The 56,811-nt window shown below is 34.6% G+C and overlaps 3 pseudogenes; 2 read left to right on the top strand and 1 right to left on the bottom strand.

Annotated features, from left to right (window-relative positions):
* Nucleotides 1–27,518: 27,518 nt before the first annotated feature.
* LOC120212784 lies at nucleotides 27,519–31,630 on the bottom strand (annotated as a pseudogene).
* Nucleotides 31,631–32,174: 544 nt separating this feature from the next.
* Nucleotides 32,175–36,536, top strand: LOC120212715 (annotated as a pseudogene).
* A 3,580-nt stretch (nucleotides 36,537–40,116) lies between these two features.
* Nucleotides 40,117–47,444, top strand: LOC120212714 (annotated as a pseudogene).
* Nucleotides 47,445–56,811: the final 9,367 nt, after the last annotated feature.

The raw sequence follows: 56,811 nt of genomic DNA, 5'->3' as shown, positions 1-56,811 counted from the left end.
AAACTCATTATTATATCATTATTTCAATAAATTATACTCATTCACATATACCTTAACCTGTACTCAAGTATATCATATAACATATACCATATATACTATTATAAAACACGTACACCTAGGCAACTATAATATCATCTTCATTTTTATTAATATTATCTATTTAATAGCCTATGGTACACATGTGAGAACTAAAGATATGCGAGTACATAGAGGTTGTGCACTAATGTTGTCACCACAGCTCATATAATTGCACCGAAGTGCCACATATAATTGCACCGGAGTGCCACGTAGAATTACACTGTAGTGCTACATAATAATGTCCATAAGGACCACATATCATTCCTTAAGAATCATATACATATACTAGGGATCAAGTATGTGTCTCACCAGACTTCACACATGTTTCAAAGAATACATATATGTCCCAAAGAAACCACATATCATTCCTTAAGAATCATATACATATGCCAAGGATCAAGTATGTGTCTCACCAGACTTCACACATGTTCCAAAGAATACATATATGTCCCGAATGACCACATAGACCCTCGACTCTTGGCATGCCAACTATACCCCTAGCTCTCATGACACATAACATGGGCATTATCTTTTATATCCTTTTTCGTATTCATGTAACCATATCATATATTCATATAAGCTCATGGTTTCATTCACATATACATGTAATCACGTAGTTCATGTCAATTCTCATATGAGTTCATATTCATATAAACATATGATTCACCTTCACGTATCACATATACTTTCTCTTTCATATAGCTCATAACATTTCTCATGTGTTCATATGATATGTAAATCATTGTCATCTCATCATGTTATCACATAAACATATAATCTTACAATACATACAAAAATACCTCAATACCTATATTCACATATACCTATCATTTCATTATCCTTATTATTATTCTTATCATCACCATTAATCCCTTTTACTTACCATATTCATATCAATAACACATATACTCATGCACACATATAAATCATAACAAATACATACTTCTATGAATTCATGTTTTTCACTATTGGAAATAGACTTATCGCAAGTTTTATTTTCCCTTGAACCTCATATACTAGAGAATGTGCACTCACCTAGCTTTCTTTGTCTTTCCCTCGATTGATCCTACTTGTCGATGGTTTCGGAACTCGATTAGGCTCAATATCTACATAAGCAAAATTTTCAAGACGATTATCAGATGCCTAAGTCTTGAAATTAACCTCTAATAGCCTAACAATTTAAGGGATTGATAGTTTAGTCTATCTTCTTTCTTTTTATTTTTTTATGGGGGAATTGGTTCCCCCCTGGGGGTATCGATTCCCCTCTAGCATTCTGGAAATTCATATTCGTTTGAGGGGGGATCGATTCCCCTTGAATGGGTACCGATTCCCCTAGCCCAGAAATCCCATTTTGAGCTCGAAAATCACCTTATTTCGGCTCAAACCTTCCTCTTTCACTCCCTTTAATATTCCTAACTTTAATACACATACTTAAACTCATTTCTACTCCATAATCACTTCTTTAAACTCCAAATCTAGTCATTCCTATGTAATTGCAAAAATTATACTAGTTTTGCAACATGTTCAAATTCCTATTCTAACAATTCCTATCCCTTAATTAACTTGATGACAAGTCAAATCTCACTTCCAATTCTTATTATGAACTCTAATCTAAGATTTCACTTTTCTACTTCATTTCTTTAATCTCTTCTAACCTCTTCATCTTTGAGTTTTCACTTATCTTTAGACTTCTTTAAGCTTTCTTACTTTCGAAAGAATCAAAACCAACTTAGAATTCAAATAATAATCAACTAATAAAAATTCTCACCTTTGCTCTTGGCTTCCACGCGTGAAGAAGAAAGGAGAAGAAGAAAACTCTGGAAACTCATTTCCCACGTTTTTATATCCCCTAAAAGGGAAATAAAAAAAATCTTCTCTTAGAAAAGACCATAATACCCTTATTACTTTCAAACTTTACTATTAAATCCAACCTCAAAATTCTCCAATTAAAATTTTGAACTTTTAACTTATTTCGAAATTGAACACAATGCTTTCAAAATTCACCTTTGGGTCACTAGCCTGATATTGAGGATGTTACAAATTTTTCATCCTTTTTAAGAAAATTTGTCCCCTAATTTTCACTGCACATCCTGAGAAGAACATATCTTCTAACGTTCTCATGCTGCTTTCTGAACTTAATCTTTTGTATCATCATTAATAACTTGGTTCTTATCTTTTCAATTATTCGACTACCTTTTTACTTTATATCTCCTATCATGTCACTTATCAGATAAACAATAACATTAATTCTTATTACCCAAACTCATAAATCAATCAAATTCCTTATCAATCTTCAATTGTCTTTCAAGAATCACCAAACTTTTATTTCATCCTTACTTGACTGACTCCAAAACTTCCTTAATACATATAAATCTTTCTTCATTTCTCTGACTACATCCACTTGACCAAGAAACATAACCTTAAATCTTCATCATAGCTGATTAAACATACACTTTGCATAACTAAACAATTTCTCATATTACCTGACATACCTTTCTTACTTCTGGTTAAACTTATAACCTATATCTCAACATAATCTTTATCACATCTAATTCTTTAAACTTCATCCTTTCATTTTCTTCATAAATCAAAATCTTCTTATACACCAATCATATCTTTCTTTCATGTTCACATACTCTTTTCCTATCACTTAAACTTATATTTGATTACCAATCTTTATTATATCTTTATAACTTTACTAATCAACTTCACTTATACAGAACCTAATTCTTATCGTATCTTGCTTGTATTTTCTTCCTTCAAAACTTTCTTTAAACACATAAATATTTATCTCCTTGCCTATATCATATCTATATGATCAAAATACACAACCACATCCAGATTCGTATCTCATTTGATTAACTTACTTTATGTTTCCTTCAAATCTGATAACTCTAACATCCATGCCATTACATCTAATTAATAACAACTTTTCAATCTAGGGCGTAATCCCTGATCAAATTAATCATAAACATCATTTCATTTAAAATCAACCCAGTGTAATTCACTTATTGAACCCATACTCTCATTCATATACAGTATTATGCCTTGTCTCCTTTATTACCTTTCATTTCAATGATTAAAATACATAACCATATTTCAATCCACACCATACTTAATTAGCTTACCCTGAAATAATCTTCTAATTCTTTAACTTTAATACACTACTATCTTATAACTCTGTTAGTCAACATCGGTTCTTCAAATCTAAAACGTAAACTTTCATCGAACCATTCCTATATATTCTTTGCAGTCAAAATTATTTCAACAATAGTTTACTCAACTAATCAAATAAACATTCAATCTCATACACCATGTCACTTCCATTGTTCAAGCTTAACATTATAACTTCCTTTATTTATAAACTGATCATTGATGTACTTATACTTAAACTCTTCTTATCAATCCTTAGTTTTACTCAAACATATGAATCCTCAATTCCTTCACTATTTCATATTTCTATGATCAGAATATATATACAATTGTATCCATATCCACTTCATATTTGGTTATCATAACCCACCATATCTTGAAATCTTATAATTCCAATACATTTCATCCCATAATATTGTTAGCCCACGCTAACTCTTTCCATCTTAAATACAAAAACAATACTTGCCTCACTTGATACATTTAAAATACTTCTTATCCTTCACATTATTTAATTTCTAGCAAAACACTTAATCCATTCCTTGGTCTTTATCCATTTCTCCTTTTATAATCTGCATTGTCTTATACATAACTAAACCATATCATGTTCTTCATACTCCCATGCTCTTTTATATCATATATATTTATCCTTAACTATCACTCCTTATCAGATTTTCATTACTTTGATAGTCAACTTTACTTGCACAAAACCTTATTCTTTACCATTCTTATACTTATGTTTTCTCCACTTGTTTCAAAAATCACCAGATTTCAATACTCATCTAATCCATTTAAAATACTTTTTCTGCTTCGATTTACATAACTTCTAAAAGAGCTTTTAACCCAATTCACAAGGGTTGTCTTTAACCCTGACTTATCCTCAATTAACTCTTTGTTTAATCTTTCAATATCAAACCTACTGTTGGAGTTTGTCGAACTCTCATTTGATTTGATTCTCTGACGGAGAATACAACTAATTCATGTCTGGTTTAAAGTTGAACCAGAATCTCTACCTTTCTTTGATGGTGCTAAATTGTATGAAGCACTAATTCTCTTAATCATCTGAGATTTTTTTTCAATCCTTTTATTCTTAGCTTTCTCTAGAGCTTTAACACAATCAACCATTTCTTGAAATGAGAACAATTTCAAAACCAGTAAAACTCTTTTAATTTAATGCACAAGCCTTAAACAATCAATCAAATGTATCTTTTTTATCCTTCTTAATCAGAATCAATTCAACAATAAATCTGCTTAACTTATCAAACTTACTTTTATACACATGCATGGGTAATTCCCTTGCTTCAAGCTCATATATTCGAGCTTCATTTATCCGCCATACTCTAACTTGCCAAAGTAGTAACGAAACTACTCAATTTAATTTCTCCTCTTTGGAGAAATAAAAAACCTTCTATGATATCATCTAACCATAGGTCTGTAACAACAGAACCTTCCTCAAATCCATCCTTGAACTCGGGTGCTCTTAACTTTTCAACTAATTCGATACATTCATTCTATGAGTTAAAAAAAGTATAAATTGAAAATTCATCAGAATATTCTTCAACATGGTGAAGACATTCCCTAAGTTTATACAGGTACTTCCTGAGGTTTTTCGCTCTTCTCCCTGCCTGGCCAGGGCAGGTGAAGGCTATTACCTTCAGTCTATTGCCTTGTGCTTCACTTTGGAATCTCTCATGATCATACATCTAATATAACATAACTGTTTAATTCTATTAGCAAGACAATACACTCCTTACACTATCAGATCAGAAATTATTCACTTTACGTTGGGATGTATACTTTTTAAAACACTTTTTACTTCGATTGATTCCTAGAATCGGCTAAACCGTAGCTCTGATACCATTAAATGTAACACCCCAACCCATATCCGACCCGGATACGAATCCGATGTGTCACATTGACCTTTTAAAACATGTAATTGTATAAAATAGTGAGTAATTTAAAACTTTTATAACATATAAATGACTAATTTACATAAAAGACATTTCCATTATTACAAAACCAATCAGAGCGTGCATATTTCACTTATTTATTTACATATAATTATTCAAAACATTTATAAAATTGTTCATAGCTTAAACAATATATTCTTTTAAAAACATGCCAACTAGAACTTTATATACTAAAATACATATTATTCACATCTTTCCGATCTGACCTTTAGTAAGAAGAACTGACCTGTCTTGCTCCACATTACTCTTTACTCTTCTCGAAACCTACGTGTAAATCACTTACACGCTAAGTCAAAGACTTAGTGAGGCAATAAACATATAAGGTAAACGGTAACTAATAATCATACATAAACAATTACTACTATCATTTCATACAACTCATACTTTTACATGTAACAAATATATATATATATATATATATATACATATATGTCATTATCATTCATATCTCTTATCTCATGTTCCTATGATCTCTTATGTCCATCTCATATATCTTATAAACTTATTATTATATCATCATTTCAATCAATTATACTCATTCACATATACCTTAACCTGTACTCATGTATATCATATAACATATACCATATATACTATCATAAAACACGTACACCAGGCAACTATAATATCATCTTCATTTTTATTAATATTATCTATTTAATAGCCCATGATACACATGTAAGAACTAAAGATATGCGAGTACATAGAGGTTGTGCACTAATGTTGTCACCACAGCTCATATAATTACATCGGAGTGCCACGTAGAATTACACCGTAGTGCTATATAATAATGTCTATAAAGACCACATATCATTCCTTAAGAATCATATACATATACTAGGGATCAAGTATGTGTCTCACCAGACTTCACACATGTTCCAAACAATACATATATGTCCCGAAGGACCACATATCATTCCTTAAGAATCATATACATATGCCAAGGATCACGTATGTGTCTCACCAGACTTCACACATGTTCCAAAGAATACATATATGTCCCGAAGGACCACATAGACCCTCGACTCTTGGCATGCCAACTATACCCCTAGCTCTCATGACACATAACATGGGCATTATCTTTTATATCCTTTTTCATATTCATGTAACCATATCATATATTCATATAAGCTCATGGTTTCATTCACATATACATGTAATCACGTAGTTCATGTCAATTCTCATATGAGTTCATATTCATATAAACATATGATTCACCTTCACGTATCACATATACTTTCTCTTTCATATAGCTCATAACATTTCTCATGTGTTCATATGATATGTAAATCATTGTCATCTCATCATGTTATCACATAAACATATAATCTTACAATACATACAAAAACACCTCAATACTTATATTCACATATACCTATCATTTCATTATCCTTATTATTTTTCTTATCATCACCATTAATCCCTTTTACTTACCATATTCATATCAATAACACATATACTCATGCACACATATAAATCATAACAAATACATACTTCTATGAATTCATGTTTTTCACTATTGGAAATAGACTTATCGCAAGTCTTATTTTCCCTTGAACCTCATATACTAGAGAATGTGCACTCACCTAGCTTCCTTTGTCTTTCCCTTGATTGATCCTACTTGTCGATGGTTCCGAAACTCGATTAGGCTCAATATCTACATAAGCAAAATTTTCAAGATGATTATCAGATACCTAAGTCTTGAAATTAACCTCTAATAGCCTAACAATATAAGGGATTGATAGTTTAGTCTATCTTCTTTCTTTTTATTTTTTTATGGGGGAATCGGTTCCCCCCTGGGGTATCGATTCCCCTTTAGCATTTTGGAAATTCATATTCGTTTTAGGGGGGATCGATTCCCCTTGAATGGGTACCGATTCCCCTAGCCCAGAAATCCCATTTTGAGCTCGAAAATCACCTTATTTCAGCTCAAACCTTCATCTTTCACTCCCTTTAATATTCCTAACTTTAATACACATACTTAAACTCATTTCTACTCCATAATCACTTCTTTAAACTCCAAATGTAGTCATTCCTATGTAATTACAAAAATTATACTAGTTTTGCAACATGTTCAAATTCCTATTCTAACAATTCCTATCCCTTAATTAACTTGATGACAAGTCAAATCTCACTTCCAATTCTTATTATGAACTCTAATATAAGATTTCAGTTTTCTACTTCATTTCTTTAATCTCTTCTAACCTCTTCATCTTTGAGTTTTCACTTATCTTTAGACTTCTTTAAGCTTTCTTACTTTCGAAAGAATCAAAACCAACTTAGAATTCAAATAATAATCAACTAATAAAAATTCTCACCTTTGCTCTTGGCTTCCACGCGTGAAGAAGAAAGGAAAAGAAGAAAACTCTGGAAACACATTCCCCTCATTTCCCACGTTTTTATATCCCCTAAAAGAGAAATAAAAAAAATCTTCTCTTAGAAAAGACCATAATACCCTTATTACATTCAAACTTTACTATTAAATCCAACCTCAAAATTCTCCAATTAAAATTTTGAACTTTTAACTTATTTTGAAATTGAACACAATGCTTTCAAAATTCACCTTTGGGTCCTAGCCTGATATTGAGGATGTTACACAGGAACAACTATTATGATCATATCATACACATCATATCAAATCATCTCACTTATATGCTTTTCATATAACAATTGCATACATATCATAATTTATGTTTTTATCCTGCTCCTATACTATTATACTTCATATCTCTTATTTCTTATTTATATGATCTCTTACATTCATATTCTATAACTTATAACAAATTCTTATATCATCATATATAATTCATTTATACTCACTCACATATACATCAACATATATTCATGTAACAGATACAATAACCCATATCACTCGTATATCATATCATGCAATTCATATACATATATCACATACATTGATTTCACAATTATCTCTTTATTAGCCCATGTACACATGAGAGAACTATAGATATGTGAGTCTATTGAGGTTATGAACTATGCTGTCACCACAACTCGTATAATTCCCACTAGGGGCGCATAGAATTTGTCCCGAATGACCACGTAGATGTCCCAAAGGACTACATATAACACACATGTCCCGAAGGACCACTATATCCCGAAGGACCGCGTAGACCCTCGACTCTTGGCATGCCAACTATACCTCTAGCTCTCCTAACACTTACATGGGCATTCTCTTTTATATATTTTCACATAGTCATATCTCATATGCTTATAGCTTTTATCATATCATTTCTCATATTTATATAATAATATGATTCACTTCCAAGTATCACATATACACATTCATATCACATGTTCTTATAAACTCATAACTTCTTTCACATGTACCTGTAATCAAGTAGCTTCTTTTCACGTAGTTCATGTCACTTTTCATATCATTCAATTATCACATACATAATCTCTATCATATATACATTTCTTCACTTATCTCATAGTTGTGTACCATAATACATAATTTAACTTATATCATATTATCATGTGTGTATATATCATGGACACTTAATATGTATCATATACACATTTATTCACTCATATCATTAACATATGTAACAATCAATAACACACACATAACATATCAAACATATGCTCATATTAATGAATTCATGCATTCTACTATAGGAAATAGACTTGTCACAAGTCTTATTTCCATTAAACATAATACACTATCTAATGTGCACTCACCTTGGCCTCACTACGTTCCAATACACTTTATGATTTTCCTCTCTTTCGATCGAATCTTAACTTGCCAATCGACCCGGACTTGTTCGTGCTCGATATCTATATAATCATACATTGATACATATCAGTATCCAATTGATATACCCTAATTTATCATTTCTTAGACCAAAAGAAATGTCTATTTCAATTTCCCCTTGAAGTGCATCGATGCATTCTTTAACATGTGCATCGATGCACTACCCATGCATCGATACACAAATTACATTTGATGTTTTCATTTTTAAAGGGATGCATCGATGCACTCCTTATGCATCGATGCACCAATTTCATTCGATGTTTCTTCTTTAAAGAGTGCATCGATGCACATTCAATGTGCATCGAAATACCTTGCCCAGAATTTACATTTTAAGCCCGAAAATCCATTTAATTCAACTCAAATGCTTCATATTTCATCCCCTTTCATATTCCTAACTTACATATACATATTTGCACTCATTTCTACTCAATAATCACTTCTTTAACCTCCATATCCTATTCTCCTTAAGAAATTCAAGAATCATACCCAAATTTTAATATGTTACAAATCCAATTCTAACACTTCATATATGTTAATTAGATTGATGACAAGTCAAATTCACTCTAAAACCTCATTAAAAACCCTCTTTCAAGATTTCACTTATTCCTATCTTTTCTTTAATTCCCTCTATTCTCTTCATCTTATTGTTTCAAGATAATTTAAGCTCTTCTTACGCTTAATTATCACCTAATAATCAAAATGCAACCTTAAATTTCAGCTAATAATCAACAACAAGAAATCTTACCTTTGCTTGAGCTCTCACGTGGAGGATGAAGAAGAAGGGAGAAGAGTTTTCCAGATAACTCTCCCCACAAGCTTATCTCTTAATAAAGAGATAAGATAATTATCTTTAGATAACAAAGACCATTTTGCCCTTAATCTCCTTTAATAATTACTAATAACTTTCAGGAAATATCTCCACATAAATCATTGAACTATTCAGCTTTTCTACTTTTATCCCCAAATTTTGAAATTTTATAATTTAGTCACTAACCCGATATTGAGGATGTTGCAAATCTCTCCTCTTTTAAAGAAAATTTATCCTCGAATTTTCATTGTACATACCAATAAAAACATATCTTTTATTGTTCTTATGCTGCTTTCACAACTTTATTCCTTACGTAATTGCAACTAATGATTTGCCTTCAATTTCCAAATAACTCAATACATTTCGATCTTTTCTCTTCTTTGGTTATACACTTACTTTTGACCGTTGAAAATCAATTTCCAACCAATGACTTAATTTTGCCTCCATTCCCATCACTTTATAAATTTAATAATCAGTTTTACTTATATAGAACCTTATTCTTTACCATCTCTTGCACTTATATTTTTCTTCCTCAAAGCTCCCTTTAAAACTTGTAAATACTCTTTTCTTTGTCTTCATCATATCTATATAATCCAAATACAAAACCATATTCAAATCCATATCATACTTAATTAACTCACTTTATCTTTTCTTCCAATCTTTTTAACTCTATCACCTTTACTCTTACGGCTAGTAAATAACAACTGTTCAATCTAGAGCACAAGCCTTAATTAACCAATCATATACATCCAACCTTTCATCATTTCTTAATTCTTATTTGTACTTTAAGGCACATGATCTTTCATATTACTTTATACTTCTCTTTCAATTCTTACTTTCCCTCAAACATAAAAATCGTTATTTCCTTCACTATATCACATTCATATGATCAACACATTTTTCATCGTGTAACCTTGTTAGCCAATTCTAACTCTTTATTCTAGAGTACAAGCTCTTATCATATCCACACTCTTGCTTATATACAATACTATCCCTTTATTTCAAATCCATAACTCTGATTTCATTCATCTTATAAATGTATCTCTGATGCACTTATTCTTGAATCCTTTTTCAAATTCTAACCACCTCACTTGATCTTTTAACGTTCTTATGGTGACATTTGTTCACCATATTCTATATTATCCATGTAATAGCGAACTTCTTAATTTAACTTCTTCACTTTGAAGAAATGAAAACCTTTTAACATTATCTTCATATCGTTTATCCAAAGGTATGTAACAACATAACCTTCCTTAAATTTACCCTTGAGCTCGGGTGCTCATAACTCTTTTTAACTATTTCGATACATTCTATGAGTTAACGAAGTATACATTTGAAAACACATAGGAATATCATTCAACATCATGAATCATTCTCTAATCTTATACAGGCATTCCCTGAGGTTTTTGCTCTTCTCCATGCCAGGCCAGGGCAGGTGAATGCTATTACCTTCAGGTCTATCGACTTGTACTTCACTTTGGAAGCTCTCATATATTCATGTGCTCATATCATTTCTTCTATCACATATCACGTGTGCATATGATCATCCAATTCATATCATATAACATATGTCATTTACATATGTTCACATATCTTCTATCACATCATATAAACATATATATCTCATAAATCATCCTCAAGTATTCACTTATGTTATATAACATAACAACTTAACTTATTAACAAGATAGCACACTCCTTACCCTATCAGATCAGAAAATTTTCCACTTTGTATTGGCATGTGTACTTTTTAAAACACTTTTTGACTTCGTTTTTAGCCTAGAATCGGCTAAACCTTAGCTCTAATACCATTAAATGTAACACCCCCAACCCAAATCCGACCTGGATCCGAGTCTGAGGTGTCACATTGACTTTTTAAAACATTTACTTGTATAAAATAGCGAGTAATTTAAAAACTTTTATAACATATAACTTATTCAAAACGTTTACAGAACTATTCAGAGCTTATACAATTCAAATCTTTTAAATATATGCCAACTATACTTTTATACCATAAAATACATTTAAATCATCTGTTTTCTGATCTGGAACTTTGTAAGGAAAAATGCTGACATGACTTGCACCTCAACAATCTATAAGCTTGTAAGAACCTGCGTGTGAAACACTCACACGCTAAGTCTATGACTTAGTGAGGCAAATAAATATATAATGTAAACTCTAACTTGTAATCATGCAGGAACAACTATTATGATCATATCATACACATCATATCAAATCATCTCACTCATATGCTTTTCATATAACAATTACATACATATCATCATTTATGTATTTATCCTGCTCCTATACTATTATACTTCATATCTCTTATTTCTTATTCATATGATCTCTTACATTCATATTCTATAACTTATAACAAATTCTTATATCATCATATATAAGTCATTTATACTCACTCACATATACATCAACATATATTCATGTAACAGATACAATAACCCATATCACTCATATATCATATCATGCAATTCATATACATATATCACATTCATTGATTTCATAATTATCTCTTTATTAGCCCATGTACACATGAGAGAACTGTAGATATGTGAGTCTATTGAGGTTGTGCACTATGCTGTCACCACAGCTCGTATAATTCCCACTAGGGGCGCGTAGAATTTGTCCCGAAGGACTACGTAGATGTCCCAAAGGACTACATATAACACATATGTTCCGAAGGACCGCGTAGACCCTCGACTCTTGGCATGCCAACTATACCTCTAGCTCTCCTAACACTTACATGGGCATTCTCTTTTATATCGTTTCACATAGTCATATCTAATATGCTCATAGCTTTTATCATATCATTTCTCATATTTATATAATAATATGATTCACTTCCAAGTGTCACATATACACATTCATATCACATGTTCTTATAAACTCATAACTTCTTTCACATGTACCTGTAATCAGGTAGCTTCTTTTCACGTAGTTCATGTCACTTTTCATATCATTCATTTATCACATACATAATCTCTATCATATATATATTTCTTCACTTATCTCATAGTTGTGTACCATATTACATAATTTAACTTATATCATATTATCATGTGTGTATATATCATGGACACTTAATATATCATATAAACATTTATTCACTCATATCATTAACATATGTAACAATCAATAACACACACATAACATATCAAACATATGCTCATATTAATGAATTCATGCATTCTACTATAGGAAATAGACTTGTCACAAGTCTTATTTCCATTAAACATAATACACTATCTAATGTGCACTCACCTTGGCCTCACTACGTTCCAATACACTTTATGATTTTCCTCTCTTTCGATCGAATCTTAACTTGCCAATCGACCCGAACTTGTTCGTGCTCGATATCTATATAATCATACATTGATACATATCAGTATCCAATTGATATACCCTAATCTATCATTTCTTAGACCAAAAGAAATGTCTATTTCAATTTCCCCTTGAAGTGCATCGATGCATTCTACAGTGCATCGATGCATTCTTTAATATATGCATCGATATACAAATTACCTTCGATGTTTTCATTTTTAAAGGGATGCATCGATGCACTCCTTATGCATTGATGCACCAATTGCATTCGATATTTCTTCTTTAAAGAGTGCATCGATACACATTCAATGTGCATGGATACACCTTGCCCAAAATTTGCATTTTAAGCCCGAAAATCCATTTAATTCAACTCAAATGCTTCATATTTCATCCCCTTTCATATTCCTAACTTACATATACATATTTGCACTCATTTCTACTCAATAATCAATTCTTTAACCTCCATATCCTATTCTCCTTAAGAAATTCAAGAATCATACCCAAATTTTAACATGTTACAAATCCAATTCTAACACTTCATACATTTTAATTAGATTGATGACAAGTCAAATTCACTCTAAAACCTCATTAAAAAACCCTATTTCAAGATTTCACTTATTCCTCTCTTTTCTTTAATTACCTCTATTCTCTTCATCTTATTGTTTCAAGATAATTTAAGCTCTTCTTATGCTTAATTATCACCTACTAATCAAAACTCAACCTTAAATTTCAGCTAATAATCAACAACAAGAAATCTTACCTTTGCTTAAGCTCTCACGTGGAGGAGGAAGAATAAGGGAGAATAGTTTTCCAGATAACTCTCCCCATAAGCTTATCTCTTAATAAAGAGATAAGATAATTATCTTTAGATAATAAAGACCATTTTGCCCTTAATCTCCTTTAATAATTACTAATAACTTTCAGGAAATATCTCAACATAAATCATTGAACTATTCAACTTTTCTACTTTTATCCCCAAATTCTAAAATTTTACGATTTAGTCACTAACCCGGTATTGAGGATGTTACACGATCCCGCTTATAGTCAAAAGGGTTGTGAAGAGAGTCGTGACTCTCTAGTTGGAGAGACGAGTTCGATCATAACTATGAGGATATGGGTATTCCAGAGGAGGCAGGGATAGACGAGGCGATATTCTTTCGAGAGGCATATAGTTAGGATTATCCCTAGGACACCCGCTGCACCCATTTAATCTGTTTCACCTCTAATAGCCCCTCAGAAGTCCCCCATCGAAGGACTCCTACGTTATAAGACCACCGACTTTCTGGGTTTCTGGGGCAACAATCATGTAGTCGCTGACTAGTGGCCTCGCGAGACCTTGCATACCTTGCGATAGTTTCATCTTACTCTTAAGGGGAACTTAGAGTGCATCATTACCTTGCTGAAGGGTGGTACAATAGACTGGTGGGAGACCTTTAAGTAGGCACTAGAGCTTGAGCAACCGACTTGGGAGTTGTTTCTATTAGAGTTTAGGCATAAATACATCGGCGAGACCTACACTAATGACTTGAAGGACCTATTCCTATACTTGACCCAGGGTGACTGCTCCGTTTACGTATATGAGAGTGAGTTTTTACACTTAAGTCACTACGTCCTATAGCTAGTTACTACAAAGGAGCATCGTTGTAGAAGGTTCAGGGATGGCCTCCATATAGACATCTTTACTCACCTAGCAGCCGATCTACCTATATTTTTTTCTGAGTTTACCCGCCGGGCAAAAGCAAATGAGAAAGTTTTGAACAAGTGGGTTGACTTGTATAGTGACACTGATGGACAAGGCCGATAAGCCCCCGACACTGCCAGATCATCCCATAAATCGACCAGGAGGTCTAGAAACTCTGAGGGTCGTAGAGACCTTCACCTTCTCAGTCTTAGAGGCCAGGATAGGGATCTGCCAGTAGGCAAGGATCAAAGGGTCACAATAGGCCACTAACTTCAGTATCTGTAGCGAGCATCGACGGTTCAGCCAGGGCCGTATAGCATCTGACTTGTAAGCACCGAGGGAGTGCCATATAACTTAATGAAATTAAGACTACATATTTTATTATTGTAACACCCCGAATCTTGGATTAAAAGTTTTAGGCTAACCCGAGAGAGAATTATATTGACCCATTTAGCATGTGTGAAGCCTTAGACCAATTATGAAGTAAATTAGGCTTGATTTGAGCCATTATAATTTAAAAGAGTATTTTTAAAATGAGGTTAGAGGAGGAATGACCAAAAGAACAATTAACCCCTAAACTATTTTAAAAGTTGAATTCTCATTAAAATGGATTGTGTATACGTGTATAACCTCTTCCTTTTCTTCATCATTCTTTGCCTTATTTCTATCATTCTTCTTTTTTGTTTCCTATCTAGTAGAAACTATCAAAGGAAACATCTTTGTAGCCATTCTTTCATAGTCCAAATTTGTAAAGTAAGTTGTGAAATCATCTCCCTCAGAGCTTCAATTTGAGCTCACAACCTTATAGTTTGACTCTGGTGGCCATAGTGGGGTTTTAGAAGGGTTTTGGCATTATAGAGCTCTTGGTGTTCCAAATCCATCCCAAAGAGTTTAGAATAACGTTTTTACTCTTTATAACCCTTCAAGTAAGTTAATAATCCATTTAGTTTCTTTTGGTTAGTGGGAGAAGTGGGTGAAAGCTCAAAAGTGAAATGTAATGAGAAAGAAGTGCTTGGGTGAGTTTGAGGTTATTCTCACAACCCCTGGGTATAGATCAACATGTATAGTTTTGATGTTTGTATAAGTTTATGAACTATTTGGGTGAATTTGGGGGGTTCAATGCATGAAAATGAGAATTTGTAACATACTCATAACATTTCCTTACTGGTTGTAGATTAACATGTATAATTTTTGATGTTTGTATAAATTTATGAACTATTTGGGTGCATTTAGGGGTTCAAGATATGAAAATGAGAATTTATTGTTGTAATGCATTAAGTGATGACCTTTTATTATTCTTAAGTACTAAATAAGATTTAATATTATTTGGGGTCTTGAGGATACTTTAGGAGGGTTTTTGGAAAGTTTTAGACAAGTGAATCAGAGTTTTCTAGGCATAGGGTATCGATACTATAAGAACAATGTCGATATTACTCGTTGTGGATGGGCAAAAATTTAAAGAGTTTATAAGGAGAGTATCAATATTGCTCAGATGGTATCGATACTCGAGACTTGATTAGATTCTAGTGGGCCATTTTAGTATCGATACTCATAGGAGTATAGATACTTAGAGTAGAGAATCGATACTCTCATTTGGGGTATTAGTACTGAGGTATTTTTCAAAACATTAAAGGTAAAATTGGTATCGTTAATCGAGGAAGTATCGATACCCTAGGAGATAAAGTATCGATACCCAGGGGGAGTATCAGTACCCTCATGAATCTTTGGGCTATAAGGTTAGTTTGAATCTGAATGATGAAAAATGAGTCTTGGGCTTAGAAAAACCTTACAATAAGCTTACAAGTGAAAACCTTAATAATTGTGTGATAACATAAGATCTTTATAAGGTAAAATTTCATAAGACTTATGACTTGCTTGATGCTTGGGAAAACATTGAGGACACCCGAGTTACTTATATAAGATGCTGGTATAATTGAGTAAGGGATTATCCAGACATATCTAACCTAGTTCTTGTGCACTTCAAATTATAGTTGGACGTCATGTCGATGCTAAGTGAGTCGGACACATCCCAAGTACTCTAGAGGAGTAAAATAGATTGGCGAGGTATGTAATATCCCAAACACCAGGTTAGTGACCAATTTGTAAGATTTTAAAAATTTGTGATCAAATTAGATAAATTGAAGAGTTTAGAGACTTAATTGAAATATCTTTGTGTATGATTGAATAACAAAAAGGGGAAGTTTGAAGGGCATATTGGTCATTAGATAAGGGAAAATAATTAAAAATCCCTTATGGCTGTTTTATATAACCATGTGGAAGATGAGGAAGGAAAGAATCAGAGAAATCTAGACAATTTTTCATCTTTCTTCCTCCTCTTAACGAACTCCATAGCTAAGGTGAGTTTTGTTTTCAGTTGGTTATTTCTTGAAATTCATGAATGGTTTGAGTGTTGGAGCATTAGGAAAGATTATGGAAACTTAAAGGGATGTAGAAACTAAAAGAATTGTAAGTTATTGAGGATTGAATATAAGAGGTTTATAATTGAAATTGTGAGAAAGAGTTAGTAAGTGAAGTTTGAGATTATATTGGACTTGTCATCAATTAGAATAAGAAGTATAAAGTGTTAGAAATGAAATTAGAACATGTTAAAAATTTAGCAAGATTCTTGGTTTCAAGATTTATGATGAGATATTGAAGATGATGATGTGTTATATGGATATAAGATGGTTTAAGTAAGTGTAGTTGAGTTTAATGGCATGAAAGAAGTTCAAAATGAAATGTTTAGGTAGGTATTGGTAAATTTTCGGGCTATAGAAGTGAAGTCTGGGCAAGAAGTATCGGTATTGTTCATCTAGTATCGATACTTCAAAGAGAAAATGGACGATATCTGGGTATAAGTATCAATACTGGATGAACAGTATCAATACCATAAGCCAAAAGTTGATGAATCATTCAAGGAGTATCGATATTGAAGGGTAGTATCGTACCAATAGTACCGATACCATTATGCAAGTATCGATACCATCTTTGATATGGAATTCCAGAAGCAGAAAAGGGTATCGATACTACAACATAGTATCGATACCATAGTAAGGGAGTATCGATACCATACATTGGGTACCGATACTATTCAAAGTAAAAATATGAATTAAGTACTTTTAGCTTAGGTTATTGATGATCGATTCATAATGTTTAAAATTCTGATATTCGCATCAAATGTACATTTGTGTAGATATCGAACATAAGCAAGTTCTGAACAGTCGACGGGTTAAGATCGATCGATCGAGAGATAAAGAGTTATAAGAGTTGATTGGACTAAGTGAGGCTAAGGTGAGTGCATACTATATTATATATGGTGTTTTATGGAAATAAGACTTGTGACAAGTATATTTCCCAGGTTGATTGGTTGATTTCATAAATACATTCATGTGATTAATATGATTATTATAAGTACATGAATACATGCATGAGTTATATGTGTTGATATGTGAACATAAGAGAATAAAATATAAGTTATATGATAAAAGCTATATGATTACATGTTATGTGATATGAAAATATGTGATATAAGTTATATGACAATGATCTATCAGACCATATAAGAATGTTACATGAGTTACATGATAATAAGTTATTAGATTACATGCCTAGATGATATAAGTGATGTGAATTGTTATAAATGGTAAAGTCCATGTTATGTGATATGAGAGCTGAGGGTATAGCTGGCATGCCAAAAGTCAAGGGTTCTACGAGGTCCTTCGAGACATATATGTGGTCATTCGGAACAATTCTACGAGGTCATTCGGGACATATATGTGGTCATTCGGGATAATTCTATATGGAACTCAATACATTTCATACGAGCTGTGGTGATAGCATTTGTGCACAACCTTAATGCACTCACATACCTTAAGTTCTCAGTAACGTACATGGGCTAACAAAAGATATAATATGAAATAACATTGAATAATGTGATAGACTATTATTTGTTAAATGCAGGTTCATGTATGATTTTGTTAAGTAGATATATGATGATTGTTATTACATTCTGACATTAAAGGATTGCATGTTATATGATTTTATTATTTTATTATTATATATTATTGTTCGCGTGTTGTGAGTACTATAAAATATACGCAAATAATGTACAAGTATACACAATCACTCAAGTAATAAAGTGATGAGTGAGTATCGTCTCCACAGGGATTGGAAGGATATTGAGTAAAGTTTATGCACTATTCTATCTAAGTATAGTTAGTCTTGATATATACAAATATCACGGCAATGGATATGTGTATGCTGGTGAATGTGGATTGATGGTGTGATGGTGTAGCAAATGGAAATGCAGTGGCAAGAATAGATGTTTAGTGTTGAAAATGATGAAATGTCAAGACAATGAAAAATGGTAAAAACAATAAATAAAAGATAAATAAAATGAAAAGAAGATAATCCTCACGTGACAAGCTTTTAATGGAATGAATGGTAGGGATTGATCTAAGAATGCTAAACTAATCTCTCAGGCAGATTTAAGATATCTGGTCTTTACTTACTCGACAGGGCTTTCCTAAAATGTTCTCACAGGAACCTAACAGAATAGTATGCCAAGACATCTGCTCTCACTCAACGATGTTGGACAGCCTACCCTATTGATAAATACACCATTTTTAGTCGTTAAAATCCTATCCTAGTCTCTTTCGAGATCTAAGGGATTAGGTTATAATATTCCTAGGTCGGTTCAAAGACCCTTGAAAATACTATAACCCATTACTTATGAGGATCTTGTCCTGCGTTTCTTCCGAATACTTACAAGTATTTTTAGCTTAGGATTCTTTCGAACACTTAACCTTTATCTAAGAAATGGACATTTTCATGCCTCTTACAAGCCTAGATGGTGAAGCATTCATAAGCAAAGCAAATAAAGAACCAAAATAAACTTAAATATACCATTAAAATAAAGTTAAAACATCCATTAAACCAACCACCACCAAATAAATTAGTTCATGGTGGGGTTCGAAATATCCATAGAAAAATCCACAAAATATTTGTTCCAACAACCCACAAATAAAATAAATAAAATAACAGCAAAGGGAAGTGAGAAAGAGCCTTCGACGTGCGCCACCGGAGGTCTCCTCGGCCACCACGAACCACTTTAAGCTATCTGGTCTTTACTTACTCAACAGGGCTTTCCTAAAATGTTCTCATAGGAACCTAACAGAATAGGATGCCAAGGCATCTGCTCTCACTCAACGATGTTGGACATTATACCATATTGATAAAGACACCCATTTTAGCCATTGAAACTCTATCCTAGTCTCTTCCGAGATCTAAGGGATTAGGTTATAATATTCCTAGGCCAGTTCAAAGCCCCTTGAAAATACTATAACCCATTGCTTATGAGGATATTATCTTGCATTTCTTCCGAATACTTACAAGTATATTTAGCTTAGGATTCTTCCGAACACCTAACCTTCATCTAAGAAATGGACATTTTCATGCCTCTTACAAGCCTAGATGGTGAAGCATTCATAAGCAAAGAAAATAAAGAACCAAAATAAACTTAAATATACCATTAAAATAAAGTTAAAACATCCATTACACCAACCACCACCAAATAAGTTAGTTCATGGTGGGGTTCGAAATATCCATAGAAAAATCCATAAAATATTCGTTCCAACAACCCACAAATAAAATAAATAAAATAATAGTAAAAGGAAGTGAGAAAGAGCCTTCGAAGCGCCACCGGAGGTCTCCTTGGCCACCACGAACCATTTTAGCTCGCTAGCTCCTCTCGGCGCCTAGCTCTCCACTCCTTGAAGCTTTATCAATGGAGGAAAAACCAAGGAAGAAGAAAGGAAAAGGGAAAATAAAAATCTAATCTTTCTGCTACAATATGCATCTCCTTTCTTCCACCCACTCTCTCTCTTGTGAGGTGTAATATATAAAAAATATCTAGGGGTAATGATGAGGTTGTTGGGTGCAAAATACCCCTCATACCCCTAGAATCACATGTTGTGCATGAACCTTATCCTCCAGGTGTCAGTGGTCCCCTAGCAGGCTGTTACAACCATCATTTCACGTGCAGAGCCAGCTGTCCACGTACAGCTATATATTTTTGTCATTTTTTGCACCAGAAATGCCGAGGCATTTCAATCTGCTTCAGCGACGTGTGATGCTGCGACATTACTTCCCAGCTCGCCTATTTTGCTTGTTATTTCCTGCACCTTAATAAAATAAAATAATACAACCACAAAAAATGCAATTATATACAGCTACATACATCTAAAATGACCTATAGGTACCCTTAAACAAACAATAACTTAAGTTGAAAAGGCCTTAAAAATAGTCTTTTTACGGAGTTATCACACCCCCAAACTTAAGCTATTGCTTGTCCTCAAGCAATGGATAACAATTAACACAATCAAAATGTCAAGGCTAAGTCAAGATTCTTTATGGTTGTGTGTGTGTGTGATTGTATCTAATCTATACTTAACGAATTTAGGCAATTTCTAATTGAGTTCCCTAGTTTCGCCACAACATTTACTCATTCATTAAGCATATTTATACTCCCTTTTCATTTAGTACACATTTTTTTTCACTTTTTCACTTTTTTACGCTGCTACGAAGGGAGTCAGCTCATCACACCTACCATCCCACACTCTAGGTGAAAGGGAGCATACCTTCTACCCCCAATCTAGTCATGCAGAGTCATCCCGTGACTACTTTCATTCACTCGTATGCGTGGCTGCCATTTATTTAAGAGAGTTCCAGGTAATGCCACGGCAAAGAGGAGTGTCCCTCTACAGCTATGCCGAAGCATTTATTCACGATTAAACAAAATTCAGAGATAAGGGAGTTCTTAAACAGTGATTTATCATTTAAGCATAATACCATATTTTAATGCCAAGGCTAACCAGAGTTCTTTCATAAAAACTTCCTAAGTTCTTTAAGTATAGAAAACATACAAATCGTGTAAGAATAATTCACAAAGCATCAAGCCCTATAGTCAGTTCTATCATTCTCAATAGTCATTTACATTCAATTTCTAGCCTAAAAAGTTCATCTTCATTTGGTATCATCAAAACATTTCATCTAACTGTCCTACCATTTACTGATGCCATGGCATAACATTATGTTAATATTATCATGCACATGTTCTACAAAGAACACTACCTCCCCCAAACTTGAGAGAAGCATTGTCCTCAATGTTGAATAAAAACTAAGTTAAAACTAGACTACATGCGATGCGATGCAATGCAATGCAAGGTACCTTGTCTTCCTAAGATGGTGGTGGAGTCACGCTGGCAGTGCTAGTAGTATTGTGTCTGGTGCACTTCCTCAGTGATATGGGGCTTTTGTCAGGATCAAAACTGGGTTCAGCAGGTGGTGTGCTAGGGCCTTCAGTTTTCTTAGATGTTGAGGTCTCCAAACGCCCAACAGATGACTTCAGACGTCATCTAGTTCATGTTGACTGGTTTAGCATCCTCTGACTTGGGTGTACTGTTTGCTGAGTGACATTTGCAAATGTCGTGGCATCCTAAAATGATGGCAAAATCTCATCCAGGATGATCGAAAGATTATAAGCCCAATGTGAGAGCATCTCCTTTGTGAACAGGTGCAATGACTGCGTCTTGTTAGAGCCTCAATTGCATCTAGCTTTGTCGTGGCATATTGGTTTGCAACAGCCTATGAAGTTCCCTCATGATATTTCATCATATTCATCCTCCAGAATACCCTTCATCCTAAAAAGAACTAATATTAAAAATAAAGAAATAAAACAAAGAAAAACAAACAAACAAACACTCACGACAAAACAAAACTTCTAAAACATAAATTAAAAAAGGGTTCAAGGGATACAAACTCCAAAACATCATGAATTATCATGGCATTTTTGTCGCGTTTGATTGGAGCACCAGTATAGACCAAAATGCTCCATATATATAACAGCGCCACTTTCAGTGTAAGTCGATAGAACTCAATTTGTATGACCTTTGCAGTAGTCCTCTCTTTTCTCTCCCCGTTGCCATGGCATCTTTTAATTGCTTGGGCAGTAAAGTCTTTGAAGAAGTAGGGGTCATCATCCTGCATCAACTTGTTCTTGCCCTGGCTATTCAAGTATGGAAGCAAAACACCACTAACGAAAAAATTGAAAATGTCAGCATACCACGATAATGTCGTGGAAAATAATAATTTCTCATCAAGGAATTTTTTCTCCATTTTAATATGTAGTTATTTCAAAATTTCTAGCCTAGAAAAATGGGCAACTACTTGGGATTTAGGATGAGTAAATTCAATGAAATCCAAAGGTTCAATTTTTGTACCTAGTCTAGCTATGAGTAAGCTAGACTGACCCGCCTCCTTTGAAATATCCTTAAGCTCATCTTTGTCTTCTTCATCGAGCTTCAAGTACTCACAAGTGCTTACAAAATTGTCGTGGCATGATTCTACAGCTTCCCTTTGGTCATCAACTTCTGCTAGTGGGGGTTTTTCTTTTGCCATGGCATTATTTTGCTTGCCATCATCGGGTTTACTCATTGAACATCCAGCTTTGTTCTCCAGCGAATGTAAGTCCTCTTGCAATTGAGACTCTTCATGCACAATCTCATAGCTAGGTTCTTCGAGTGTTTCCCCCCCCCCCAAACTTAGCATCTTTGTAGATATAGGTGCCACTCCCTGAGGTGAATGTACTAAATTGCTCACTGCCTTTAGTCTTAGTGACTTCAGTATCACTAGGCAATCTGTCTGGTTGGTATTCTTGTAATGCCGTGGCAATTTGATCCACTTGCATTTCCAAAGCTCTCAAAGACAAACTATGACTTTGCAACCATGCCCCTTGACTTTGTAATAATTCTTCTTGACTCTTAATAGATGCATCGTGATCTTGTAATAGAGCCTTTGTAGTTGCCATAAAGTCTTGCATAGTGGCCTCTAGAGAACTTGTATTAAGTGAAGATGTTGTCCCTTGATTATGCCATGGCATATTCGTTTGAAAGGCTGGGGGTTCATCTATATATTGCTGCTGAGCGAGATGACTGACATTACGAGCTCATTGATTTTCCCATGAGAAATTTGGATGTTGACTCCATTCTTGGTTGTAGGTGTTGGAGTAAGGGTTGTTATTGCATCCATTGAAGCTTCCCGCATAGTTGATGGACCTTTGATTGTTCAGGCATTCACAGTCATGGTGATTGCCTTGGCATAACAGACATGCCAATCTATCAACCTTAACTTCTTTCACATCCTTAGAATTTTGCAAATTCTTCAACATATTGGTGATGGTAGAGAGTTGGGCCGACACTGAATCTTCAGCTTCCAACTTGAATGTCGCAGATGCCTTTCTTCGAGATTCAAACCTTGAAGAGGGAAATTGGTAATCATGGTTAGCGATTCGATCAAGAATGCTAAAAGCCTCTTCAGGTGATTTGTCAAGCAAAGTGCCATTTGTCCAGGCATCTAGCATCATCCTCGTGGGTGCATTGGCTCCATTATAGAACATCACGACTTGAGTTCAGTCGTGGAATCCATGGTTGGTACATTTGCGAAGCAATTCTTTGTAGCGGTCCCAACATTCATGCATTGACTCGTCATCAGCTTGGTGAAAAGATGATATGGCATTCCTAATATGGTTGTTCATATTCGGTGGATTATGCCGTAGCAGAATATTTTTGCACAATTCAACCCAAGACCTTATCGAGCCGGAAGGTAATCCATTGAGCCATACCCTGGCATCATATTTCAAAGAATATGGAAATAACTTCAATTTCAGCACATCTTTGTGCACACCTTCTTGTCGAAAGGAGTCACAGACCTCCAAAAATTCTCGAACATGTTGCCTTGCATCCTCATGAGGAGCACCACCAAACTTTCCAATCAAGTCCAACATGTCAAACATAATTGGTTTAAGCTCGAATTGGGTTGCATGAATCTTGGGAGCTATAATAGCAGGTTTTAGGTCATCCAAGGTAGGAGCTAAGTAATCTCTAATAGTTTATGGTCGAGCAGTAGTCCCAGCATTTGGAATTGTCGTGGCATTTAGAACTGCAGGATCCTTCACTTGATTTTGAACAACATGAGCCTCAGGTTCTATATGAAATAATGGTTCTTTGGGTCTTTTACGTGTCATGTGACAACGTAACACCTGAAAAAGGTAAACACAAAAACAAGTAACTATGTACAAAGAAAATAAATAAAACAGTGCAACAACTAAACTCAACATTGCCAATTGGCAATCCCCGGCAACGGCGCCAAAAACTTGTTCGCGTGTTGTGAGTACTATAAAATATACGCAAATAATGTACAAGTATACACAATCACTCAAGTAATAAAGTGATGAGTGAGTATCGTCTCCACAGGGATTGGAAGGATATTGAGTAAAGTTTATGCACTATTCTATCTAAGTATAGTTAGTCTTGATATATACAAATATCACGGCAATGGATATGTGTATGCTGGTGAATGTGGATTGATGGTGTGATGGTGTAGCAAATGGAAATGCAGTGGCAAGAATAGATGTTTAGTGTTGAAAATGATGAAATGTCAAGACAATGAAAAATGGTAAAAACAATAAATAAAAGATAAATAAAATGAAAAGAAGATAATCCTCACGTGACAAGCTTTTAATGGAATGAATGGTAGGGATTGATCTAAGAATGCTAAACTGATCTCTCAGGCAGATTTAAGATATCTGGTCTTTACTTACTCGACAGGGCTTTCCTAAAATGTTCTCACAGGAACCTAACAGAATAGTATGCCAAGACATCTGCTCTCACTCAACGATGTTGGACAGCCTACCCTATTGATAAATACACCATTTTTAGTCGTTAAACTCCTATCCTAGTCTCTTTCGAGATCTAAGGGATTAGGTTATAATATTCCTAGGTCGGTTCAAAGACCCTTGAAAATACTATAACCCATTGCTTATGAGGATCTTGTCCTGCGTTTCTTCCGAATACTTACAAGTATTTTTAGCTTAGGATTCTTTCGAACACTTAACCTTCATCTAAGAAATGGACATTTTCATGCCTCTTACAAGCCTAGATGGTGAAGCATTCATAAGCAAAGCAAATAAAGAACCAAAATAAACTTAAATATACCATTAAAATAAAGTTAAAACATCCATTAAACCAACCACCACCAAATAAATTAGTTCATGGTGGGGTTCGAAATATCCATAGAAAAATCCACAAAATATTTGTTCCAACAACCCACAAATAAAATAAATAAAATAACAGCAAAGGGAAGTGAGAAAGAGCCTTCGACGTGCGCCATCGGAGGTCTCCTCGGCCACCACGAACCACTTTAGCTCGCTAGCTCCTCTCGGCGCCTAGCTCGCCACTCCTTGAAGCTTTATCAATGGAGGAAAACCCAAGGAAGAAGAAAGGAAAAGAGAAAATAAAAATCTGATTTTTCTGCTACAATATGCGTCTCCTTTCTTCCACCCACTCTCTCTCTTGTGAGGTGTAATATATAAAAAATATCTAGGGGTAATGATGAGGTTGTTGGGTGCAAAATACCCCTCATACCCCTAGAATCACATGTTGTGTATGAACCTTATCCTCCAGGTGTCAGTGGTCCCCTAGCAGGCTGTTACAACCATCATTTCACGTGCAGAGCCAGCTGTCCACGTACAACTGTATATTTTTGTCATTTTCTGCGCTATAAATGCCGAGGCATTTCAATCTGCTTCAGCGACGTGTGATGCCGCTGCATTACTTCCCAGCTCGCCTATTTTGCTTGTTATTTCCTGCACATACTAAAAGCCACATCTTCCTCTTCATATAGCACCTTAATAAAATAAAATAACACAACCTTTAGCTTAATGATTTGAAGATAATGTTATCCTGACAAGGAGTTTTCTTTAGGACGTTGGACGTTATCCTGACACGTTTCCAACCTACTGCTCATTCAACCATCAGAATGAATGTAGCTAAAGAATTGAAAGGATTAGGAGCTCTTGAATTCAATGGGTGAAGCTGAGGAAAGTCCTGTTGCTACGGACCTTTAGCTTAATGATTTGAAGATAATGTTAGACGATCTCCACTGCTCTGAAGTGGAGAAGTTAGATAGTGTTGTTTCCTTGTTGAGAGGGCAAGCTAGAATATGGTGGACGAATGTCATCATAAGAATGACAAGTGACCAAATCATATGGTCCTTGTTCTTAGAAGAGTTTAAACGCAAGTATATTGGAGAACAATTCATAAGGAAAATGAAGCAAGAGTTTATGAACCTGAATCAATGGAATCACACTGTGTATGAATACGAGTGTGAGTTCAACAAGTTAAGTTGCTTTGTTGGCAAACTCATTCCGACTGAGAAGGATGCATGTGAATGGTTTGTTTAGGGCTTGCGCCCTCGATTGAAAGATATGTTAATTGTCTTGAATCTATCCTCGTTTCAAGAGGTAGTCAACTATGTTAAAGCTCTTGAGAGAGCCCAGAATGAAAGGTTTGGAGAGTAAAGAGTTCAGACGTCTAAGAGAATTGGTGCTTCATCAAGTTCTACACCATCAAAAAGGGGTAGGATTATAGTTTTCGATCTCAGGCGAGGTCTGAGTCAGTTGAATCCTCTGCTAGAGGATCAAATCCGATGATAGCCAAATAGACACAATTTGTAGGGTCTAGAACTGGGAGATATAATCAGGGTTAAGCCAGACAGTGCCAACTTTGTGGAATGAGCCATACCAGAATATGACGAGTAATCTCTGGAGCTTGTTTTCGATGAGGAGACACCGAACATTTTATCCGGCATTATCCAATAATGGCTAGAGAGCCTGCACAGTCAGAGCGATCTGCTTCGGTATCTCAGAGAAGAAGAGGAAGAGGTAGATGAAGAAATCAACCTGAATCCTATACTCAACAGGAAATCCACTCAACTGCTCGGGTTTACAACACAAAGATCAATGAAGAACGTGATGATCCGAAGATTATTGCAGATACTTTATTCGTGAAATTTTAATTATATTATCATGAAAAATGAATTAATAACACCAAGAATGAATTTATTAAGGGGTTGACAAAATTAATGTCTTATTCAATTTTTTGATATAATAATATTTAAGAACTTTTTATAATTTAAATATTAATTAAATAAAAAATTACCTCTTTTTAAAATTTAAATATTTAATAAAAAATATTCTTCTAAATATAAAACAATTAAGGTATAACCGTAAATAACACATGGACATAAACATAATTTCTTAAAATCAACAATAAATAAAGTTTAAAATAAGGGTAACATACATAAATAGTCCCCAACTATCAGTTGCTGCTTTATTGAGTTTGTCGACTATTGAAAGTTACAAAATGATCTTCTAATTAGCTGGCGTTGTTTTGTTGAGTCTCCCGACTATTAAAGTTACAAAATGGTCATTCGACTACTAATATGTTTCAAACTCGCCATTTTTCGTTAAAAATGGACATTTGTCAGAGTTTTTTTATTAATATGAGTTGGACATTAACATATTGATTGTGATATGATAAAATTTAATCCCAAAAGCATTTGAGTTGTATTTTGTGGAATGATTCTCTGTTTATGTTATGTCGTCGAGCCAGTGTTTGAAGCATTATACTGTCGAGCTAGTGCTTAAAAACAATGACAGTGTCAATTGACATTATTAAAATATGATCTTATTATATCTTAGTCAGTGGGTTAATATCTTATAATCAGAAACATTTAGGTGTATACCGTAAAAATAATTAGGCATGACCAAAAAAAAGAAAAAAAATTATTTATTTATTAAATTTTACATAAAATTATAATTAATTATAAATTAAATAATTAAAATAAATTTAATAATTTAATTTGATTAGGATTAGGAATTAGAATTTTTAAATTATATAAGTTAGAATCATCATTATTATCAGTCGCCGCCGGTGAACTCTTGACTCGCCGGAAAAATAAAACAACTCAACATCTAGCGCTGTCGTTGCCGTCCCAGTTTGACGTCGCCCAGAATCGTCCATCCAAATGAGAAGCTCTGTCGTTTGCGTCGGCCGTCGTCTTGTTTTTTTTACGTCAGTGATCTAATCTGTACACTGGAGTTCATATTTAAAAGATAACAAAGCAAATATTACATCACGCAGGGAAGCGACAGCCGCCAATGTTTGGACTAATTCTTTTCGGTTGCTTGAGAAACATTTGGACGACATCATCGATATTCTTGCAACCTCGTTTTTCAAGCGTTGAATCTTTGCGTCGGTTTGCGCCGGTGATATTCGAAATGTCATTCCTGATAGTCGGCCGGCCTACCCAGACCAACCACGACCGCCGTTCTCGTTCGTCCCCAACCGCCACCGCTTATAAGGCCATCTCACAATTTACTCCGGTCGTCTCTTTCAACTTGCACGTTCTTGTTTGTTTTTAATTTATTAATGGTAAATTTACATTACAACCTCCCATATTTATGTTTACTTTTGAATGGTTAAATTGCATGAAAACCCCCATAGTTTCATCCGTTTATAGTTTTTAAAAATCTTAATCCTAATCAAATTAAATTATTTAAATTAATTATTATTTTTAATAAAAAATATAATTTTATTAAAATTAAATTTAATAAATGATTAATTTTAAAAAATTATTATACATTTTAATATAATAAAGATACATTTATTTAGGGTAAAGTATATTAATGGTCACTAAACTTTTCTAAAGCTTTCATTTAGGTCCCCTAACTTTTAAAACTTGCAATACAGTCCCCTAATATTTAGTATATTTGCAATATGGTCCCCCAACATTTAGTCCGTTTGCAATATGGTCACTGACATAACTGTCGGGGGACCATATTGCAAACATACTAAATAGTGGGGGACTGTATTGTAAGTTTTAAAAGTTAGGGGACCTAAATAAAAGCTTTAAAAAAGTTCAGTGACCACTATACTTTACCCTAATATTTATTCAAAATAAGCAAAATATATATTCCCTCTTTTTGTGCAAACTAAGTCACGTGAGCAGCTTTATATTACCATGTTATGTTTATTGGTAGCTCATATACAAGGACATGAGTAAAAAATACCACTTACAAGCATAACAATAGCGATAAAAGAATATTTCTTTAAAAGTTACCTGCAATAGGCATGCCAAGTTCTGGGCAGTAGAACCCGCTCCAGGTTGACTTCCACCAGACACAAATTCAACCTTTTGATTCTTCTTACTTTGTTGTGCCTTCCTCCCCCTTTCACGTTTCATGTCGGCCTCTGCATTAGCCATTAAACAAACAAGTGTACAGAAGCTTAAAAAACAAATAAGAAAGCCTACAGTTCAACAAGAAAAGCTTTGGCAGAACAAATAAAATAACGCAAAACTCAACAACAAGAAGTAATACTTTGAAAGTGTCCAATGTCATTCAGACATGCTAAGCCTTTTCAATAGACCAGGAGAGAACTACATAAGTAAATGCAATAACCTATTTCATCATAGTAGTCAGTTTTGTCGTATCCATGAGGATCAAATACATCTTTGCCGAAGCAAGACCCTATCTGATCAATATCTTGATACTGCACAGGATGTAGCAAAATGTCGGGGTTCCTATAATCCTTCTTATTACAAACTTCCGCATTGTAGCTTTTTCCAGATCGCTTCAAGTAGAGAAATTTGTCTATTCTCCTCTGCAATAACGTAACAGAAAGAATGAAGGTCATTTAAATATGTTCATTGAGCCAAAATGACAAAAAGAATGCAACCAGAACATGCATGAGCTACTCATCTTTTTGTTAGAAGATAAAAAGAGATAAATTACATTGAATCAATCAACAACTTCAAAGCAGCCAGTGATGTTACACAAATATAACCGGACCCCATGAAAAGCAGCATAAAACCATCTGCAGCTTAAAGGGTGCCAAGCATCTGCAGATCTTGTGATAGCAAACTTAAAAACTTAAACTACAATACTATATCTACCTTACTTTACATATAATTAACATAAAACTTGCAACACTACATATTCATCTACCTCAACAGTACAACATGTAGGTAGTTTTACAAGGGCAACATAAGTGTAAACATTACATCCAAAGAAGTATAATTACCATCTGCTAGCATAAAAAAGACACTTGTAACTCCTCTGAACACTGGTCCTGTGATGGCGGTGGAAGAAACTTATCCAAGGGATCAACTTTGTCTATATCTGACTCAGTAATAGCGTTGTTTGCCTCTGGTTGTTATGGTTCTACATTAGGTGATTCCGGTGTTCCCTGAACAGCCGCTGGAGATGTTTTTCCTTGAAAATCAACTGAAAACAAATAGTAAATTGGAAAGAATGCGCTTTCAAGAGTAACATTTGAAGTTAAATTTATCATAAGAAAAACCAAATAAGTAGTTAAGTACCATTAGCAATCTGATGCTCTAAACCAAACATAAGATCATCATTGCTTCCTAATTCTCTTTCCTGCACTTAAAAATAAAAAATCAATATAACCACAAGTCATTAAACAAGGATTCTTTTCTTTTCAAAAAAAGACCCTGCCTTGGGGGAGCAGCGTAGAGAGTTACCTCGTGCTCCGACGAGACGACAGCTTCATCGTGGCCGTAATCAACAATGTTAAGCTTTCCTCGGTCACTACTTTTCGAAGAAACTAGTTGTTGATATTGAGAAGTGGAGGGGAAACGACAGCATATTATCGTCAGTTGTCGAATCTTCTTCCATTCTGTTTGATTCTCCGTGGTCATTTTCTTCCAGAGGCGGTTTGATCATGTAATTCTTCAGCTTGTTGGCAGTGATCTTCTTCGATGTCTTCCATATCTTCGTCATCCTCGTCGTTGTACATGGACAGCAAGCAATTTCTTCGGATTATTTCTTCCTCGGCGCCATGGAATCTAGGATTCCGAAGGGATTTTCAACTAAACTGTGGAGGACAGTGGAATTAAAAGCGTAAAGGATTACGGAACTGGATAGAGCTGTAAATGAAAGATACATGAATTATCGCATATTGATTTGAATTTTTAACGAGTCTAAATCAACTGTATAATATAAAAAGAGTAAAGTATAGTAATGGTCACTAAACTTTTCTAAAGCTTCATTTAGGTCACCAACTTTTAAAACTTGCAATACAGTCCCTCAATATTTAGTCCATTTACAATATAGTCTCCCAACATTTAGTTCATTTGCAATATAGTCCCTGATGTAAGTGTTAGAGACCATATTGCAAATGGACTAAATGTTTGGACACTGTATTGCAAGTTTTAAAAGTTAAAGGACTTAAATGAAAACTTTAAAAAAATTCAGTGACCATTACCGTACGCGCGGTAGAATTTTTCTGCATGGAGTTAGTGGGGCCCCACAATTAACAAATTTTTGATCCTTTTTAAGACAGAACATAAACTGACCTGTCTCTCTTATCTCGTGTCACTGTGCTGACTGCACCTACTCTTACTTCCCTCCATTACAGTGTATTATAAAAGCTCTTCTCTCTCTCTCTCTCTCTCTGAATCTCACCTCCCCGTGTTTACGTCCATGGCTTCCTCCTTGTTAACTTCCTCAAAGTTCTCACCTTTCCTTATACCCTCCCCAAAATCCACCATTTTCCTCCCTCCTTCAACCTTCCTCCTCTTCCCTCCTTCCAAGCCACCATCTTTCCCTCCATTCCCTTCCAAATCACTCCCCATTTCCTCTTCTTTAACCCCAAACCCCCTCTCCCCCCCTCCGCCGCCCCCTCTACATCCCTCACCATATCCCCGACCCCAACTACGTCCGCGTCTTCGACACCACCCTCCGCGACGGCGAGCAATCTCCCGGCGCCACCTTGACTTCCAAGGAAAAGCTCGATATCGCTCGCCAACTAGCCAGGCTCGGCGTGGATATAATCGAGGCCGGGTTTCCCGCCGCTTCCAAAGACGATTTCGAAGCCGTGAAGGCCATTGCTAGAGAGGTTGGGAATGCAGTGGATGGAAACGGGTATGTGCCTGTCATTTGTGGGCTCTCACGGTGTAATGAGAAGGATATTAAGGCGGCTTGGGAGGCGGTTAAGTACGCCAAAAGGCCCAGGATTCATACGTTTATCGCCACCAGCGGTATCCATTTGGAATATAAGTTGAGGAAGAGTAAGGCCGAGGTTTTGGATATCGCTAGAAGTATGGTTCGGTTTGCTCGGAGTTTGGGTTGTAATGATGTCGAGTTTAGCCCTGAAGACGCCGGCAGGTTTGGATTTTAAACTTACGGGACCAAATATGTACATATTGAAGACATTTTTAATATTTTTACAAGTGATCCATGGCTCTACAGGTCCTTTATGTGTTCTGTCACTAACTTTATTATGATTATGACATGTTTGTGAAAGGGTTGTTCAATGGATAAGGTTATTTGCATATGTTTGTATAAACAAATGGAATCACAGAAAGGACTGCCATTAGCAGTTGAAGTTCAAATATGGATAAAGATAAATCTATGCGTGTTTGTAATTGAAGCTAAATTTTTGTTTTCTTGGTGAAAGTTATGTGCTTGATAATAATAATTGCTGCAATGAGGGTGCATGCATGTCATTGTAGGAATTAAGTTGATAATTATTCCCAGAGCTAACATGTATGCATGTCCATTTTGTGGAACTGACAAATTATGTATGTTGTTGGCTCATAATTGTGTATTTCATGTTTTAGTCATTATTTTCTGCATCCTGTTATCGGGTATTTTGCAGTAGATTTCTGCCTCTTCTCTTTCTTACTTGATATTATCGTTTCTTGTGATCCTACCAGATCTGACAGAGAGTTTTTATATGAGATTTTGGGTGAAGTGATCAAGGCTGGAGCGACGACTCTAAACATACCCGATACTGTCGGCATAACCATGCCTAGAGAGTTTGGTCAGTTAATTGCTGATATAAAAGCCAACACCCCTGGAATCGAGAACGTTGTTATTTCAACACACTGCCAAAATGATCTCGGGCTTTCTACTGCAAACACGATAGCAGTACGTTGTAACTTTTTTCTTGTTGTTAATCGATGCAAGGTGAGGTATACTTGGGTTGTATTTACATGTTAGCTATTATGAATTCAGGGAGCTTGTGCTGGTGCAAGGCAAGTGGAAGTAACAATCAATGGCATTGGAGAGAGAGCTGGAAATGCTTCATTGGAGGAGGTGAGATTTCGCTCTTCGCAATTTATATCGATTGTGCATTTCTGATTTCAGTCACACAGAAGTATGTGGGGAAAAGCCTGGTTTTCTTTAGCGCTATATGGTGACACAGCTGCTCGAACCGAGTCCTCTAGGAAGAACAATATTCCCTTACTATTGAGATCACTCAATGGTTTTGAAGATCACCTATGTTTTGTTGTATTGTTTTGATTGTTACATTTGTTTGTCCAGGTTGTCATGGCGATAAAATGTCGCGGTGAGCATGTATTAGGAGGTCTTTATACCGGAATCAATACTCAGCACATTGTGATGGCAAGCAAAATGGTATTCATTTGTGAACTTTAGTTATGATTCATCGACCTTACTTTCGGCTAAATTAGCTCAGGTAGTTATTATCGACTTATCGTTTCTTAGGTAGAGGAGTACACGGGGTTACATGTACAGCCTCATAAGGCTATTGTTGGAGCCAATGCTTTTGCTCATGAAAGCGGTATCCACCAGGTTAGTTTTTTCGTATATTTGACTGCAAATATGTTGTGAACCTCAGAATGTTTTCTGTCCATCAGTGAAGTTTTTCTTTACGGTTGATCTTGTTGATTGATTTGCGAGTGATTTTACCATTGTAGTTGAAAATTGATAGAATGCAATGACTCTTGTTATGTTTTTCTTTTGCTAGTTTTGTCGCTGCAAATACGACTTTGTTGTTTTATCTTAAGAAAACTAAACTTATTATCCTTTTTTGCCTTCCATTAATAGTTTACATGAAATTGTTGACAGTTAGTGATGGTGTAGTTAAGATCTAACTCAATCAAACTCACTTTTAACCCCAAACTAAGTGTGCCCGGTTATAAGAATCTGTTTTTGTCATTCTGTTTGGTGAAGGCCATTCCTGTGAAAGATCTGAAGAAGGCAACAAATTCGTTTAGTTGTTTTGCTGCCTGTGTTTATATATATATATATATATATATATATGCTTACAAAAATTTAAAAGCAATAAAATTTATAATCCAAACTTTCTGCTTGGTAGGATGGAATGCTTAAGCACAAAGGTACTTATGAAATTATTTCTCCTGAAGATATCGGTCTTGAACGATCCAACGAAGCTGGTATTGTCCTTGGAAAACTTAGGTAGGTATTTCAGCTTTCAAGAAATTTCCACCATTTTTGTGGTGATTTTTTTCCTTTCGATATGTGCTATGTATGAAGTGATGTAGATGGATTCCATCTTTTGTTATTTTGCTACAACTTAAATCCATGCAGTCATGAAATTTATCAGATTCATGTGGTTGGTGTTTTCCCTTTCACTTTTTTTTGCTATGATTTCATTTGTTACTAAACTTATGCTTCCTCTCTTAATTATTTTTTCTTTCGCAATTCATCGCTAAAGCGGACGTCATGCTTTGAGAGACCGATTGAAAGAGGTATGCCTGCTATTTGGCTTGTTTAAAATTGATGTGATCATCTCTCTTTGCTTCATCTAAGTGCCTAGTTCTTGCTGTTTACCTCAGCTTGGTTACGAGCTTGACGATGAACAGCTCAGCAATATATTCTGGCTCTTCAAAGCAGTGGCCGAACAAAAGAAGGTGAGCAAAATTCTTTACTGATTTCTAAATCTAGCTCTAAAGATGTGCTATATAAATGCTTGATTTCTGTTGTTTATTTATGATGATGAATTGATGATGTGGTTGATACGTTTTGATTCACTGTTCTTACAGAGAGTCACCGATGCCGATCTGATAGCATTGGTTTCAGACGAAGTTTTTCAACCAGAAGTTGTTTGGAAGCTTGTTGGTCTGCAGGTAACTAGATATAGTTTTGAACCATAGTTACTGGAATGTGCGACAGATTTCATCGTATAGTGGGCGTACGCTTCATTAGTTCGTTGTTTTGGATTGCAATATCATATAAAACATTATCGGGGTTGTGTTGCTTTAAACTATATATGTTATGCATTTGTTTTAATTTGAATATGTAGATATAAGTGAATGTATGTACAGTCTATAAATCATTAGCAGACATGATTATAAGGAAAAGCATTATATATAAATGGAAAACATCAAATGCAGGTTACTTGTGGAACTCTTGGCCTTTCTACTGCCACTGTTAAACTCGTTGATTCTTCTGGGGTGGAGCATGTTGCGTGCTCGGTCGGAACTGGTCCAGTAGATTCAGCTTATAAGGCTATTGATCTCATTACAAAGGTTCGATACCGGAGATTCTTTCTGCCCTTTGTGTTTTAATACTTCTCTCTATATATTTTTGCCAAGAATTTTTAGCAGTGCTTCAAGATTTCTTCCTTCATTTTGCAGGAACCAGTTACGCTTCTCGAGTACTCCATGAATGCTGTTACAGAAGGCATTGACGCTATAGCCACCACTCGTGTTCTACTCCGTGCTGAAAAAAGTCATGTTTCAACTCATGCTTTGACGGGCGAAGCCGTCCATCGAACATTTAGGTATGGTTTCTCACTCCCGTTTCCATTCAACATTTTTACTACTTCCGCCTCCGGAATTCATTGCATAAGATCGATCTCCTTTTGTGCCAGTGGAACCGGGGCAGGAATGGATGTCGTCGTTTCGAGTGTCAAGGCTTATATCGCCACAATAAATAAGATGTTGGCTTTCAAGGAACAATGTCAGACACAAGCTCCGGCAGGGAAAACTCCGGTTCCTGCATAAGTCGCGCTTATCATTGCCGCCGTGATCCCGTACATGCATACTTCATGTCGGTCTTGTGACTACATCTGACAATGCTTTGAATGTGGTTTTGTTGTGCAAGTTTCGTTGACAGAAATGTTGATAAATGATAAGTATAAGAAAAGACTTGTTTTTGTCATTTCTCGTGAACTTGCAGTTTGTATTAAGAAATTATCAAAACTGATCAAGAAATAAATGGTTTCTATGTTTATAAATACCATTTTTTTAACAATTTAAAATCCTTAATAATTTAAGTCATGCTTTATATGCAACGACTTCGTTTATCTTGTTTTTCTTCTTAAAATTACTTATACGCACTTTTAGATGTTTAGATTAGATGTAAAATCAAAATTCATATGTAATATTTGATTGGATAATTATTTTACTTTTAAATTTTTAAAAACATTTTAGTTTTAAACGTTTTATTTTGAGATAAATACTTCATGATTGGACATACCATATCAGTTAACTAACGGTCAATACTTGTCACTGACAACAAATTTTATGTGTTAAAAATATTGACATCAGAATATTATAAATGATGACAATGACACATGTCACGTATTTACAATAATTATGTCACATTCCCAATATTCAAATTGTTATCATTGCATTGTCACATTTTCATGGTAATGACCTAACACATATTACATGTCTAAACTGATGATATGTCATATGTCGCATGTTAAATCAATAACTCAAAACTATCACACGTTCAAAGTAATTATGTAAGGGTGTCACATTAATAAAATATTTTATTTTTAATTATTAAAATAATATTATTTATATTTTACCAAATTAATTTCATTAAAATATATTGTGACATGATAATAAAAAAATGAGTTATTTTAGCCCATGTTTTTTGTGTATTTTTTTCTTCAACATTTTAAATTTTGATCAAAATAGTTCTTATTGGACAAAATTTGTTAGTTTAGTAACGATATGCATATTTGTGAAGTGATATTTTCACAAGTATATAATTGTTGACATGATATATATCACATCATAAATTTAGATGACATGACACATTCAATATCATTATCTTGGGTGACACATCATATATCATGTCATCTCTTGGGTGATGTGGCACATATCACATATTATATTTGATGACATGATATATAACACGTAAGTAATTAAACATATGTTAAAATATCATATCAACAACAACAAGCGTTAATTGATAATAGCTATTAGTTTTTATCCAACATAAATTATTTTAATAAAAAGTTAAAATGTTGAAGTTTTTTTATAAAAAAATTGAATAATTTTTTATAAAAAAATTAAATAAAAAAGGTTGAAAGTTAAAGTACTAAAAAGAATAAATTTGAAATGATCATTTGGATAAACATTAACAGTGTAATAATCAACGTTGATTTTTATTAATAAAAAAGATAAGATTAAGAGTTTAAAAGCTAAATTAATATAATTAAAAATGAAAGACAACGTTATTAATTTGAGACAATTAAGATAATAAAATAAGTATAGGACAAATTGAAAATTATCCCAATTTTTAGTAAATGGAGAAGTTTTGATAATAAATATCAATCTATAAAATCCATTAAAATAAAAGTGCTGTCAAGTATGGTTATCGCTGAAATCTTTTGGAATTAGAGGAAATTGAAATATAATTTCATCACTTTCTCATGTTTGATTCAAGTTTTCAAAAGGAGAATTGGAATTCAATTTCATTGGGAAAATAAATTTCATCTATAACATGATGGAATTAAAATCTTTTGGAGGAGGGAATGTGAAATTTGACTATACTACCCTTATCAATCTTTTGATATTCAGGTCGGATTTTTTAAAAAAATTTTTAGATCAGGCCGGATTTTTTTTAAAAAAAAATTTGGGTTCGGGTCGATTTTTTTAAGTGTGATATTTGGGTCGGGTCGGGTTTTTTAAGTGTGATATTCGGGTCAGGTTCGGGTTTAGGGTGAAAAAAACTCGACCCGACCTAAAAAATATATAATTTTACCTTATATATTTAGGAATAATTAAATAATATCAATCTATATATAATTTTTTCAATTAAGTAACTGTTTTTATTGAATAAAAATAATATTTTTATTATTTTGGGTCGGATTGGGTTTTTAATTCATATATTCGGGTCGGGTGGACCAAAAATCCGACCCAACTTGACCCATGACCATCTCTAATTGGGATGATTTTAACTTATGATGTTTATTAGTATGATTTTTATAATTTATTGAAATGAATAATCAACCAATAAAATGAAAATTTAATATTTTTTAAATTTTTATAATATATTGCTACATGTGAATTATAAAATAAATTAAAATTAAGTAAAATAATAAAAAGACATTTATGTCATTTTACATTACTAAAATTAAATTCATCTGACATGTCTGCGAATTAAACAGAATATGGAATTGGATTCCAATTCAATTTCCTGCCAACCAAACATGCTTCAGATTTAAATTCCAATTCTTTCATAGATTTCAATTCCTTCGTAAACATTCAAGCGAACCAAACGCTACATAAAAAATATATATATATATTTAAAAATAGAAATGAAATATTCCATTGATTTGTATATTTTTTTTGCGTTGCATCTGTTCTCCAAATAAGAAGAAAAGGGTCCAACTATCAAAATCTTCCGATTTTCTGTTTGTTTCTCTCTTTCTCTCCGACACAACAATCAAAACAAATTATAAACCATCGGAAAGAGAAAGAGGAATTTGCAATAAGGAGAAAAAATTTGAGGGAGACGCCAGGTGATTCTATTATATATGTTTTTTCTCTTCTCAGTTTGTCATTAATCTTTTGATTCTTTGATTTCTTCTGCAAATGTCCGTTGATCCATTTCAGAATTAAGGATTAATTCTTTGTGTCGTTTAATTTTTGAGGTGTTTGCGTAATCCTCTGTTTTATTTCCTTTTAAATTGGCGTGGCTCGGTGATAAGGTTAATCTCTTTTAACTTTATATGTACTAGATTGTAAAGATTTAAATTCTATTAATTGTTTTAAATTAAATGGCATTGCCTTTTGATCATACTCTGTTGATTGTTGAATTTTCTTTTCCTGCATATATGAAGGTGTTGTTCTATCAAATAATGAGCGTCTTTGGTGATGGTTTTTTTGTGGAAAATTTCCTGAATCTTTATATAATGATGGGACGAGATTGCTTTCGCCTGTTTGGAATGCTTGCAATGATGGATGAATGTTGAATTAAATATCTGTTACATGTCATATCCTTTTGAAGCTTGATTGAATCTCTCTTACATGTCATATTGTTGATGGTCTGAGTAGAAAAGTGGTGGTCTTAGGCAGTTCGCCCTTTTTGGATTGGATGGAGGGGCGCAATGGTGGTGATATGGAGAAAAGAGAAAGGAATTGGAGAAGATAATGAACAGTGGGTGTGGGGTCGAAGCTCTCCCATCACCATCACTACAGCTCTCTTACATGCCATATCCTTTTGAAGCTTGTTTCCGATCCCGGGTTTAGGCAAATTCGATTGCACGGCAAGCGGAATCAGTTGTAATACTCATAGTTTACTAATTTTACAATGTGTAGGATTATGATGAATGAATGTGTTTTGGAAATGCTCCTCCTCTAGCTCCATTGCTTGACTAGGAAATACTCCTCCTCTAGCTACATTGTTTGACTAGGAAATACTCCTCTAGTTACATTGTGTGACTGACGATTTGTATTTGAAGAAAAAGCAAGGATGCGTCGGTGGCTTTGTTGTACCCGTCAGGGAAACGAGAATAATGGATCATATGAATGTGAGTACTTCAAGAGCCCCGCGCCTCTACCACTAGGTACGTTCGTTTGATTCGGCATTTCTGATTTTCTGTTTGTACTTGGCCATTGGAATTGTCTTGCAAGTATTCTTTGTATGTATGTTATCAATTGTCTTTTGATAAAGTACTCGATTTATGTGAAGATACGAGGAAGATGAGAAGTTCTTTGGGCTCTATTTGGTTTTAGGAAATATATGTTATTATTTTTTGTTGGAAATACTATAGAAAAGATATGAATAAAAATGTGTGAAAATTAGAAAACAAGTGATTTTTAAAATATTTTCTATTTTCATTTCTAAAAAACAACTTTTATTTTTCTATTTTCTGAAAATTTAAATTTTTTTGGTAAACAGAAATAAAATTTTGATTTTTTTCAATAAGAAATACATTTGGTAACTATTTTTAAAATTGTACATAGGAATATGTTAAAAACACTTGTTTTTCTTTTTATTTTCCATTTTTTAAATATTTCAATCAAAACATATTTTCTTAATTTTTTTTAATTTCTTGAAGATCGGGTTCGAGATGTTCAGGGGTGTGAACATATGCTACCTTGTATTTACCCAGATTAATCAAAAAAATGAAAAAAAAATATAAAAGAAAATAAAAAAAATTTAATGCAAAATGATAGTGTAGGAATTATAGAGATATGATTTGTTATCATTCCTTTAGTTAAGGGATTCTGTAAATAGATTTCTTCAATTCCTTAAGGGATCATATCCTAGGATTAGTATCTTTTCTTTCGTAGAGTTTCTTACTTTAGAGAGATAATTTGTATATAAATATGTAATCTGTCCTATTGAAAAGTATAAGAAAATACAGAGAATTACTCTGATTTCTACATGATATCAGATTAGATTACGGTCTCTTTCCAACCTAGACGATGTCCACAACTTCTTCTACTCCGGAGATCACTTCGAATCTAGAAAATTTTTCTGGTTCTGCTGCTCAATCAGAAGGTAATTTGGTCATGAAAGAACCAGAAGGTAACCCTTATGCTACAGTTTTTTTCTCCTCTCAGTTGGCCCCTAATTGGATCCTCGATTTTGGTGCTACGGATCATATGACTGGTAATAAAGATTTGTTTTGCAATTTTTTTCCAAACTTTGGCAAAGTTGTCAAAACGGCTGATGATTCCTTGTGCAAAATAGAAGGACATGTCACTGTTATTCTCAATGAACAGATTGTACTTAAAAATGTCCTCTTTGTACCAAATCTGGCTTGCAATCTCGTTTCAGTTAGTAAACTTTCCACCGACTTGCACTGCTCTGCAATTTTTACTGATATTGATTGTACTTTGCAGGCACTAAACTCGAAGAAGATGATTGGTAAGACCAGCTTGCAGAATGATCTCTATATTCTTTCTATCTCTACTAAAACTGAAATCTCGAAATCTTTCACCGCTTTAAAAAAAGATGATAATGTTATGTTATGGCACTATCATTTAGGCCATCCTAGTTTCCACTATCTTGCGAAAGTTTTTCCTGCTCTATTCATTCATAGAAGGCCAAATTCTTTTTCTTGCAAAGTTTGCTCTCTTGCCAAACATATTAAATCATCTTATTCTCCTTCTTCATACAAGCCTTCTCACCCTTTTGCTTTGATCCACAGTGATATTTGGGGCCTTCTCGGGTGAAGAATACTGATAATTGTAAGTGGTTTATCACTTTCATTGATGATCACAGTAGGATAACTTGGACTTATTTGCTAAAAGATAAATCTGAATCTGCTGATGTTTTTTCCCAATTTTATAACATGGTTCTCACTCAATTTGGGTCTAAAATTCAGCTCTTTAAATCTGATAATGGCAGTGAATTTTTTGCCAAGTCTTTGGGTGCTTTTTTCAGGGAAAAGGGCATAGTTCAACTTAGTTCTTGAGTTGGAACCCCACAGCAAAACGACATTGCCGAAAGAAAAAATAGACACCTCCTTGAAGTTACCCATTCTCTTCTATTTACCACTAATGTTCCAAAATATTTGTGGGGAGAAGCCTTATTAACTGACCCCATTTTAAACCTATCTCCTCCATTCTTCCACTTAAAATATTTGGTTGTATTATTTTTATCCAAAACATTACTCCTAATAAGTCCAAGTTAGATCCTAAATCGTTAAAGTGTATAATGGTTGGGTATTCTTCACTTAAGAAGGGTTATAAATGCTATCATCCTCATTCTAAACGATTTTTTACCACTATGGATATAACATTTTATGAGAAGAATCCCTATTTCACTCAGGCTGAAATTCAATGGGAGACATGGAAGGATTTTAAGCCACATCAGGTATCTCCTCCTACTCTTCATTCTCAACCTTTAGAATTGCCACCAATTTTGTCTTTACCTACAGATTTGTCACCTGTAACTAATCCCACTGATTCATTTGTAGTACCTATCACTACTTCACCCACACCTACTTTAAACACCCTTCCTAAAAATACACCTATTCTCATTCAAAATCTTCCACAAAATCACCAATCAAACAACTTCGTGTCTATACAAGGAAAAGAAAACATATTCCTGAGGTTGTTTTGCAATCTGATGCTTGCCGAGAATTGGATTTGGGTCCACTTCCCTTACTCTAGATGACTTCCCTATTGCTATTACAAAAGGGGTTAGACAGTGCATCAAACATCCTATTGAAAATTTTGTTGGTTATAATTCATTGATGCCGTCTTTTCAAGTATTTATAGAAACCTTAGATAAAGAACAGGTTCCCACAAGCATAGCTGAAGCTCTAAAGGATTCAAAATGGAGAAGGGTTATTGAAGAGGAAATTTGTGCACTAGAGAAAAATGCTACTTGGACCGTTACAGACATTCCTCAAGGAAAAATGTTATTGGCTGTAAATGGATCTTTATTGTAAATTATAACTCCAATGGTAGTATTCAACGATACAAAGCTATACTAGTGGCTAAAGGCTTTACGCAAACATATGAGATAGATTTCACAGAAATTTTTGCACCTGTGGCGAAGCTGAATACTGTTCGAGTACTCCTAAGTTTGGTTGTAAATTGCGATTGGAAATTACACCAACTTGATGTAAAAAACGTTTTTCTTAATGGCAAACTGGAAGAAAAAGTCTATATGAAGTTGTCACCTGGCTTAAAGTCTGTTGAAGGAAGCAACAAGGTTTGCAAGTTCAACAAGTCTCTATACAGATCAAAACAATCACCCAGAGTTTGGTTCGAGAAGTTGTCATTATGAAAAACGGCTACAAGCAGTCCCTCGCCTATCATACTCTTTTCATCAAGGTAACTTCTACAAATAAGAAAGCTATCCTTATTGTGTACGTGGACGACATAATTCTTACCGGAGATAATGAAGAAGAGATTTGCAATTTGAAGAAGTTGTTAAATAAGGAATTCGAAACCAAGGACTTGGGAAAGTTAAGGTATTTCCTAGGAATGGAGGTGGCAAGGTCAAAAGGACTTGTGATTAACCAAAGAAAATATGTACTTGATTTACTCAAAGAAACTGGTTTTCTTGGTTATAAGCCGATTGATACACCAATGGAGGCAAGCTTGAAATTTAGCAAAAAAGATGAGTCCTTAGTAGACAAAGAGAAATTTCAAAGATTAGTTGGAAAACTAATTTATTTATCCTTGACAAGGCCAGATATAGCCTTTCTCGTAAATGTGACAGGTCAACACATGACTAATCCTACTGAAGAGCATATGACAACAGCAAATAGAATTCTCAAGTAATTGAAGAAAACTCCAGGACACTGTTTAATATTTAAGAAGACACAAGACAGAACTGTTAAGATCTTTACAGACTCTAGTTGGGCTGGAGACCTTACTGAAAGGAGATCCACTAGTGGCTACTGCACCTTTGTTTGGGGAAACCTTACAACTTGGAGAAGTAAGAAACAACCTGTCGTTTCAAGAAGTAGTGCTGAAGCTGAATTCAGAGCACTAGTATTGGGAATATGCGAAGGAATTTGGCTACTTAAACTACTGAAAGAACTTGTCACTAATCAAGAGGATCACTTTGAAATTTTGTGTGATAATCAATCTGCTATTCAGATTGCCAAGAACCCAGTTCAACATGATCGGACAAAGCATGTTGAGATTGATAGGCATTTTATTGCTGATCAAGTTAACAAAAAGACAATCACACTTTCATACACTCCTTCAAAAGAACAAGTTATTGACATTCTTACTAAGGCTTTGCCAAAGCTTGTTTTCAATAAATTCCTATTCAAGCTGGGATTATACAATTTATATTCTCCAACTTGAGGGGGAGTGTAGGAATTATGGAGATATGATGTGTTACCATTCCTTTAGTTAAGGGATTTTGTAAATAGATTTCTACAATTCCTTATTTTAAGGGATCATATCCTAGGATTAGTATCTTTCCTTTCTTAGAGTTTCCTACTTTAGAGAGATAATTTGTATATAAATATGTAATCTGTCCAATTGAAAAGTATAAGAAAATACAGAGAATTACTCTGATTTCTATAGATAGGAGTTGAAAATTAATTTTTATTAAATGAAAATAGAAAATTAAAAACAGAATATTTTACAGTAACCAAACTAAACCTACTTTCTCATGATCTCCTTTTCTTTTATTTCATTTGTCATACTTTTGGTTTAAATCTGCCTTGCATTCTAATCATTGCATTTCAGCGCGGATCGATATTTTGTTCATTATTCGAATTTGGAAAGTAATAATTTTTTTTTGGGTGATTCAACCTTTTATTATTCAAGATTGAGGAATTAATTTAGATTGTTTTCTTTATCGTTTGGCTTTTATTTGCTAAGAGATTGTTTTAAGCCGTCTTTCTTTATTAAATTTATTTGTATTTAGTGTTCCCCTAACGAAAATAATAATAATGATAAAAGTTTGGAATAAGCTTATTAGCATATGTTGTCCATTCTTCTAATCTGGTATCTTAAATTTGAAATTCTCATCAGTCAAAAGGTTTTTTAGAAGATGTTTTTTTCCTTCTCATTACTGTTTAATTGTTCAATTTCTTATCAACTTGGATGATATTCTTAGAACATTTTCTGAATGCACATTCTACATGTTTTCAGAGAAGGAAGAAAACTCTAAGGAGGCGGCTCATGCCAAACCCGCAGTGCGTAAATCAATACCACCTATTGAAGTTCCTTCACTGTCACTGCAAGAATTGAAAGAAAAGACTGACAATTTTGGAACAGAGGCATTGGTTGGTGAGGGTTCCTATGGAAGAGTTTACTATGCAAACTTGAACAATGGAAAAGCAGTGGCTGTGAAAAACATTGGCGTCTCCTCCGAGCCCGAGTCAGATGTGGAGTTTTTGACCCAGGTGTGTAAGTAATTTGTAAGGTGTTTTCTGAAATACATACATACACATATATTTATGTGTGTGTGTATTCTTATGGTTAATGCAGATTCAGGTTGTTGCCATATCTTGTTTTCCACCTTGTTTCTTAACACTTCCTATTGTACAAATTTAATCTGTTTAGGTTTCCAAGGTTTCAAGGTTAAAGCATGACAATGTCGTCGAGTTGCAAGGTTACTGTGTTGAAGTAAATCACCGCTTGCTTGCATATGAGTATGCAACAATGGGATCACTACAAGACATACTGCACGGTTTGTGAGGCCATCATATAATGGATAAGTTCCTGGTTTTGATTTATCCGACAAGCTTTGTTATATGAGTAGGCTCCATTAGTTTGACTTTTTTTTTTTCTGGGAATATTAGGGAGGAAAGGGGTTCAGGGGGCACAAGCAGGTCCAGCCTTGACTGGATGCAACGGGTAAAAATCGCTATTGATGCCACAAGGGGCTTGGAATACTTGCATGAGATCGCTGAACCCTCTGTTATACACCGAGATATTAGATCTAGCAATGTTCTTCTCTTTGAAGACTTCAAAGCCAAAATTGCAGATTTTAACCTCTCAAACCAGTCTCCTGACATGGCTGCTCGTCTTCATTCTACTCGTGTTTTGGGGACCTTTGGTTATCATGCACCAGAGTATGCTTTCTAACCCTCCTTTAATTATGTATATGATTAGTCATGTAGAACATCAATTTGCAGATAGTTATAACTGGTTATGGCATCACAATTTCAGTTGATTTATGGCTCTACTTTTTCCAGATATGCAATGACTGGACAGCTGACACAGAAGAGTGATGTGTACAGTTTTGAGTCGTCCTTCTAGAGCTTTTAACTGGGAGGAAACCTGTTGACCACACAATGCCTCGCGGACAGCAGAGTCTCGTTACATGGGTGAGCTTATCCCTTTCGCTTCCTTCGGTCCATCATTTCCGTTTTCCTTATCAGGTTTGATATTGCATAAACTTGAATGCGAGTATTGGATATAAATATACGCCAGATACAAAATTTTTATCTTCATTATTCCTTTTTCTAAAGTTTTTGAGTTGTTAGAGGATCATATCCGCTACGAATGTTTGAATATGTGTCGAATATAGGTATCAGATCGAGTACTCATTATATATGATTAAGTCTTCAACATTACTTTTTTCTCCATTTAGGCTACCCTAGACTAAGTGAAGTCAAAGTTACACAATGCGTAGATCCAAAACTGAAGGGAGAGTATCCTCCTAAAGGAATTGCCAAGGTATTTTCATCTTTTCATTGCACAAGTTCAATTCTGTAACTCTCAATGACTCGTCGAGGTAAATCAGACTACCATATAACGGTTTCCATTACATTTTTTCGTTGATGCAGCTAGCAGCAGTGGCAGCATTGTGTATACAGTACGAATCTGAGTTCCGTCCAAACATGAGCATCGTTGTTAAGGCTCTCCAACCTCTGGCAAAGGCACAAGTGCCGGCATCAGATACATAAGTCTGGTTCTTCACCGTTATCGAAATTTCCGCAACTTACGCAATGTTCGTTTTCATTCTGACTACAACAAATCCCATCAGATCGCAAAATATCTAACGTGTTATATATTTATTTATTTCCGGGTTTTTCTTCCTATACAACATCGATGTATAGAACTGTTTAACGTCACTGATACGATCTCGCTGTTGCCGGTTTTCGAGCTCCGGGGCCTGTCTTTTTGAGTTGTCAACCGTTGCCGGTTTTCGAGCTCCAGGGCCTATGTCTTTTTGAGTTGTCAATTGTCATTCAGTTAAGCAAGGGAATAGGTCTTGTGGTGCATATAAATGTTTACAATTTATTATTGTTAGCTTCATGCTATTATTATTACATGAGAAGAAAAAAATAAGATGAATGAATGTATAAATATTTTTAAGTTTATATAAGATGAATTATTATTAAGTATTAATTTATATATTCATGCAATGTGTGTGTTAATTGTTTAATGATTTCATGTATATTTTGTATATTGACCTATTTTTTTTTTATTTTTGGACAAGTAAATATTAACCCATAACATTCATTAGAAAAAATAAATCTATTATGGAAAAATGTTAGAATGGTGTAATGATTACAATTTTAAAAATAAAATTATACCGGGTATTATTTCCAAAATTATATGTTAAATTGGAAAACAATCTCGTATTGAATTAAAAAAATAGTTATTACTTGGTTAAATTACATTGCTGAACCTCTTATTTTCGTATATCACATACGAAATAGGATAAATTACATTACGGATCCTTTTATTTTCATTCTATCTTATTTTAATAACCAATTTTAAAAAAATTGTTTTTGTTACTTATGCTATTAGTTCATTATATTTTGATCAATGCATCGTTAATTCTAGTTAATTTCATAATGTCTGAATCCAATCAACTCTCCATCATCTCCACCACTCATTATTTTTGTGGAAAAATTATGTCAGTAGTCCCTTTGTTTTCGGTCTAATCGACTTTGGTCATCGGTTTTTAATTGTGTTTGGTCTCTTACTATATAAATCAGTTTGATTTTAATCCCTCGATCGTTAACTCCGTTAACCTTTTAACGAAAGTGTTATGTGGAAATTAAAAATTAAAAAAAAATCCACATTGATTTCTTCTTCTTCTTCTTCTTCTTCTTATCATCATCTTCCTCCTTCTCATTCTTCTTCTTGTCATTCTTCTCCTTCTCCTTCTTCTTCTCATTCTTCTCCTTCTTCTTCTCCTTCTCCTTCTTCTCCTTCTCCTTCTTCTTCTCCTTCTTCTCCTTCTTCTCATCCTTCTTCTCTTTCTTCTCCTCCTTCTCCTCCTCCTTATCCTTATCCTTATTCTCCTCCTCCTTCTCCTTCTCCTTCTTCTCCTTCTTCTTCTTCTCATTCTTTTTCTTATTCTTCTTATTCTTCTCCTTCTTCTTCTTCTCCTTCTCCTTCTTCTTCTTCTTCTTCTTCTTCTCCTTCTCCTTCTTCTCCTTCTTCTCATTCTCCTTCTTCTTCTCCTCCTCCTTCTTCTCCTCCTCTTTCTTCTTCTTCTTCTTCTTCTTCTTCTTCTTCTTCTTCTTCTTCTTCTTCTTCTTCTTCTTCTTCTTCTTCTTCTTCTTCTTCTCCTCTTTCTTCTTCTTCTTCTTCTTCTTCTCCTCTTTCTTTTTCTTTTTCTTCTTCTCATCCTTCTTCTCATTCTCATTCTCATTCTTCTTCTCATTCTCCTTCTTCTCCTCCTCCTCATCCTCCTCCTCCTCATTCTTCTTCTTCTTCTGCTTCTTCTTCTTCTTCTTCTAACCTCTTTCCATCTTCCTTCCTTTGCCCTAAGAACTTCCATCTTGTTTTACTGTTGATGTACGAAAGCAACATAACATAGAGTTCGACTCCACCAACACTCCTTGGGAGGAACCGAGTCAGCGAGCGAAGTCAACCTAAACTCATGCAACATCCAATTAGTTTTCACCCATTTGACTACTCTTCCTTTGTAGAAAACAAGAGATTTCTTCAACCCAGTGCATTGGTTTCCTTCTGAGAAACATATTGAGCGGTCGGTTCCAGTGGCTTTCTAAAATCCAGCTCCGATTACTCAGTTTTGACCTTGCACTATTTCTGTGTTTTCTACCCTCGGACAGTAAAAATACCATTTTTTTCTCACTGGTGGTCACCAACTCGTCACTACTTCATTAAAAAACAAAGAAACAACAGCTCCATACTACATCAGAGCTTTAAACACTATAATATATTCACAATAGTGTTAACTTACTTGGAAGATCCCATGGATCATATTTGTAAATGTCGAGTTGCTTAATGAGTTCCATTGAGAGAGGTGGTTGTTAAACTTTTCTTTTAAGATAAAACCCTACAGGCTCTTCATCATTTGGATGAAACCTGAACCCTATAACCACTATTTCTTTCATTTTATCATTTTCATTTCTTTCATCTATGAATGGAAAAGTTCAGAGGAAACTATACCTAAAGACTCATTTTTTTGTCTACGCATGAAATCTATCAAGCATCTTGAAATTTTTTGTTGATCCATTTTTCTCATCCATGGACTTCATTATTCTCTTTTGAACCGTGTTCGACGACCATCATTGTTCAGCCAACTACCTAATAACATGAAGAACTACAAGGTTTTGGAGACCTCCTCGACATCAACAATTTCTGAAGGATTTCACCTTGTTAGTCGATTAACGATTTTACTGAGGCTAAGAAAATCTGATAACCAAGATGGAAAAAGAAGACATGAAAAACAAAGCTGGTTTCGTCATAGTTACTATCAGCTTGATCTCAGGCATTGCCGAGCAAAGTAAGTTAGTGTACAAATGGATAAAAATGGGTATCTACAAGTTTATGGAAGGTCTTTCTCTTATTATCCATTATTCTCTTTTATAGGTTTGAAAAAAAGGAGGAAGAGGAGAAAAAGAAGAAGAAGAAGAAACATTGATTGACTCCATTATTCTGAAGAAAAAGAAGAAGAAGACAACCACTCCTAAAGAAGAAGAAGAAGAAACAACCATGGATTCCATGTTGAAAGTCCAACTTTCGGTGAAAAAGTTGGAAAATAATAATAATAATTCCACCGAAAATTTGGTTGGAATAGTAGCTGGAAATTATTGATTTTTTGAAAAATGGTAAAATCATTTTTAGTTATTGTAATTTAGGGTATTTACAAATTAGTCCTTAAACTTCAACTATAAATACCCTAGCTCATTGAGCTTCAAAACCATCCCAAAGCATTCTAGCTTTCTTCCAATACTAGAGAATTTAGAGAGTTTCTTGAGAGTTGTTTTCTCCTTTTTGATTAAGAGAGAATTATCATTGTTTTCTCTTTGGTAGATCGAGAAAAGTTGTAATTCCTATTTTCTCATAGTGAAATTCTTCTACCGTTGCATGTGGTTTTTACCCTATATTATTTAGGGGTTTCCACGTAAATTTTGTGTCTCTTTTATCTTCATTTTTATTTTATCAAATTATCATTTACGTTTTTGCTCTATTCGATAGCCGCCTTCTGCAACAATTGGTATCAGAGTCAGATTAGAGTGTGTAATATCTGTTTATTGTCTTTGTGGTTGCCACCAAAAGGTGGATCCCCCAACATAAGAAAGTAAGAAGTTATTACTCATTCTTTGAAGGTCGCAGAGAACTATTCACGATAGTAAAATAGTGGGAGTTATCCGTAAAAAAAGCTATGGCAACGAAATTTGATATTGAAAAGTTCAATGGGAGAAATTTCCCAGTGTGGAAATTGAAAATGAAGGACATCCTGAGGAAAGACGGTTTTCTATTAGCTATCAGTGAAAGGCCGATTGATTTCACAGATGACAACAAATGGATCGAAATGGACGGGAATGCTATGGCAAACTTTTATCTAGCATTAGAAGATGAAGTATTGTCAAGCATCGAGGAGAAGAAGATAGCTAAGGAGATATGGGATCATCTCACCAAACTGTACGAGGCCATATCGTTACACAATAAAATTTTTCTTAAGAGAAAATTGTACACTCTCCGTATGCCAGAATCTACTTCAGTGACGAAGCACTTAAATACACTGAACACTTTATTTTCTCAGCTTATATCCTTAAGCTGTAAAATAGGAGAACAAGAACGTACTAAACTTCTACTTCAAAGTCTATCGGATTCGTATGATCAACTCATCATCAACTTGACAACCAGTAATGTCACCAGTCTAGTCTTCGATGACGTTGCAGCTATTGTTCTACAAGAAGGAAATCAACGCAAGAACAAGGAAAACAGACAAGTAAATCTGCAACAAGCAGAAGCGTTGACAACGACAAGAGGGAAATCAACAGAACGTGGCCAAAGCAACAGTCATAAACATGGTAGATCGAAGTCGAGGAGCAAGAAGAATTTAAAGTGCTACAACTGTGGAAAGAAGGGTCACTTGAAGAAAGATTGTTGGAGTCTAAATAAAAACTCCAATTCATAAGGCAATACTGCAAACACTTCAGATGATGGAGATGCTCTATGCTGTGAAGCGTCAACCACCGTGGAAGGCAGAAAAAGATTTGCAGATATATGGCTCATTGATTCGGGAGTGACATATCACATGACCTTAATAAGGGAATGGTTCCATCATTATGAACCTGCCTCAGGAGGATCTGTGTATAGTTGCAATGATCATGCCTTAGAGATCGTTGGTGTGGCAATCAAATTAAAGATGTATGATGGAACAATTAAATTTGTTCGAGATGCGTAGCACGTGAAAGGCCTGAAGAAAAATTTATTATCCTACGGATTGCTGGATAATAATGAAAGCAAGATTGAAACATGGAAAGGAATCATGAAGATGTTTCGTGGAGCGTTTGTGGTGTTGAAAGGCAAAAAGATAGTAGCAAACTTGTACATGCTGAAGGGAGAGACTTTGCTAGAAGCAGAAGCCTTTGTTGCCTCATGTAGTTCAGATTCTGCAATGCTATGATATCAGAAACTTGGACACATGTCAGAACAAGGAATGAAAGTTCTTGTGGAGCAAAAGCTACTTCCAAGCTTAACAAAGGTAACACTTCCTTTGTGTGAGCATTGCATAACAAGTAAGTAGCACCGGTTAAAATTCAACACGTCAAATTCTAGAGGCAAAAGTATTCTAGAATTGGTTCATTCTGACGTATGGCAAGCACCAGTTACATCCCTAGGTGGAGCAAAATATTTTATCTCATTTATTGATGACTACTCCAGGAGATGTTGGGTGTACCCTATTAAGAAAAAGTCAGACGTGTTTTCAACTTTCAAAAACTTCAAAGCGCGGGTGGAACCTGATTCTAGAAATAATATCAAGTGTTTCAGAACATATAATGGAGGAGAATACACAGTGGTGAGCACTCCTCAACAAAATGGAGTGGCAGAGCGGATGAACAGAACCTTGTTAGAAAGAACAAGAGCAATGTTGAGGGATGCAGGCCTACAAAAATTATTTTGGGAAGAAGCAGTCAATACCGCCTGTTATTTGGTGAATCCAGCTCCATCAACTGCAATAGAGCTGAAGACACCAATGGAGATGTGGACTGGTAAACCAGCTGATTATTCAAACCTCCATGTATTTGGAAGTATTGTATACGTGATGTACAACTCCCAAGAAATTTCAAAGTTGGATCCAAAATCCAGGAAATGCAAATTCTTGGGGTATGTTGATGGTGTAAATGGGTATCGCTTGTGGGATCCCACTGCCCGCAAAGTGATCATCTGTAGGGATGTTATCTTTGTAGAAGATAAACTACAAAGAAAATAAGAAGAATGTAGCGCTGAAAAGTCAGAGACTACACAGATACATGTGGAAAAGAAGTTTGAACAAGGAGATTCTTTTGAAGAAGAACCAACACATTATGAACAAGAATCAGAGAGTTCTGAAGCTCCAACAACTCGTCAATCAGATCGTGTGAGAAGACGTCCCAATTGGCACTCAGATTATGTTATAGAAGGTAATATTGCATACTGCCTTTTAATAGAGGACGGTGAGCCATCAACATACCAGGAGGCAATAAACAGCTCAGATGTTTCACTATGGATGATGGTGATACAAGAGGAAATTGAAGCCCTTCATAAAAATAATACATGGGACCTTGTGCCACTACCGCAAGAAAGGAAGCCAATTGGTAACAAATGGGTCTTCAAAATCAAGCGAAATGGTGACTATCAAGTTGAGAGGTATCATGCAAGACTGGTGGTCAAAGGATATGCTAAAAAAGAAGGTATTGATTTCAATGAAATATTTTCTCCTGTGGTTCGACTAACAACAGTTCGAGTAGTTTTGGCAATATGTGCTACATTGAGCTTACATCTAGAGCAGCTAGATGTTAAAATAGTTTTTCTTCATGGAAATCTTGAATAAGAGATTTACATGCTCCAGCCTGAAGGCTTTGAAGAAAAAGAAAAAAAGAACTTGGTTTGTTGGTTGAACAAATCTCTGTACGGTCTAAAGCATGTGTCGAGGTGTTGGTATAAAAGATTTGATTCCTTCATTATGTGCCTTAGATACAACAGACTTAATGCAAACCCTTGTGCTTATTTCAAGAGGTCTGGTGATAACGATTTTGTTATATTGTTGTTGTATGTGGATGACATGTTGGTTGCAGGACCCAATAAAGATCATATTGAAGAATTGAAGGCACAACTGGCTAGGGAATTTGAAATGAATGACTTGGGATCAATAAACAAGATTCTAGGGATGCAAATACACCGAGACAGAAGTAATAGGAAGATTTGGCTTTCACAAAAGAATTACTTGAAGAAGATCTTGTCACGATTCAACATGCAAGATTGTAAGTCAATTTCTACCCCTTTTCCTATTAACTTCAAATTATCCTCCAGTATGAGTCCTAGCAGTGAAGAAGAGAGGATGGAGATGTCTCGAGTACCGTATGCATCAGCAGTGGGAAGTTTAATGTTCGCTATGATATGCACAAGACCAGACATTGCACAAGCAGTGGGAGTGGTTAGTCGGTACATGGCGAATCCAGGCAAAGAGCATTGGAATACAATAAAGAGGATCCTGAGATACATCAAAGGGACTTCAAATGTTGCATTATATTACGGATGATCAAACTTACTAATCAATGGGTATGTAGATTCTGACTATGCAGGCGATTTGGATAAAAGCAAATCTACTACAAGATATGTGTTCAAAGTTGCTGGTGGAGCTGTAAGCTGGGTTTCAAAATTATAGTCAGTTGTGGCTACATCCACAACAGAGGCAGAATATGTAGCAGCTACACAAGCCAGTAAAGAAGCAATTTGGTTGAAGATGCTATTGGAGGAGCTTGGGCACAATCAAGAGTATGTCTCTCTATTTTGTGACAGTCAAAGCGCCTTGCATTTAGCAAGGAATCCAACATTTCATTCAAGGACAAAGCACATACGAGTTCAGTACCATTTCATTCGTGAAAAGGTAGAAGAAGGGACGGTAGATATGCAGAAGATCCATACCAAAGATAACATAGCAGATTTCATGATTTTCTTGTGGCCTGTCAGAGACGTAAGCAACATGATGGTACAAGGTAGAAAGAATGGTGTGAAGATATGATTGTTTCAATCAAATCTTCAAGTGAGAGATTGTTGAAAGTCCAACTTTCGGTGGAAAAGTTGGAAAATAAAAATAATAATTCCACCGAAAATTTGGTTGGAATAGCAGCTGAAAATTATTGATTTTTTGGAAAATGGTAAAATCATTTTTAGTCATTGTAATTTAGAGTATTTACAAATTAGTCCTTAAGCTTAAACTATAAATACCCTAGCTCATTTAGCTTCAAAATCATCCCAAAGCATTCTAGTTTTCTTCCAATACTAGATAATTTAGAGAGTTTCTTGAGAGTTGTTTTCTCCTTTTTTATCAAGAGAGAATTATCATTGTTTTCTCCTTGGTAGATCGAAAGAAGTTGTAATTCCTATTTTCTCATAGTGAAATTCTTCTACCGTTGCTCGTGGTTTTTACCCTATATTATTTAGGGGTTTTCCACGTAAATTTTTTGTATCTTTTATCTTCATTTTTATTTTCTCAAATTATCAGTTGCGTTTTTACTCTTTCCGATAGCCGTCTTCCACAACACTCCATTATTCTGAAGAGAATAAGAAGAAGAATACGACACCCACCCTTGAAGAAAAGAAACAACCATGGACTCCATTATTCTTAAGAAGTAGATTAAGAAGTAGAAGAAGAAGACACTCATACGTGGTTATTTTTTAATTGCCAACTCAAATTTCTGTTAACTAGTTAACGGAAGTTGACAGTCAAGTGATTTGAACAAACAGACTGATAACATTAGGGGCCAAACACAATTAAAAACTGATGATCGAAGTTGGTCATACTGAAAATAAAGAGGACTATTGACATAATTTTCATTTTTTATATAGAAATCCACTAGTTTTATTAAAAAAAATTATTCAGAATTATAATAAAGATATGAAGATTTACAAACATAACCATAAACGTAAACTAAATTATAATTAAAACATTTTCCTATAACTATTGACACAAAAACTAACTAACTAGATCTCACAAGGACCATCAAAAGAAAAGGTTTAAAAATATAACCAATGATCGAACAAAATAAAGATACGAATAAATCTGTCTGTATCGGAAAACGAATCACAAAAGGAGATGAAACTACTAAAAGACCACATACAAATCGCAAAGCAGAGTCAAGCGACGTAAGAAAACCATCAACAAGCACAAAACACATATCTTAATCAATTTGATGATCCAAAGCATGAAATATTAACATGATAACAAATAAGAGTCATCTTGATCAGTCGTGATGATGTCAAATCTAACTCGGAGAAAAAAGATAAACGAAAACAATGACCAAACGACCGAAAACTACCAAAAGACAGAGATAAACGTGTCACAAAGGCAGAGATAAACATTCAACAAAAATAAAATTATTCTTATTAAAAAACTAAAAAAATAAAAAGAAAAGACAACCAACGATCGACAGTCAGTATCAAAATCGGTGTCGCCCCCGGCTAAACAAAATCAAGAAAAAAAAGATTGATTTGATCTATAAAATTTGTCACAAGTTATAAATAAAAAAAAGATGGAAAGAGATGGGGGAATAAAGCGGCTAGAGTTCCTTCTTAGGGTTTTTTTCTTTTCCCACCACTCATTGTTGTTGATGGTTATTGTTAGTTGTTGTCATCGATCACCACCGAGCATCGTCGCTGACCACTGTTGAACTCCAAAATTTCTAGTTGAATCATTTTTGCCTCATAAACTTGAATTCAATGTTTGTTTCATAAAAAATGTCCGAAGTTGAAAAAGAAGACTGATGAGAATAGTGATGTTTCATCCAAGTCTGTGAACGTGGTCGAGGATGATAATTCTGATTGCAGTGAGGGTGATATGCTTTCTATTTCAATGACTCAATTGACGGATGCGTGGATTCTTGATTCTGGATGTTCTTATCACATCACGCCAAATAGGGAATGGTTTTTGACATACAGGTCGGTTAATTCTGGTTCTGTTTATTTGGGTGATGATCGATGTTGCAATATTGTTGGTATTGGTGATGTCAGAATTAAGATGTATGATGGCTTGTTCGGACGTTGAGTGGTGTTCGACATATCCCAGATTTGAAGAAGAATTTGATTTCTTTGGGCACTTTGCACAAGAATAGTTTTATCCCTAAGGCTGATGAGGATAGGGAAACCATTCGGATTGTTAAAGGTTCTTTGACTGTGATGAAAGGAAAGATGATTGCATGAAATATTTATAGATTGTTAGGGAG

The sequence above is a fragment of the Hibiscus syriacus genome, unplaced genomic scaffold (genome assembly GCF_006381635.1).
Source record: "Hibiscus syriacus cultivar Baekdansim isolate YM2019G1 unplaced genomic scaffold, ASM638163v2 tig00110015_pilon, whole genome shotgun sequence".
Taxonomy (NCBI): Eukaryota; Viridiplantae; Streptophyta; class Magnoliopsida; order Malvales; family Malvaceae; genus Hibiscus; species Hibiscus syriacus.
This window is presented reverse-complemented; position numbering and strand designations above follow the sequence as displayed.